The following is a 60,948-nucleotide window of genomic DNA, read 5'->3' as shown; positions in this document are numbered from 1 at the left end:
TTTAAAAAGGCCAATGTGACTCTATAAATGGTATCATACCCATATAGAAGATAAACGATAGGTCGAGTTTGGTATTTTTCATCTTTAAACGACAACAAAATTCACTAAAAAAACCTTGTTATTTTGAAGAGAATATAGTTTTAATCTTAACAAAGTCAATAAATTAACTAATTATAAGTAAAAGTAGTGGAAAAAAATTTAGACGACAGATTGTAAATGTAGTATGTTTTTAATTGTTGTAGTTTTGGTAACCATCTTTGATATTTATAAGAGCTTTAACTTTTATTTCTTAAGAAAAAGATTTTAATTAAAGAAAAAGTTTTGCGAGATTTTAGCTTTTATTTTAAACAATAAGAATGTACATCCAAAAACTACTTTAAATAGTTTGGATGAGCTTTTAACTTTTAATTTTTATATTTTTAAAAGTAAACAATTATTTTTATTTTTATCAAACACTTTTATATAAATAAAAACTACAACTTCTGGTTTTTATTGAGAGACTCGTGTATTATACAGGTTGATTAAAAAAAAATATTAAACATTAAATTAAAATATAAACATAAAATATTTTTTAATATATAATTTTAAAATAAAAAATTAAGAAACGTATTTATTGCAATTTAATATTATATATATGATATTTAATACTTTACATATATAATTATGATTTTAATTTTAAAAATTAAAACATATCAAAAATAGATAATATTTATTTCAAAAATACCACAAAATGATAAGTATCAAAACTTATTAGAGATTGATACGTATAAAAAAAACATTCATTTATTAAAAATATGTCTTTAGCCTTTTATTAAAGAGTTAGTTTTTCTGTAGCTTCAACTTAGGTGCTGTTTGTTTTTTGGAAAAAACCTCTTCAAACCTCTTACTGCTGCGCGACGCAGCACACGCGCAACACTTTTAATCTCGCAGCTGTTTGTTTTTTAGAAGCCTTCTGAGTCAAAAACCTCTGCGCGTGCTCTGTTTGGCGCAGCACTTGTACTGCCTCTTCCAACCTCTTCCAACCTCTTCTTCTTCTTATTTTATTGCTGAAATTTTGATTATATGTTATTAAAATTTTATTTCATATTTTTTTTCCCTTTTTTTTCATTTATTCTTATTGAATTTATTTTTCATTTTTTTTATATTCAATAATAATAATTTCTTGATGAAATATCATTATTTTTTACTGAAAATATCTTTATTTTTTGTTGAAATATCATTCTTTTTTACTGAAATATCATTAATTTTTACCGAAATGTTATATATTATTAAATTTTACGTATTAAAAAACTATTTTCGGTTTATAAAATTAGTTTATTTTAATTTTTTAATATCTGCAGCAGTATTGATAGGTGCATTTTATGCACCTACTTTGTATGTTTATTTCCATCTTTTTATAGCATTCTACTTTATAATTCTTGCATTTAGTTGATTATTAGGGCAATTGCATATTTCATTAAGAGTGCCTGGTACTTCACTATTTTTGATTTATTTTGCAGGCATTATGGAGCATGGAACGTGGAGCTTGGATGCATGGATGCATGGATGCTTGGAACGTAGAGCTTTGGAACATGAAGATGGAGCCAACAGTGAAGACGTTTTGGAATTTTAGCAAAAAGCATGGGCCATGCCAAAAACGCATGGTCAAGACAAATGGCCATGCCAAAGAAAAAACACATGGGCAAAAGGCATGGCCATGCCAAAAACGCATGGCCTCATGGCATGTCACGTGAACTTTAATAAAAGAGCAGGAGACGTCATTTTGAAGGAGAGGACGGTTTTGGGAGTAGTTTCTGGCGATCTAGGCCAATTTTGGGAGAATTCTTGGAGCTTTTGAGAAGACTTAATCATTGCAAACATTTGGATTTCACTTTTGTAAGGATTAAACATTCCAATTCCATCTTATTCTTGTTTGATTTGTTCTTAGCCATGTGTGGCTAAGAAACCCTAGTTTCTAGTTCTTGTTCAAAAAATGTTGATTGCTTGACTTGAAGCATATGATTTGATGTTTGATTTGTGATTCTATTCTAGTGATTATGTTTTTGTTTAACTAGAATCCTTGAATTTGATTTGTGTTTGATTGGCCACTTTCATGAATTGAATTTTTGTGCAGTTAATTAACTTTTAGGGCACCTAATCGTTCTATTGAGTTAATAATTGGTAACAAGCAATAAGTTTTCTTATTGTAAAACATATATCACATGTTTTCACACTTCCGAGCGTATGAGAAGAAATGAACATTGTTGGGAAGCTTGTACAAAACTTAATGCAGTTTTTCAATACAATCTAAGAGCGTGTTTAGGTTGAATTAGTAAAGCTAGGTCTAATCAAAGAGCGTGTTTTGGTTAGATAATTTGGCAAGCGAGAGTTATTAGAGCGTGTTAATATCTTTCAGTACCAACATAGAATAGCAATCTTGAATTACATCAAGTCATAATCAAGTTGAACAACAACATTGAGAACTAGAACTAGAACCATTCAATCAATTTGTTTACAAATCTATTTCATTTTGTGCATGCTTTTAAAGTAGATTGTTATTTAGTTATTTACTTTTGCAAACAAACCCCTTCTTTGTGACCAAAGTACCTTGTGCAAAAAGGTATAGACTTTTGTCCCGTGTCTCTGTGGTTCGACCCTGCTTGCCTTGTACTACTTTTTAGTGCATTAAAGCAGTGTATTTGGAGTCTATTGTACCCCTTTTATTTGTTGGGTCTGACACACTTAACAAATTGGCGCCGCTGCCGGGGACACGGTGTTACTAATTGTTTATGCCTAGATCCTTTCGTACAGGTATACCACTGCCAATTGACTCGGAGATAGAGAAGACTGCAAAGAAGTTAAGGAAGCAAGCCAAGCTTCGTAAGAGGCAACCAGTTTCCGGTACTTCTTCATCCTCCAATCCCCCGGTCATCAACATTTGGGAGGATATTACCCTCTCAAGTGTGTCTGCATCCGAAACAGAAAGTCCATTACCTTCACCTCAACCATCCTCATCTAGAAATACCACCCCACCCTCTTCACCTACTCATCACAACCCAAACAATACACCCACAGAAACTTCAACCACTACTCATACCATGGGAGACAACCATGGAGGGAATCCGCCTCCAAATCCACCACCCGAACAAACCCTTCGCCAATGGGCGAGGCAAGAGGTTACTCAACAACCTCTTTGCATCACCTATCCGGCAGCCACAAACCTTGAATTAAAATCCGGTCTCATTCACTTACTCCCAACCTTTAGAGGCTTAGAAAATGAAGATCCCCACAAGTTCCTCACAGAGTTCCATGTTGTGTGTGTTGGCATGAAACCGCACAATGTCACTGAAGACCAAATCAAGCTTAGGGCATTTCCCTTTGCAGTGCAAGACTCAGCAAAAGATTGGCTTTATGACCTCCCACCGGGGACGGTCAACACATGGGTAGATCTTGCACGCCTCTTCTTAGACAAATACTTCCCAGAAATGAAAGCCTCAGCCCTAAGAAGAGAGATAATTGGGATCAAACAACACAAAAGAGAAGCCTTTCATACATATTGGGAGAGGTTCAAAAAGCTTTGTGCCCGTTGCCCAAAGCATGGTATTAGTGAGTATCAAATCCTTCAATACTTCATTGAAGGCATGACTCCTTGGGAAAGAAGACTTCTTAATGCATCAAGTGGAGGATCTTTGACTGACAAGACCCCAACGGAGATTCGGGATCTCATAAAAAACATGGCGGAGGATTCAAAGCATACTAGTCAAGATGAAGATTGGTACACAGATGCACCTCGAGGTGTAAAAGAAGTGCACACTCCTCAAATTGAAGCTCAACTATCCGAATTGACTAAGGTGGTAATGATGCTTGCTAAGGACAAAGGTGTGCAATCCACACCCCGTCCCTGTGGCATTTGCACTCAAGTGGGACATCCGACTGATATGTGTCCTCAATTGCAAGAAGAAGAATATGAAGAAGCAAATGTTATAGGAGGCTATTCCGGGCATAATCAAAGAACTTATGATCAACCCCGAGGCAATCAAGGGTGGAACAACAACCAAAACATGGGTTATCAACAAAGACCCCCACCCCATTACCAAGTAAGGCCTCCATTCCCACAACAGAATTACCAACCGAGGCAACAACAACCTCCTCTTCCTCAACAAGCTGGATCCTCAAGTATGTCCTTAGAAGACATAGTCAAAAGCCTAGCCACCAGCACCCAAAGTTTTCAGCAAGAGACCAAGGCAAGCATCAAGAATCTTGAGCAACAAATGGCACAACTTGCTCAATCGGTGAGCAAAATGGAGAATCAAGGAAAGCTACCTCCTCAAACTGAAAAGAACCCAAAGCACAATGCTTGTGCAATTAGCTTGAGGAGTGGAAAGAAATATGACGGCCCGAAGATACCCGAAGAAGAAGAAGAGGAGTTGGTGATAGAAGAACCACCAAAGAAGGATGAAAAGAAAGAAGAAATGGTGGAGCAAAAGAAGCCGGAAGAGAAAGAAGCAAAGATCACACCACCACCTTTTCCATCAAGATTGAGCAGCAACAAAAAAGAGAGAGAAGATAGTGCAATCATGGCAATGTTTCGGAAAGTTGAAGTCAACATTCCTCTCTTAGATGCGATCAAACAGGTACCTAGGTATGCTAAGTTTCTTAAGGAACTTTGCACATCTAAAAAGAAACTGCGAGGTAATGAGACAGTGAAAGTAAGTGAAAATGTGTCTGCAGTTTTGCAGAAAAGGATGCCCCCAAAGTGCAAGGATCCAGGTGTTTTTACCGTTCCTTGCAAATTGGGAAACTTGTATGTCCCCCGTGCTATGCTAGATTTAGGAGCTTCAATTAATGTTTTACCATATTCTGTTTATAAATCTATTGGCATAGGCACTTTAACAAAAACAGGGGTAATCATCCAACTTGCAGATCGTTCTATAGTACACCCAAAGGGTGTATTAGAGGATGTTTTGGTGCAAGTTAATGAGCTTGTCTTTCCTGCAGATTTTTATGTGCTTGATATGGGAGATGATGACCATCCATCCTCGAGTTCCATACTTTTAGGTAGACCATTCTTGAAAACAGCAAGAACAAAAATTGATGTCTACAATGGTACACTGTCCATGGAATTCGATGGGGAGGTCATCAACTTCAATATCTATGAAGCAATGAGGTACCCAAGTGATGTTCATTGCATAAATTTTGTTGATATAATCCAACCTTTGACTGAAAAGTGTTTTGAGTTGACTAACCATGATTTGTTGGAGTTAGTTTTGAGCAGGAATATTGATAGCAAGTCAGTCAAAGAGATTGCAGAAAATTTCAAGTTAGATGAAGAGTTGTTGGAAATTGTGGAGAGCATGGAAGAAAAGAAGAAAATAAGGTATGATAATAGCAATGTGAAATTGCCCATTTCTGACACAAAACTTCTTCCTTCTATTGTACAGGCACCTAAGCTAGAATTGAAGACTCTTCCAGATCATTTGAAGTATGCGTACCTTGGGGAAGAGAATACTTTGCCTGTCATTATCTCCAACAAGCTGTCCATTGTAGAAGAAGATGAGTTGGTGACTTTGCTGAAAAAGTATAAGAAAGCTATTGGGTGGACAATTGCTGACATAAAGGGGTTGAGCCCTTCCTTGTGCATGCATAAGATCCTCATGGAGGAGGACTTCAAACCAACTCGAGAAGCACAGAGAAGACTGAATCCACCCATGATGGAGGTGGTAAAGAAAGAAATCATGAAGCTTTTGGATGCAGGTATGATTTACCCTATCTCAGATAGTAAATGGGTGAGCCCCGTTCAGGTAGTCCCGAAAAAAGCAGGGGTCACAGTTGTCAAAAATTCTGAGGGAGATTTGGTGCCAACCCGTGTGCAAAACGGGTGGAGGGTTTGTATTGACTATAGAAAGTTGAATGCCTCAACGAGAAAAGACCATTTTCCTTTGCCATTTATTGACCAAATGCTAGAGAGATTGGCGGGTAAATCTCATTACTGTTGCTTGGATGGTTTCTCGGGTTTTCATCAAATTCCGGTAGCCCCGGAAGATCAAGAGAAAACCACCTTCACTTGTCCCTTTGGCACATTTGCTTATAGGCGTATGCCTTTTGGTCTATGCAATGCACCTGCAACATTTCAGAGATGCGTGATGAGCATTTTTTCTGAATATGTTGAAAACATCATTGAAGTTTTCATGGATGACTTCACAGTCTATGGGAACTCCTTTGATGAATGTTTGAGCAATCTAACAAAAATTTTGCAAAGGTGCATTGACACAGATCTTGTACTTAACTATGAAAAATGCCATTTCATGGTGGACAAAGGATTGATTCTAGGTCATATTGTGTCTCGAAAAGGCTTGGAAGTTGACAAAGCCAAGATAGATGTTATCAAAAGTCTTCCTTACCCGACAAATGTTCGGGAAGTTCGTTCGTTTCTTGGCCATGCAGGTTTCTATCGGCGGTTCATTAAAGATTTTTCAAAGATTACAGTGCCGATGTGTCAACTACTCCAAAAAGATGCTGAATTTGAGTTCACTCAGCCATGCAAGGATGCCTTCGATTGTTTGAAGGATTTACTCACCTCTGCTCCAATCATCCAACCACCTAGTTGGGATCTCCCGTTTGAGATCATGTGTGACGCGAGCAACACGGCTGTAGGGGCAGTATTGGGTCAAAAGGTGGGTCGAGCACACCATGTCATCTATTATGCATCAAAGACCCTTGATAGTGCACAATGCAACTACACCACAACAGAAAAAGAGTTGCTCGCTATTGTTTTTGCACTAGAGAAGTTCCGGCAATACCTCCTTGGAACTAAAGTGATCATATACTCGGACCATGCAGCCATAAAGCACTTACTTACCAAGAAAGATTCGAAGCCGAGGTTAATACGGTGGATGCTGCTTTTGCAAGAGTTCGATATTGAGATCAAAGATAAAAGTGGGAAAGAGAACCTAGTCGCCGACCATTTGAGCCGAATAGTTCAACCCGAAGATGCGATTCCCATCCATGACACATTCCCGGACGAGCATTTGTTTGCTATCCAAACACCACCTTGGTATGCGGATATATGCAATTTCATGGTCACGGGAAAGTTCCCACCCGAGCTCACGAGGTCACAAAGAGATAAGATCAAAAAAAGAAGCGAGAAGGTACATTTGGGATGAACCGTACCTTTGGAAACATTGTGCAGATCAGGTAATAAGAAGATGTGTTGAAGAACATGAGGTACAATCTATTCTTAACTTTTGTCATAGTTATGCTTGTGGAGGGCATTTTGGTCCTCAAAGAACCGCCAGGAAAATTTTAGACTGTGGATTTTATTGGCCCCGACTTTTTCATGACTCTTACACTTTTTGTAAAAGCTGTGAGAGATGTCAAATGACAGGTTCTTTGAGTACCCGAAACCAAATGCCCTTGACCCCCATCTTGGTCTGTGAAATATTTGATATATGGGGTATTGACTTTATGGGTCCTTTTCCTTCATCCTTTGGAAATTTATACATCCTTTTGGCTGTCGACTATGTTTCCAAATGGGTAGAAGCAAAGGCAACAAGAACTGATGATGCAAAAGTTGTTGTAGATTTTGTCAAGGCTAACATTTTATGTAGGTTTGGAACTCCAAAAGCCTTGATCAGTGACAGGGGCACACACTTCTGCAACAAAACTCTTGGATCAGTTCTCAAGAAGTATGGAGTCCAACATCGGGTGTCCACAGCTTATCACCCGCAAACAAATGGACAAGCTGAAGTGTCAAACAGAGAAATCAAGTCCATACTCGAGAAAACAGTGAACACAAACCGCAAAGATTGGAGTTTGAGATTAGAAGATGCACTTTGGGCATACCGAACTGCGTATAAAACTCCAATTGGGATGTCACCTTATAGACTTGTGTTTGGAAAAGCTTGCCACCTCCCTGTTGAACTGGAACACAAAGCTTTCTGGGCTGTCAAAAAGCTAAACATGAAGATGGATGAAGCGGGTGTTCACCGAAAGTTAGAGATCCAAGAGCTGGAGGAGATAAGAAATGAAGCATTCGAGAGTTCACGCATCTACAAAGACAAGACCAAAGCATTCCATGATAAGTACCTCTCCCGTAAGACCTTTGAAATTGGTCAAAAGGTATTACTCTATGACTCTCGACTTAAATGGTTTTCTGGTAAGTTACGGTCCCGGTGGGTAGGACCGTTCATTGTTACTAATATATTTGATCATGGTGCAGTTGAGATTAAGAGTAACAAAACTGGAAAAGTGTTCAAAGTTAATGGCCATAGGTTAAAGGTTTTCTATGAAGGTTTCCAAGAGAAAGATATGGAGGTTGATAGCTTGGAACGCCCGGACTACACTGAGTGAATCTAAAGGGCAAAGTCGAGCCAAAGACTTGAAACAAGGGCGGCTAACCGAGAGGCAACTCGGGAGTATTTCTCTCTATTTTCTTTATTTTGATTTATTTCATCCGTGTTGAAATGTTTTTACGTCTTTTCGAGGGTTCCGCACAAATAACTTTTCTATTTAATGCTCAAAGAAAATATGTTTTTGTTTACAAAAAAAAAAAAAAAAAAAAAAAAAAAAAAAAAAAAAAAAAAATCGTAAATTTCATGTTAACAGAAAAAAAACGCACGGGGTAAGCCAAAAACGCACGGTCCTATGCTAAAACGCATGGTCATAATTTTTTGCCCATGCTGCCACTTCGAGGTTTTTAAGAAAAAAAAAATTTTTGGCACGGGCTGGCTCCAAAACGCATGGGTAAAAGGCCAAAACGCACGGCCTAGGTTCTAGATCATGCGTGTCGTCGCAGTTTGTTGCAAACAGAAAAAAAACGCATGGGGCTCCCAAAAAACGCACGGCCTAAACACATGGCCGTGCTAATTGATCAAGTTCTTTTAAAAAACGCACAGCCTTCACTGCAAAAGGGCACGGCTCGCGATCGCATATCACAGCCTCCATAAACAAGCTTTGGCCTGCGACTCGGTGAACATAGGGCTAATCGATTCTACCTCGCGTCCGTTTCTCCTTCTTCCCTTCTTCGCACGATCGTTCATTCGTTCGTCTTCCCCCCCTCTTCACGTCTAACCGAGAACTCTTCAAAATCGGAATCTATTTTTCGATTTTTTCCTTCAATTAATCCAAGATTAAGCCACCAAGGTATGTTACTATCAAGTCCTAACTTCATGATCTTCATTCTATAGATCGATTTCTTCAATTAGAGGGTAAAAGATCGAATTTTCCTTCATAAATCCTATGAACCCTAGTTCTTGATTTGTATAATTTGAATTAATTCTTGTATTGGGTTTCGAAAATTCTTGTATAGAGTTCAAGACTAAGCTTGGGGAGGCGCTTTTGGAAGGAAGATTAGAAGCTTTCATCTCCAATTAGACATTCCACCATTGAAGAGTTCAAGCTTTCTTGAGGTTGAAGATGAACTGAATCATACAAGCCAACACTACAAATTCAAGCATTTGAATGGTACATTCCTTCCATATCTCAAGTTTAATGCATGAATCCTAAGATTGTTTGACTAGAATTGTTGAGAATTCGTTCATATGCTCTAAATAGTTATACATTCGTGGTTAGTAGGTTGCCCTATCCTCTCCGAGCATCGAGGACGATGCTTGATCTTAAGCTTGGGGAGGGGTTTTTTGTACTAGGTTTTTGTACTAGGTTTTAGTTTCAGCATGCATGTAAAAAAAAAAAAAAAAAAAAAAAAAAAAAAAAAAAAAAATTCAATCTAAAGAAACCTAATCCTTTTGAATAAGTTGAAGTAGTAGATTAGTCGTGGCTTGAGATTAGAACTTGTTCGTTTTTCATTAAAACTCTTGAAGCAAACCAATTTCACACGAACACGTCTCCCGAAGCTACTCGTGCAAAATAAAAAATGATAAAGTTATCAACACCGCATCATAAAGAGAGATATAGTTTAGCCCTTGGAACACACGATCGGTCTTATGAGTTATTGCTCATTCATCTCCAAACTCCAATTTCAAAGAGTCATAAAATGAATATAAAATTTCAATGACTCGAATTCTCCAGCGCTCTAAAAAGTCTTTTCTACCTATTCCCTTCTAAATACCCTGCTTAGGGACATTGTTTCCGACTATACTTACGGGTCTTTGCGCGTTTACATCAGTCCCCCAAAAAAAAATATAAAAAAAAAAAAAAAAAAAAATATATATATATATATATATATATATATAAAAATAAATAAATAAATAAATAAATATTATTAAGTTAATCTGTGACCTTTGGGATTCGAACAAGTAAACTCCGAGGGGTGTTTTACACCTAATTGCCTAAAGCAAAATTGTTTGGGACTTATTGGGTTGAAAGTTCGCTATACGGGTTCCATAGAAAGTCATGAACTTAATAATAACAAATAAAGCTAATCTGTGGCCTTTGATGTTCGGGCAAGTAAACCCGAGTGATCTCTTTAAATCTAGCACACTAAAGTCATCTGATTTGGATGTGTTGGTTGGAAGCCCGTTACACGGACTTCAAAGGAAGCCATGAGCTTTATTTGCAGAAAAATATAATTAGATAGTTTGTATATATTTATGTTTATAGTTCAATTGAATAACATGTTTGAAAAATGTTTGGTTGTAAACATTGGGACTGACCGTAAACTACTTTGACTGGTGTAAGTGGTTTGAAACGTGTAACCAATCTGGGTAAATATTAGGGAATTCTTAGAAAATATTTTTTTAGAAAAAGATTGTTGTCAGTCAACAAATAGCTGGAGTCAGTCATTGTCATGATTTGAAAAACGAAAATGAGCATATTTTGCATCACATGTTTTCACGAGAGTAAGACCATAATATGTTCCATGTGCTAACCCAATACCTGTAAAAGTGAACAAGTGTTGTAACTTTTGATTTTGTTGAGTTGCGTTAGGGAATGGCTAAAAACCTTGTTTTACTTGTTATATATCTTTATGGGGTTAATGTCAAGTTATCTCAAGGCCCGACAGCTACACCTTCGACTGTATGACATAATGAGGTTAATTGGATTGAACATGTTCGTTGTTTTGTTCATTGCATTAATGTTTGAAAAAAAAAAAAATATATATATATATATATATCTTTTTGTACATATGTTATTTTCTTTATTTCTTCTTTTATTGCATGCACACATTCTTAATTCCATTTAGTCCTTTTCGTTCCTTCCATTCTTTTCATCTTGGTTTCTTTTTAGTCACCTGTCGTCTTCTCTAGGTAGATTCTCGATTTCGTTCTTTCTTGAGGACAAGAAAGGTCTAAGCTTGGGGAGGTTTGATAGGTGCATTTTATGCACCTACTTTGTATGTTTATTTCCATCTTTTTATAGCATTCTACTTTATAATTCTTGCATTTAGTTGATTATTAGGGCAATTGCATATTTCATTAAGAGTGCCTGGTACTTCACTATTTTTGATTTATTTTGCAGGCATTATGGAGCATGGAACGTGGAGCTTGGATGCATGGATGCATGGATGCTTGGATGCTTGGAACGTAGAGCTTTGGAACATGAAGATGGAGCCAACAGTGAAGACGTTTTGGAATTTTAGCAAAAAGCATGGGCCATGCCAAAAACGCATGGTCAAGACAAATGGCCATGCCAAAGAAAAAACACATGGGCAAAAGGCATGGCCATGCCAAAAACGCATGGCCTCATGGCATGTCACGTGAACTTTAATAAAAGAGCAGGAGACGTCATTTTGAAGGAGAGGACGGTTTTGGGAGTAGTTTCTGGCGATCTAGGCCAATTTTGGGAGAATTCTTGGAGCTTTTGAGAAGACTTAATCATTGCAAACATTTGGATTTCACTTTTGTAAGGATTAAACATTCCAATTCCATCTTATTCTTGTTTGATTTGTTCTTAGCCATGTGTGGCTAAGAAACCCTAGTTTCTAGTTCTTGTTCAAAAAATGTTGATTGCTTGACTTGAAGCATATGATTTGATGTTTGATTTGTGATTCTATTCTAGTGATTATGTTTTTGTTTAACTAGAATCCTTGAATTTGATTTGTGTTTGATTGGCCACTTTCATGAATTGAATTTTTGTGCAGTTAATTAACTTTTAGGGCACCTAATCGTTCTATTGAGTTAATAATTGGTAACAAGCAATAAGTTTTCTTATTGTAAAACATATATCACATGTTTTCACACTTCCGAGCGTATGAGAAGAAATGAACATTGTTGGGAAGCTTGTACAAAACTTAATGCAGTTTTTCAATACAATCTAAGAGCGTGTTTAGGTTGAATTAGTAAAGCTAGGTCTAATCAAAGAGCGTGTTTTGGTTAGATAATTTGGCAAGCGAGAGTTATTAGAGCGTGTTAATATCTTTCAGTACCAACATAGAATAGCAATCTTGAATTACATCAAGTCATAATCAAGTTGAACAACAACATTGAGAACTAGAACTAGAACCATTCAATCAATTTGTTTACAAATCTATTTCATTTTGTGCATGCTTTTAAAGTAGATTGTTATTTAGTTATTTACTTTTGCAAACAAACCCCTTCTTTGTGACCAAAGTACCTTGTGCAAAAAGGTATAGACTTTTGTCCCGTGTCTCTGTGGTTCGACCCTGCTTGCCTTGTACTACTTTTTAGTGCATTAAAGCAGTGTATTTGGAGTCTATTGTACCCCTTTTATTTGTTGGGTCTGACACACTTAACAAATTGGCGCCGCTGCCGGGGACACGGTGTTACTAATTGTTTATGCCTAGATCCTTTCGTACAGGTATACCACTGCCAATTGACTCGGAGATAGAGAAGACTGCAAAGAAGTTAAGGAAGCAAGCCAAGCTTCGTAAGAGGCAACCAGTTTCCGGTACTTCTTCATCCTCCAATCCCCCGGTCATCAACATTTGGGAGGATATTACCCTCTCAAGTGTGTCTGCATCCGAAACAGAAAGTCCATTACCTTCACCTCAACCATCCTCATCTAGAAATACCACCCCACCCTCTTCACCTACTCATCACAACCCAAACAATACACCCACAGAAACTTCAACCACTACTCATACCATGGGAGACAACCATGGAGGGAATCCGCCTCCAAATCCACCACCCGAACAAACCCTTCGCCAATGGGCGAGGCAAGAGGTTACTCAACAACCTCTTTGCATCACCTATCCGGCAGCCACAAACCTTGAATTAAAATCCGGTCTCATTCACTTACTCCCAACCTTTAGAGGCTTAGAAAATGAAGATCCCCACAAGTTCCTCACAGAGTTCCATGTTGTGTGTGTTGGCATGAAACCGCACAATGTCACTGAAGACCAAATCAAGCTTAGGGCATTTCCCTTTGCAGTGCAAGACTCAGCAAAAGATTGGCTTTATGACCTCCCACCGGGGACGGTCAACACATGGGTAGATCTTGCACGCCTCTTCTTAGACAAATACTTCCCAGAAATGAAAGCCTCAGCCCTAAGAAGAGAGATAATTGGGATCAAACAACACAAAAGAGAAGCCTTTCATACATATTGGGAGAGGTTCAAAAAGCTTTGTGCCCGTTGCCCAAAGCATGGTATTAGTGAGTATCAAATCCTTCAATACTTCATTGAAGGCATGACTCCTTGGGAAAGAAGACTTCTTAATGCATCAAGTGGAGGATCTTTGACTGACAAGACCCCAACGGAGATTCGGGATCTCATAAAAAACATGGCGGAGGATTCAAAGCATACTAGTCAAGATGAAGATTGGTACACAGATGCACCTCGAGGTGTAAAAGAAGTGCACACTCCTCAAATTGAAGCTCAACTATCCGAATTGACTAAGGTGGTAATGATGCTTGCTAAGGACAAAGGTGTGCAATCCACACCCCGTCCCTGTGGCATTTGCACTCAAGTGGGACATCCGACTGATATGTGTCCTCAATTGCAAGAAGAAGAATATGAAGAAGCAAATGTTATAGGAGGCTATTCCGGGCATAATCAAAGAACTTATGATCAACCCCGAGGCAATCAAGGGTGGAACAACAACCAAAACATGGGTTATCAACAAAGACCCCCACCCCATTACCAAGTAAGGCCTCCATTCCCACAACAGAATTACCAACCGAGGCAACAACAACCTCCTCTTCCTCAACAAGCTGGATCCTCAAGTATGTCCTTAGAAGACATAGTCAAAAGCCTAGCCACCAGCACCCAAAGTTTTCAGCAAGAGACCAAGGCAAGCATCAAGAATCTTGAGCAACAAATGGCACAACTTGCTCAATCGGTGAGCAAAATGGAGAATCAAGGAAAGCTACCTCCTCAAACTGAAAAGAACCCAAAGCACAATGCTTGTGCAATTAGCTTGAGGAGTGGAAAGAAATATGACGGCCCGAAGATACCCGAAGAAGAAGAAGAGGAGTTGGTGATAGAAGAACCACCAAAGAAGGATGAAAAGAAAGAAGAAATGGTGGAGCAAAAGAAGCCGGAAGAGAAAGAAGCAAAGATCACACCACCACCTTTTCCATCAAGATTGAGCAGCAACAAAAAAGAGAGAGAAGATAGTGCAATCATGGCAATGTTTCGGAAAGTTGAAGTCAACATTCCTCTCTTAGATGCGATCAAACAGGTACCTAGGTATGCTAAGTTTCTTAAGGAACTTTGCACATCTAAAAAGAAACTGCGAGGTAATGAGACAGTGAAAGTAAGTGAAAATGTGTCTGCAGTTTTGCAGAAAAGGATGCCCCCAAAGTGCAAGGATCCAGGTGTTTTTACCGTTCCTTGCAAATTGGGAAACTTGTATGTCCCCCGTGCTATGCTAGATTTAGGAGCTTCAATTAATGTTTTACCATATTCTGTTTATAAATCTATTGGCATAGGCACTTTAACAAAAACAGGGGTAATCATCCAACTTGCAGATCGTTCTATAGTACACCCAAAGGGTGTATTAGAGGATGTTTTGGTGCAAGTTAATGAGCTTGTCTTTCCTGCAGATTTTTATGTGCTTGATATGGGAGATGATGACCATCCATCCTCGAGTTCCATACTTTTAGGTAGACCATTCTTGAAAACAGCAAGAACAAAAATTGATGTCTACAATGGTACACTGTCCATGGAATTCGATGGGGAGGTCATCAACTTCAATATCTATGAAGCAATGAGGTACCCAAGTGATGTTCATTGCATAAATTTTGTTGATATAATCCAACCTTTGACTGAAAAGTGTTTTGAGTTGACTAACCATGATTTGTTGGAGTTAGTTTTGAGCAGGAATATTGATAGCAAGTCAGTCAAAGAGATTGCAGAAAATTTCAAGTTAGATGAAGAGTTGTTGGAAATTGTGGAGAGCATGGAAGAAAAGAAGAAAATAAGGTATGATAATAGCAATGTGAAATTGCCCATTTCTGACACAAAACTTCTTCCTTCTATTGTACAGGCACCTAAGCTAGAATTGAAGACTCTTCCAGATCATTTGAAGTATGCGTACCTTGGGGAAGAGAATACTTTGCCTGTCATTATCTCCAACAAGTTGTCCATTGTAGAAGAAGATGAGTTGGTGACTTTGCTGAAAAAGTATAAGAAAGCTATTGGGTGGACAATTGCTGACATAAAGGGGTTGAGCCCTTCCTTGTGCATGCATAAGATCCTCATGGAGGAGGACTTCAAACCAACTCGAGAAGCACAGAGAAGACTGAATCCACCCATGATGGAGGTGGTAAAGAAAGAAATCATGAAGCTTTTGGATGCAGGTATGATTTACCCTATCTCAGATAGTAAATGGGTGAGCCCCGTTCAGGTAGTCCCGAAAAAAGCAGGGGTCACAGTTGTCAAAAATTCTGAGGGAGATTTGGTGCCAACCCGTGTGCAAAACGGGTGGAGGGTTTGTATTGACTATAGAAAGTTGAATGCCTCAACGAGAAAAGACCATTTTCCTTTGCCATTTATTGACCAAATGCTAGAGAGATTGGCGGGTAAATCTCATTACTGTTGCTTGGATGGTTTCTCGGGTTTTCATCAAATTCCGGTAGCCCCGGAAGATCAAGAGAAAACCACCTTCACTTGTCCCTTTGGCACATTTGCTTATAGGCGTATGCCTTTTGGTCTATGCAATGCACCTGCAACATTTCAGAGATGCGTGATGAGCATTTTTTCTGAATATGTTGAAAACATCATTGAAGTTTTCATGGATGACTTCACAGTCTATGGGAACTCCTTTGATGAATGTTTGAGCAATCTAACAAAAATTTTGCAAAGGTGCATTGACACAGATCTTGTACTTAACTATGAAAAATGCCATTTCATGGTGGACAAAGGATTGATTCTAGGTCATATTGTGTCTCGAAAAGGCTTGGAAGTTGACAAAGCCAAGATAGATGTTATCAAAAGTCTTCCTTACCCGACAAATGTTCGGGAAGTTCGTTCGTTTCTTGGCCATGCAGGTTTCTATCGGCGGTTCATTAAAGATTTTTCAAAGATTACAGTGCCGATGTGTCAACTACTCCAAAAAGATGCTGAATTTGAGTTCACTCAGCCATGCAAGGATGCCTTCGATTGTTTGAAGGATTTACTCACCTCTGCTCCAATCATCCAACCACCTAGTTGGGATCTCCCGTTTGAGATCATGTGTGACGCGAGCAACACGGCTGTAGGGGCAGTATTGGGTCAAAAGGTGGGTCGAGCACACCATGTCATCTATTATGCATCAAAGACCCTTGATAGTGCACAATGCAACTACACCACAACAGAAAAAGAGTTGCTCGCTATTGTTTTTGCACTAGAGAAGTTCCGGCAATACCTCCTTGGAACTAAAGTGATCATATACTCGGACCATGCAGCCATAAAGCACTTACTTACCAAGAAAGATTCGAAGCCGAGGTTAATACGGTGGATGCTGCTTTTGCAAGAGTTCGATATTGAGATCAAAGATAAAAGTGGGAAAGAGAACCTAGTCGCCGACCATTTGAGCCGAATAGTTCAACCCGAAGATGCGATTCCCATCCATGACACATTCCCGGACGAGCATTTGTTTGCTATCCAAACACCACCTTGGTATGCGGATATATGCAATTTCATGGTCACGGGAAAGTTCCCACCCGAGCTCACGAGGTCACAAAGAGATAAGATCAAAAAAAGAAGCGAGAAGGTACATTTGGGATGAACCGTACCTTTGGAAACATTGTGCAGATCAGGTAATAAGAAGATGTGTTGAAGAACATGAGGTACAATCTATTCTTAACTTTTGTCATAGTTATGCTTGTGGAGGGCATTTTGGTCCTCAAAGAACCGCCAGGAAAATTTTAGACTGTGGATTTTATTGGCCCCGACTTTTTCATGACTCTTACACTTTTTGTAAAAGCTGTGAGAGATGTCAAATGACAGGTTCTTTGAGTACCCGAAACCAAATGCCCTTGACCCCCATCTTGGTCTGTGAAATATTTGATATATGGGGTATTGACTTTATGGGTCCTTTTCCTTCATCCTTTGGAAATTTATACATCCTTTTGGCTGTCGACTATGTTTCCAAATGGGTAGAAGCAAAGGCAACAAGAACTGATGATGCAAAAGTTGTTGTAGATTTTGTCAAGGCTAACATTTTATGTAGGTTTGGAACTCCAAAAGCCTTGATCAGTGACAGGGGCACACACTTCTGCAACAAAACTCTTGGATCAGTTCTCAAGAAGTATGGAGTCCAACATCGGGTGTCCACAGCTTATCACCCGCAAACAAATGGACAAGCTGAAGTGTCAAACAGAGAAATCAAGTCCATACTCGAGAAAACAGTGAACACAAACCGCAAAGATTGGAGTTTGAGATTAGAAGATGCACTTTGGGCATACCGAACTGCGTATAAAACTCCAATTGGGATGTCACCTTATAGACTTGTGTTTGGAAAAGCTTGCCACCTCCCTGTTGAACTGGAACACAAAGCTTTCTGGGCTGTCAAAAAGCTAAACATGAAGATGGATGAAGCGGGTGTTCACCGAAAGTTAGAGATCCAAGAGCTGGAGGAGATAAGAAATGAAGCATTCGAGAGTTCACGCATCTACAAAGACAAGACCAAAGCATTCCATGATAAGTACCTCTCCCGTAAGACCTTTGAAATTGGTCAAAAGGTATTACTCTATGACTCTCGACTTAAATGGTTTTCTGGTAAGTTACGGTCCCGGTGGGTAGGACCGTTCATTGTTACTAATATATTTGATCATGGTGCAGTTGAGATTAAGAGTAACAAAACTGGAAAAGTGTTCAAAGTTAATGGCCATAGGTTAAAGGTTTTCTATGAAGGTTTCCAAGAGAAAGATATGGAGGTTGATAGCTTGGAACGCCCGGACTACACTGAGTGAATCTAAAGGGCAAAGTCGAGCCAAAGACTTGAAACAAGGGCGGCTAACCGAGAGGCAACTCGGGAGTATTTCTCTCTATTTTCTTTATTTTGATTTATTTCATCCGTGTTGAAATGTTTTTACGTCTTTTCGAGGGTTCCGCACAAATAACTTTTCTATTTAATGCTCAAAGAAAATATGTTTTTGTTTACAAAAAAAAAAAAAAAAAAAAAAAAAAAAAAAAAAAAAAAAAAAAAAAAAATCGTAAATTTCATGTTAACAGAAAAAAAACGCACGGGGTAAGCCAAAAACGCACGGTCCTATGCTAAAACGCATGGTCATAATTTTTTGCCCATGCTGCCACTTCGAGGTTTTTAAGAAAAAAAAAAATTTTGGCACGGGCTGGCTCCAAAACGCATGGGTAAAAGGCCAAAACGCACGGCCTAGGTTCTAGATCATGCGTGTCGTCGCAGTTTGTTGCAAACAGAAAAAAAACGCATGGGGCTCCCAAAAAACGCACGGCCTAAACACATGGCCGTGCTAATTGATCAAGTTCTTTTAAAAAACGCACAGCCTTCACTGCAAAAGGGCACGGCTCGCGATCGCATATCACAGCCTCCATAAACAAGCTTTGGCCTGCGACTCGGTGAACATAGGGCTAATCGATTCTACCTCGCGTCCGTTTCTCCTTCTTCCCTTCTTCGCACGATCGTTCATTCGTTCGTCTTCCCCCCCTCTTCACGTCTAACCGAGAACTCTTCAAAATCGGAATCTATTTTTCGATTTTTTCCTTCAATTAATCCAAGATTAAGCCACCAAGGTATGTTACTATCAAGTCCTAACTTCATGATCTTCATTCTATAGATCGATTTCTTCAATTAGAGGGTAAAAGATCGAATTTTCCTTCATAAATCCTATGAACCCTAGTTCTTGATTTGTATAATTTGAATTAATTCTTGTATTGGGTTTCGAAAATTCTTGTATAGAGTTCAAGACTAAGCTTGGGGAGGCGCTTTTGGAAGGAAGATTAGAAGCTTTCATCTCCAATTAGACATTCCACCATTGAAGAGTTCAAGCTTTCTTGAGGTTGAAGATGAACTGAATCATACAAGCCAACACTACAAATTCAAGCATTTGAATGGTACATTCCTTCCATATCTCAAGTTTAATGCATGAATCCTAAGATTGTTTGACTAGAATTGTTGAGAATTCGTTCATATGCTCTAAATAGTTATACATTCGTGGTTAGTAGGTTGCCCTATCCTCTCCGAGCATCGAGGACGATGCTTGATCTTAAGCTTGGGGAGGGGTTTTTTGTACTAGGTTTTTGTACTAGGTTTTAGTTTCAGCATGCATGTAAAAAAAAAAAAAAATTCAATCTAAAGAAACCTAATCCTTTTGAATAAGTTGAAGTAGTAGATTAGTCGTGGCTTGAGATTAGAACTTGTTCGTTTTTCATTAAAACTCTTGAAGCAAACCAATTTCACACGAACACGTCTCCCGAAGCTACTCGTGCAAAATAAAAAATGATAAAGTTATCAACACCGCATCATAAAGAGAGATATAGTTTAGCCCTTGGAACACACGATCGGTCTTATGAGTTATTGCTCATTCATCTCCAAACTCCAATTTCAAAGAGTCATAAAATGAATATAAAATTTCAATGACTCGAATTCTCCAGCGCTCTAAAAAGTCTTTTCTACCTATTCCCTTCTAAATACCCTGCTTAGGGACATTGTTTCCGACTATACTTACGGGTCTTTGCGCGTTTACATCAGTCCCCCAAAAAAAAATATAAAAAAAAAAAAAAAAATATATATATATATATATATATATATATATATATATATATATATATAAAAATAAATAAATAAATAAATAAATATTATTAAGTTAATCTGTGACCTTTGGGATTCGAACAAGTAAACTCCGAGGGGTGTTTTACACCTAATTGCCTAAAGCAAAATTGTTTGGGACTTATTGGGTTGAAAGTTCGCTATACGGGTTCCATAGAAAGTCATGAACTTAATAATAACAAATAAAGCTAATCTGTGGCCTTTGATGTTCGGGCAAGTAAACCCGAGTGATCTCTTTAAATCTAGCACACTAAAGTCATCTGATTTGGATGTGTTGGTTGGAAGCCCGTTACACGGACTTCAAAGGAAGCCATGAGCTTTATTTGCAGAAAAATATAATTAGATAGTTTGTATATATTTATGTTTATAGTTCAATTGAATAACATGTTTGAAAAATGTTTGGTTGTAAACATTGGGACTGACCGTAAACTACTTTGACTGGTGTAAGTGGTTTGAAACGTGTAACCAATCTGGGTAAATATTAGGGAATTCTTAGAAAATATTTTTTTAGAAAAAGATTGTTGTCAGTCAACAAATAGCTGGAGTCAGTCATTGTCATGATTTGAAAAACGAAAATGAGCATATTTTGCATCACATGTTTTCACGAGAGTAAGACCATAATATGTTCCATGTGCTAACCCAATACCTGTAAAAGTGAACAAGTGTTGTAACTTTTGATTTTGTTGAGTTGCGTTAGGGAATGGCTAAAAACCTTGTTTTACTTGTTATATATCTTTATGGGGTTAATGTCAAGTTATCTCAAGGCCCGACAGCTACACCTTCGACTGTATGACATAATGAGGTTAATTGGATTGAACATGTTCGTTGTTTTGTTCATTGCATTAATGTTTGAAAAAAAAAAAATATATATATATATATATATATCTTTTTGTACATATGTTATTTTCTTTATTTCTTCTTTTATTGCATGCACACATTCTTAATTCCATTTAGTCCTTTTCGTTCCTTCCATTCTTTTCATCTTGGTTTCTTTTTAGTCACCTGTCGTCTTCTCTAGGTAGATTCTCGATTTCGTTCTTTCTTGAGGACAAGAAAGGTCTAAGCTTGGGGAGGTTTGATAGGTGCATTTTATGCACCTACTTTGTATGTTTATTTCCATCTTTTTATAGCATTCTACTTTATAATTCTTGCATTTAGTTGATTATTAGGGCAATTGCATATTTCATTAAGAGTGCCTGGTACTTCACTATTTTTGATTTATTTTGCAGGCATTATGGAGCATGGAACGTGGAGCTTGGATGCATGGATGCATGGATGCTTGGATGCTTGGAACGTAGAGCTTTGGAACATGAAGATGGAGCCAACAGTGAAGACGTTTTGGAATTTTAGCAAAAAGCATGGGCCATGCCAAAAACGCATGGTCAAGACAAATGGCCATGCCAAAGAAAAAACACATGGGCAAAAGGCATGGCCATGCCAAAAACGCATGGCCTCATGGCATGTCACGTGAACTTTAATAAAAGAGCAGGAGACGTCATTTTGAAGGAGAGGACGGTTTTGGGAGTAGTTTCTGGCGATCTAGGCCAATTTTGGGAGAATTCTTGGAGCTTTTGAGAAGACTTAATCATTGCAAACATTTGGATTTCACTTTTGTAAGGATTAAACATTCCAATTCCATCTTATTCTTGTTTGATTTGTTCTTAGCCATGTGTGGCTAAGAAACCCTAGTTTCTAGTTCTTGTTCAAAAAATGTTGATTGCTTGACTTGAAGCATATGATTTGATGTTTGATTTGTGATTCTATTCTAGTGATTATGTTTTTGTTTAACTAGAATCCTTGAATTTGATTTGTGTTTGATTGGCCACTTTCATGAATTGAATTTTTGTGCAGTTAATTAACTTTTAGGGCACCTAATCGTTCTATTGAGTTAATAATTGGTAACAAGCAATAAGTTTTCTTATTGTAAAACATATATCACATGTTTTCACACTTCCGAGCGTATGAGAAGAAATGAACATTGTTGGGAAGCTTGTACAAAACTTAATGCAGTTTTTCAATACAATCTAAGAGCGTGTTTAGGTTGAATTAGTAAAGCTAGGTCTAATCAAAGAGCGTGTTTTGGTTAGATAATTTGGCAAGCGAGAGTTATTAGAGCGTGTTAATATCTTTCAGTACCAACATAGAATAGCAATCTTGAATTACATCAAGTCATAATCAAGTTGAACAACAACATTGAGAACTAGAACTAGAACCATTCAATCAATTTGTTTACAAATCTATTTCATTTTGTGCATGCTTTTAAAGTAGATTGTTATTTAGTTATTTACTTTTGCAAACAAACCCCTTCTTTGTGACCAAAGTACCTTGTGCAAAAAGGTATAGACTTTTGTCCCGTGTCTCTGTGGTTCGACCCTGCTTGCCTTGTACTACTTTTTAGTGCATTAAAGCAGTGTATTTGGAGTCTATTGTACCCCTTTTATTTGTTGGGTCTGACACACTTAACAAGTATGCAGCTGTTAAAAAAACAAACACGCTTTTAATTATAGTCTGCAGCCGTTTGGTCCACCTCTTCTACTGCAGAGGGTTGCAGAGATGGTCCGCAGACTTCATGAATTTTTGCTTCAGAAAATCAAACAGCACCTTAGTTTCTTACATCCCTGATGAAAATTTTGTCGTTGAGGCGTGTAATTTTACTAGGGTTCATGGTTCAAAAAAAAAATTATATTTCTACAAAAACTGTAAAGTTAAAATTGTAATCAGATTCATCAAACAAAACAAATAAATACACAGAAATTTGTAATATACTAATTAATAGTTCGCAGTATGAAATAACAACGCGATCACAAAAAAAACAGTCGGCGGTAGTTTCATGCTTGGTCTTCAAATGGGTGTCGGGATGCTCCTTCCCTCCATATCCATCAACGATAAAACCTTCCTCTATAAAACCCTAGTTTTTCCCAAACCCTATATCAGAACCCTAACGTCTACAAAACCCCAATTCCAACGTCCGACCAAACCTCCTCCTTTTTCAGTACACTTCTCCGGTGGCAAAACGAACTTTTACAAAGAACATTCGGTTCAATTTGATGATCTTCCTCGAAATTGGAACCTCAAAAGGAGTTTGTTTGAGAAGCTCAAAGCTAGAGACTCAGACCCTGTTCAGATCCTCGAAGAGGATGGAGATTGGAGCAAAGAACTTTTCTGGGCTGCTGTTGGATTCCTCAATCAAACCTCCAGATCGAGCCAGGTTCTGCAGGTGAAGTTTCACATTCTTTGAACATCAGTCGTTTCTTTTCAAAAACCTTTCTGTAAATTTGATCGATTTAAGGATGTTGCGCTTTTCTATGGTGCGATAGTTCATGTTTTGTAATGTTGCCCACCAGGTGTTTGATAAATGGAAGAGCAAGGATGATTCACGAGTGAGCCAATTCAACTACGAGAGAATCATAAGTTTGTTAGTTGAAGAGGGATTAGTTGAAGTTGCAGTGTTGACCTTGAAAGATATGAAGAATTTTCATGGTTTGCAGGCTTCATCTGAGATCTATGATTCAATCATCCATGGTTTTCTCAAAAAAGAAAGATTCGAAGATGCATTGTTTTATCTCAAGGAAATGGAAGATACCAAAGTGATTCCACAGCCACATACGTATAATAAACTAATCAAAGTGTATGCAGATAATGGTTTGTATGATGATATGGCAAAGTGTGTTAAAAGAATGGAATCAAACGGGTGTTTCCCTAATCAATCTACTTATAATTTGTTAATCAGAGAGTTTTCGAAAGCTGGATTGATTAAAAGAATGGAAAGAACATATCAGATTGTGATCTCAAAAAAGATGGATCTTGAACCCTCAACAATGGTGGCAATGCTAGATGCGTATGCCAACTTTGGGATATTGGAAAAGATGGAGAAGGTTTGCAAAAAGGTGTTGAAGTTAAAACCGAAAGTTTTCTTGAAAGATGATTTGATTCATAAAGTGGCTATTGTTTACATTGAGAACTTTATGTTTTCTAAGTTAGACGATTTGGGAAACGAGCTTTATCATACCAAAACAAAGAATAGTGACATGGTGTGGTGTTTACGGATGCTTAGTCATGCTTGTGTCTCGAGTAGAACCGGAATGGAATCTGTGATTCAAGAGATGGAATACAAGAAAGTTGGATGGAATGTGACGATTGGTAACACCATGTTGTTTGCATATGCGAGAATGAAAGATTTTGAGAACATGAAAGTTGTAATCTTGAAAATGGTGGATAGAGGTGTGAAAGGTGATATTGTTACTTGTGGGATTTTGTGTGATGTATACGGGTTTGATGAGTTGAGTTGTTGGAGAAAAATGGGATTGTTTGGACATGTTGTGGAGTTTAAAAGTAACCCTTTGATTCTTGTTGCATTTGGAAAGGGGATTTTTTTGAAAATTGTTGAAGAACTTGATCATAAAGAGAGTAAAGTTTGGAGCTATGAGCATCTTATCAAGTTGGTGAAGCAACATCAAATTGATGAAGATAGGTTTCCATGATATGAATGATTCACTCTTTTTGTTTAGAAAACTTGTAGAAGCATTAAACCCATTAATACTTGTGTAATTTTCCTTGTTAAAATTACTAAAATACCCTTTCACCATATATTTTTACAAATAAATGTCTTTTTATCTCCAATTGCCATGCCTCTTCCTCTTTTCCTCTCCAATTTCACAAATTACTACTAGAGAAATCAAATGCCACTACTTAAAAACAAAAATTCAAATTCAAATGAAGGGAGTATATCAATCCAAAAGTACAAAAAGAGAATCAAAAGTGTCCATGTATCAACAATCTAGACAATAAAAAAAACACGACCAAATTTTTTCCCCCTTTTTCGGCTCCTTGGGAGCAGAATCCGCTCCGATATATAACCTTAAAGTTCTCAAAATACACAATAGACATACTATCCATCTCACAAGTTGTAACTTACCAAAAAAAAAAAAAAAAAGTCAAAACTAAAATTACCAAATACTCTTCTCTCCCTGAAATAAGCATCATTCTCTTTTAAGACTCGATTCATATGAACATTTTTATAACAATAGAAGACATGAAGATTCCTTAATTTTCAAGAAGTTTGAACAGCAAGCCTCTGTAAATGCTCAAAGAAGACTTGAAGGTTGACATCATCAGTGAAGATGACATCCATTCCAGCTGTAGCCACTTCATTGTTATATGTTGCTGATGGATTCAACTTAGCCAATAAGAATCTTGCCTGTTTTTCACATATTAATGAGTTAATCACTTAATGTATTCAAACACCAACCCTTTTACCTATTTGCAAAAATTTGTTATCTGGAATGCAAGGGTAAAATGGTCATTTAATTTCATTCAAACGGTTTATTCAGTCTAGAAAAGAAACAAACCTTATGTATACACTATACAACAACACTTTATCTGTAATTTACTTAACTAATCAATATTGTGAAATTTGTTATTTGGAATGCGAGGGTAAAATGGTCATTTACCTGAGAACCATGTTGATCACACACCACCAATCGTGGGACAGGAAACCGCTCACGTATTATTAGTTCTGCATCATCATGTGGCGCTTGTAACAACTGAGCAAATGCCTACAAAAATAATATATATTAACATGATGTTTTTTTTTTTTTTTAAATTATAAAAAAAGGAAATGAGGGAAAATGAGAAAAAGTACTTGATGTTCAGGCTGATGTTGGTAGCCATTGTTTCTCCATTGAGCAATTGTCATGCCATGAAAAACAACTACACTAAAATAAGAATCTAACAACAAGATTCTATCAGCTGAAATTGATGCCACATCAAGCAATGCAGGAGAAGGAAGTGAGTTGAATGAATATGAAATCAATGAAGGCTGAATCATCACAGTTGCATTTGTTATGCTTTCTCTGTTTAACATCATCCGAAAATAAGCAGTTTCATCTGGACTATTATTAAACACCTGCCAACATTTCATAAAAATCATAAAACTCAACATATAACAAAAAGGGTAATTCGGTAAATTAACAGCTTTTTACCTGAACAAACTGTGATCTTCGAAGATTGAACATGAATTGAGGGAACAATGAGAAACTAGGGTTTAAAGAAAACGAAGAGGGGTCGTCTTTTCTATAGTCCCCAAATTTGGAACATAGGCGAATTAGGTTTCTATCTATCCACCTTGTTGCATCAAATGATTCCTGAAAAGGGTAATTCCGTAAATAAAATTTATATATTTGATTTGTATAAAAAGTACTACAAAAGAAAATGCAAATTCACCTCCATTTCCATTTTATAAGAAGTTAATCTAGCCACTACTACAGCAGCAGTCTCTTGATCAAAACCTTGCATTAATTCCTGTTAAAGAAAAGGGTAAATACGTCTTTTTCCCAAATAAAGAAAAGGGTTTTACTATTTTTTTACCTCTGAAACAACAGCACTCTCTACCCATCTTCTAGTGAGTGTAGTAACTCGTAGTTTCGGTTGCCCATCAACACTCTGGTATCTGAACCAAAATGACCGTTATACCCTTACATTCTCAAAGAAACAACTTTAATGTGGGGGGAAAAGAAAGGTGAGTTTACCTTGTGGTGGTTTGTATATACAACTGTGGATTTACATTTCCAGAAGGATCTTTATCACTTGATGATATATCAAAGAAAACAGTCAAACAAGTGTCTTTATCAAGTCCACATAACTTCCATGATGTGGTGTTCCCTTCACCTATCACTGTGTTTGCAACAGCAAGTCCTTTCTGCAAAAAAATAAATAAATAATTATATACAAATTGGTAAAGATTAATGAACAATTTATTAAATGACTAAATTGCCACCTTTTCCAAGGATGTGCAAGGTCCAATGATCCCCTGAATCTTGATATCCTTTGAACATGTAATATCAAGTATGCCACTGAAAGTAATTTAATCACAATTCACAAATTCATTATACATTTATAGTTATACATCAAATAATATAATGATTTTTATGTGACTACATAATGATATATACTCACTTATGAGCAAGGCCAAGAGACTCTTCTCCTTTCTCAAAAACACGTTTGAATGAATCTTTAAAAACTGAATGACCAAAACTTTCAGCTAAAACAACAAGCCCACCAGTTCTTTCAATGATCACCTTCATTTCTGCAACTCCAACCTAAGAATATAAAAAAGGTTCAGTAATTCAGGTAAGAACAGAATGATGGAATGAATAGAAGAGTTAAGAGAATGAATGTTGGTTGACCTGGTCAAGGGCAGAAGCAAAAAGATCCAAAACATGACCTTGGCTGACCATTTGCTTTGCAAGTTCTTCATAAAACTGAACTGCTTTTCTGAAATATGGTGCTGCATCTTTGTCCAGATCTTTATGTGAACGAACAGGATCTGAGAGATCTTTGGATATGATCTGAAAGAAGATTGAAGGGAGATGGAGGTTTGGGTTTAATGGGAAGTGGAAATGATTCAATGAAAAAATGGATATCAAAATGGCTTACTGAACCAGGGCCTTCTGTGCAGGGACCTCCGACTAGTGCCACCATACGAGCACCTGTTCCAGGCAAGCAAGCTCCAAGCAGACCTGCTGCAACACTCAATGCGACTCCAGTACACCTTAATGAACGATTACCAGGAGCAACAGGCCATTGATCTGTTCCTAATTCCTCCAGAAGCTGAATTATGGATTTGATAAGCATCCGATTGAGAGGAATGGATTGAATTTAAAACGATGTGATGAAAAAACTCACCGAATGGATAATGTATGCACCCTCGGAAGCAGGTAGTAAGAACCTTGTGACACCAGCATTTGGTTGTACTGGTCCTTTCTGAAACCCTTGACCGGGCACCGGCACACCACCAGGTCTTCGGCCACCGGCGAAACCTCCGCCTAACCCCAATTGCTCTAGAACTTGATCTTTGGTCATCTCTTTTGATCCTCGAAAAACATAAACCTTTGACATATCGGAATATCCCAATTCATGAACCTGAACCTGAGTTCCGAAAGAAACAAACCCGACCAAAGCGTTTTCTGGTAAGAATTCAAGCGCCTGTTGTAACGCCGATTTCGCAAACCCTAATTCTTCCTCGATCATGCAGGTGTCAAGTACGAATACGTAGACAGGTGGAGGAAGCGTGTGGTGGACGTCATGAACAGGAAGTGCGTATTCGATAGTGGTGTATTGAGGGTAGAGTTCAGCGGGAACGTTAGTTTCGGAGATGCCGGAGAAGTGGTGAGGGAAGTGGTTGCGCTGGAAGCAGAATGGGCAGATCCAGATGAGGGCGGAGAAGTCGACGCGGCAGAAGGGATTAAGTACGGCGGAGCAGGTCTTGCATCTGAGTGGCTCGTAGGGATTGGTGGGGATGAGAGGGTGAGTGCGGATCGGCGAGATCGAGGCGGCGATTGGAATCACACACTTGCTGGCTTCAACTTTTGTGCGTGGCCAGGCGTTCCAGGTCATACGAACTCCGTCGATTCCCTCTGGATCGGTATTCGCCATCTCCGTCGCCATCTTGCCTGCAAAATTGAAGCTTTTTCTGGGGGTTTTGTATAGTTGGATTGAAGATGGTAAAAAGGGGTTGGCGACCCCTTTGGGGAAGATGGTGAAAAGGGATCACTGAAAATGGTTAGAAATCTGAGAATTGGAGTCAAATGGAGAGAGAGGAGTGAAGGGCGACTACTGTTTTGTGAGCTTCAGTGATGGATTGGGATCGGGTGTGGTTGATCATCTATGAACCTTCATAATCATAGTGTCTTTTTTTTTTGATAAAACTGGTTTTGATTCATTAACAATGTTTTTTTATAATAAATACAGGGATATTTATAAAACTAGTTGAATGAAGCTTTTAATCAAAAATAACTAATTTTATTATGTTTTCAAAAAATATTACTTTGTGCATCCTCCTAATAAATAAATAAATTTTTGTCACACATATTATCATTGATTTGGTCACATATTACTACATATTACTTTGTGGTTATTTTTAATTAGTTTTTTTTCCACATTTATTTGGTTACATATTACTTTGTGGTTATTTTTAATTAGTTTTTTCCCACATGTCATTTTATGGGTGTCTTTAATTTTTTAATTTCTATATAATATTTAAATTTAATAATTGTAATAAATGTAATAATAATAAATACATATCAATTTCATTAATTGATTTTCTTCTAATTTCAAATTTTCTAAATTAAAGTTTTATTGGTTTTTTTTATTTATCTAAATTATTTGTTTAATTTAAAAGAAAACCAAACAATTTAATTTTAATAAATCAATATTTTTCTATTATTTTTCTTATAAATTCAAACTTCTCAAATGTTTAAATTTTCATATTCTTTTATTTAAAATGAACTCATTTAATACATAGATCTTACACCTAGTTTTATAATATTCAAAGTAAATGTCTATTTTTTTATTTACATTAAAAAATATACAAAAAATTACTATATTTATATCTAAAATATTAAATTCAAAAAGTTTAATATTATTGTTTTTTAATAAGGAAAAATTATTAATCTAGCCTAAAACACTAATTACCTATCTAAAAATAGCAAAAAAATATATTAGCCAAAAGTAACCCACAAAATAGTAGATTGGTCAGAGTTAACTACGGTCAACAGTAGAAAACTACTTTTTCGTGGCAATAAGTTGTTGTTTTCCGATATTTCTATTTTTTTACGGCCCATTAGCATATAGTATATAATGTATAATTTTTCAGATTAAGTTATTTTGATTATTATTTTATTGGTTCTACCTATTTTTTTTCTCTCAATAGAGCACCCGAAGAACAACGAAGTATATCCATTTTTTACTAAAAACTAAGTGTGAAACTCATGTATTACATGGGTTTATTAAAAAAAGATATGAAATTTTAACAATTTGAAAAGTTTAAATTTATAAGAAAAATGAGAAAAAATTTGAATTATTAAAATTAATGAGGCTTTAATGTATTGAATACATTACATATATAAACATTTTCTAATGAATACATTTACATTTATATTACCATACATATTAAATGTGGAATTTTAATTTAATAAAATAAAAAATACAATAAAATAACAAGTGGAAAATAAAAAATTCTAAAAAATGACATGTATCCAAATGAAGAAGAATGGAACATGTGACAAAAAGTTCTTTATTTATTAAGGAACATTTACCGTATCGTTGACTAGAAGTAGTTTTTGTATGTGGAGATGATTTTTTTTTAAAGCGAAAAAAAATATTAAAACGGTAGGTTTCGTATGAAGCCTACAATTCTATTTTTATTTTTATTATTATTTTTTTAGTTTATTGTAACCACGTAAGCCATCATATATAAGTTATGACTTCATGATTTTTTTTTCAAAAAACTTTAAAAAAAATAACGAAACCGTAGGTTCTTGAGAGGAAACCGTAGGTTTCCAAAACACCTGCGGTTTTACAAGTTCAAAATGATTTTTTTTGTATTTATCACAAGAAGTAGGTCATTTAACAAAACATTAGTTCACTCTAACTATCTACGGTTTCGTAGGCTATTTTTGGATAATTTCTAATTTTTGGCTAAAAATAGTCAATTACTTTCTCAATTAGACTATATTAGTAATTGTCCCTTTTAATAAAAATATTACATTTTAAACCCATATATATATATATATATATATATATATATATATATATATATATATATATATATATATATATATATATATATATATATATATATACTTCGATATTAAAAAAAAAATTGTTAGATTTTAGTAAAAACAATACATTATAATTTAATATGACATAAAGTAGCTTGGAATGCCTTATTTTAGAAAATTAATTTATGTATATTAAAAAGGGACAACTCTTAGGAACAATACCTGCCAGGTACTGTTCGTGGGTTAGGATTAATCTACCTTGGTCATCGCCTCCGTTGTGTTCTTATTTTGTGGCTTCTCGATTCTTCTTCTCAGTTAAACCTAGCGCTCTCACCACCGATCGTTCACCTCCAACAACAATCTCCTTCTTCACCGTCATCGTGTATACTCTTCTACCACCTCGTTTCTCCACCTCCTACCTATTCTCTTGTAACATCCCGACTCCCATGTATGTTTTTTAAATAATTTACTTACATAATTTTAGAGAAAATCGATGATTTGGATGCCCCAACTCGCCGAGTATAGGAGTTGATGACCGCTGGATTTTTAGAGCTTACTCGACGAGTTGGAGAACCCCAACTCGACAAGTAGGTGTTGAGTGAGAAAATCCTAATTTTCAGGGTTTGTGTCCTATTTAAAGGACCTTAAGCCTTATAATCCGCCTCCCTTGTCACCCTAGAGATCTATAAGAAACCCTAAACAAGTTCCATTTGTTGTGTGTGTGAGAGATTAAATTTGAAGTATTCTTGTGCATTTTGGAAGGAGATTGGAGAGCAACGCGACTTAGATCAAGGAGGGACCTTTGGATCCAGTGTTCTTAAATGATAACTTCGGTTTAGAGGTAAAAAGCTACCAACTTGACCATTTCTTTTGTTAGACCTCTTCCTAGGGAGTTTTAGGGTTTTCACCCATCTATCTTTTGGTTATTTGGTCACTCAAGAATGGCATGAGAATTAAACATCAAATATGGGTTGTTTGAGGTCCTTTGAGGCCAAATATGACATGGTGTATTTATTCATTGCTTAAAATCAAATTTTATGCTATATGCTTGACAGTCTTGTCGAGCCCTTTGAGTTACTCGATGAGTAGGATGAACTCGGCGAGTCGGACTGTCAGACACACGGGTTTTCAGGATTTTGGCTTATTTTGACTTGGGATAATTACCAAAATTGTTTTTGATTAATAAAATCTGAATTTTATTGATTCTATGTGATTATCTTAGTCAAAATATATTTATCATTTAATTAGATAATTATTGTCTTATATGCTAAATCTTAATTATTTGAATTATTTGATCAATGATCTTGCATGAAATTGGATTATGTCAAAATTAGATAACCACCAATTAATTGTTTAATTGTTTTATTTGAATTTTGATCTAGCTAGTTTTCAAGTGTTTCAAAACTTGCACTCAGGTTTTGGAATTTAAATTTTTGATTAAAAGTTTAATTTTGAAATAATTAAATTCCAAACCTTAGTGGAGCGTGTGTGGTTAACCAGCACACTAATTTGAGTTTAAGAAAAGGTGGCAAAGGGTGAATCGATGTTTGTCATAGATCAATGGAGCATGTGTGGTTAACCGACATATTGATTAGGTGACTGTAACATTGAGGGAATCATGTACATTTTCATGGTTATTCACACCCTGTTTGTGATCCTCAGTATTCCAGTCACAAAATTGAGAGGCATATCGAGATTTAAACATGCCATTGAAAAGTTCAATGAATCTCAAAGAATCTAGGAGTTTCAATACATTTAAAACTTAATTGCTTTTGTTTTTCATGGTGGAAATTAGTGAATCGTCATTCACTTACCTTCAAATTGTTTGTTGTTTAGATTACGACATCCCTCTTCTAAATTGCAAATAATGTTGTTGGGTCCTAGTTCTAATTTCTCATTTGGGTGTTTAATTGGGGATTCTTATCTAATCAACTTTGTCTCTTTTCTTTATCAAGATGTCTAACCCGAATAACAACGCTTCCGGCTCAAATTATTCCGGATCATTATCACTCATGAACTTGTGTGGGTGGGTGATCTTCGACGAAAACAATTTGAACGATTGGACCCTTACCAAAAGGATGGTCACCCGTTACGAGGACAACGAGTATGTCCTCGACAAGGAGCAGAAAGAGGTGGATGTAAACACTGCTACTCCCGATGAGATCGCTGCCTTTGAGGCCCATGAGCATGATGCCACGAAAGTCCATCGCATCATGCTAGCGGCCATGACTGTTGAACTCCAAAAGTCCTACGAGAACTTCTATCCCTAACTTGACAGGTACCACTAGAGTGCCATACATGACAGGTACGAGATCATCATTTCGATGATCACGACCAAGATGAGAGACGAAGAGTCTGTCACTACTCATCTGCAAAAGATGCAAAGATATGTTGACCGCCTGCAAGAGTTAAATGTTAACTTTGATGAAGAGCTGGTGATTGATATCATTCTTCACTCATTGCATCCTTGTTCCAACCACTTATGCATGACCTACCACATGAATAAGGATGAGGTAACGTTGAGCAACCTTCAATGACTATTGAGGATTGCTGAGAGTAACCTCAAGGATAAATCCATTGCATAAACTCCTACTCTTACTGCTGCCCCAGTCTTGGCTATTAGGAAAGGAAATGGTAAAAAGAGGAAGGCTCCCTCAAAGAGCCACCATAAGGGAAAGACCCAAGATGGCACCTCTTCTATTGGAACCAAAGTTGGTCCTATTGTACCCGCTTCAAACCCAAAAGATGCAGAGTGTTATCACTGTCACGACAAAGGGCATTGGAAACGAAGTTGCCCGAAATATCTACAAGATATCAAGGATGGAAAGATCAAGCCGTCCTATGCATGTATTTATACTATTCAATCTAATGATTCATCAAATGCTATTTCTTAGGTTCTCGATACACGGTGTGGTTTTCACATTTGTTCTGATTTGCAGGGCCTAAGAAGAACTAGGGATGTGGAGCATGGGAATATAAACATGATCATGGGGAACAGAAGAGTGTCACCTGTCGCCAAGATTGGAGTTTACTATTTAGTTCTTAGTAATGGATTAGGACTCGATTTGAATAACTATTGTTATTCTCCAGAAATGGCAAGAAACATCATTTCTTTTCATGGTTTGTATAGACAAGGATTTATATATTAATTTGATAATGAAAAGGGTTCTATTAATTCTTATCTTAATGGTGTTTTCTATTTTGAAGCATTGCCTTGTAATGGAATATATGAAACCGTGATGGTTGTAGACAACTTAGGAAATGATGTGTTGCATATCAATTCTTCCAATAGTTTGGACAAAGCATGTTTGTGGCATTGTCGTATTGGACATATCAACAAGAAACACATAGCCCAACTCCAAAAGGATGAAGTGTTAGAGTCATTCGACCTTAGGGAAGATGACGCGTGCGAGTCTTGTTTACTTGGAAAGATGACCAAGTCGTATTGGATCTCATACACACCGATGTGTGTGTGCCCTTTAGATCCACCACAAGAGATGCAAGTCGCTTCTATGTGACTTTTACCGATGATTATAGCAGATATGGGTATATCTACTTAATCAAGAACAAGTCATAAACCTTTGAAAAGTTCAAAGGTTTTAAGCAGAATGTGGAGAATCAGCTTGGCAGGAAAATCAAGATGCTTCGATGTAACGCCCGTAGATTCGGGCTAGTCAATTTAGAGACGATAAGCATCAAAAATGACTTTTTGATGGAAGATTATTTAGAATGATTAATCTTAACTAAGTCATAGTATATGTTACAAGGATTCTGTATATATAAAGAACGCCGAAATCCGAGTTATAACGAAGACGTTATGATGTGTCGAAGTTTCGCGACAGAACCGGCACGACACAGCGCGACGTAAATAGTGAATTTACGTTAAAGTGATATTTGGCCTTAGCGATCTAAATGAAAGACGTAGAATACATTAAACCGAGAGCGTGCATAAAAAGAACGTCTAAATCTGACTTCGTATGAGGAAGTTATGATTTTACGAAGTTTCAGCATTAGCAGTATGCAGCCCGAAACTCGAGATTGAGGTCGAGTGATAATTAGCCAAAACTTTCTAAATGAGAATTGAACATCTCATCAATATTAGTCCAACGATAAAAAGACAGACGGAAACAGAGTTCAGATGAAGGAGTTATGAATTTCGAACGGAGTTTTCTTGTCTCGGCCTACTAAAAATAATATATTAATAATATATTAAAACCCGGAGTACGATCGGCGTACTCAGCGCTGGCAGCCTATAAATAGAGGCGTAAATCTCCCATTTTCTTCACAACTCTTCACTTCTTTCCTCCCAAATACCCCCGAACCTTCAAGGTTTTTCCCTAGCACCTCCAAGGTGTTAGAATCAAGACCCGGAGCTCCGGGAAGCTCTAAGAGGAGGAGCCTTTCGGCTCGGGAACGCTGCTCCAGTAAAGCCCGGTTTTCGATAAAACCCGCTGTAGGTGAGCTACGTCTACGCTATTTTTAATATAGATTCTAATTAGTTATTGTAATGTTATTAGGTTCGTAAAATAATTATTTGGGCTATTATTATGATTTATATTGAGTGTTATTTAACGCTTATATAATAGTACTAATAGTCAAACTATTAATTTGTCGCGGTTATCGTTAGACTAAACCCTAGTGGTATTAATACTAGGTTTTATCGAAGGAAAATTGTTTTGAGAGTATCGAAACGCTGTCCGAGTGCTGAGTCACCACCTTTCAGGTGAGTGCATAGTTACTTTTAGCTTACACATAGATATGAAGTATTTTATATAAATTACGTGCTATGTGTGCATATTATCTGAATACTTGCTATCTATGCTGGGTGAACGATTTTATACACGTTTTAAATGATTTAAACTGTATATGTATTTTATATCTACGAAAATGTTGGGGTAAGACATGGGTAGATGTAATAGATGAAATATGAGTTGGATGATGAGTTGAGAGTTGAAATAGAGCGTAAGGTGAGGGTGAGAGGTGGACGATGTGAGAAGCCTTTTTCCCAAATGATGGCCCCGTCATTCAGCAGAGTATGGATGACAACCACGGACTATTCTAGACAGTCCAGTGGAACACTAGTAGGCTCGCAACCTGTAGGTGTTGTGAACGACGTGTTCACTGGTGTACTCTAAAAACCCATTGATATGTATTGCGAGTGGACTCTCTAAAACGATACTGTCAATAAAACCCGACAGATGCGCCTAAAGGAATCCATAGGCAAAAGCGCCTAATAGAGAACCTCATAACCCCGACAGATGCACCTAAAGGACTACTCTGGCAGATGTGCCCCATAGAGATTGTCACAATTTTGGCAGCTACGCCCTAGTGATAGAACTAGCAGTTGTGCTTGATAGATGTGTCATTTACAACGATGGAATTTGTACCTATTCCTTAGGATACTCCTTAGGAATGAATGAACAAGAAATAGTTGATTCTTAGGGTAGATCCTTAAGAATAAATAAGATAATGGGGATGGGTAATTGGGTTAACTGTTTGATTATTAAACGTAATAATTATATTATTGTGGGTTGAAAACCCTATGTACTCACCAGGTTTCCCAACCTTACCCACTCAGTTTATTTATATCACAGGCGTCGATGTGAAGTGACATTACACTGAGAGATTAAAGAGATGTAGATCACTAGTGTAAATAAATGTAAGTCTATTTATGCTTATGTTCCTGTATTGACGATGACATCCCAAATGTTTTAGAATGAATAAAATACGTTTCTTCGAAAATGTTTTGATAACGTATTTATCGTATTTTTTGGGAACAAATTCCACAACATTTTTATGAAAAGAAGTACTTTGATTTTTATAAAGCATAAACAAAATCGATATTTTGTGGCCGTGAAAATGGGGATGTCACATGTTATAAAACGCATTGTTGTGCATGATTTGATGAGTGAATAGCGAATACATATAAGTCGAAGTTTATCTGTTCCTTTTAATCTTAGAGGGTAAAAGCGATATCTTGGGCCCCTCAATGATTTGTTTTGACTTATATGTCGGGACCGGTCAGGACTGAATTGATGTGTTCAATTATGTTCTATGTCAGACAAATCAAAGATCGTGAAACAACTGTTGGACAATAAGTATGCCTATGTTCCATGTAATTGTCCGTAAGATATCTTGAGAATAGAGGACTACACAATCCCTTATCTAAAGGACAGGTTACTGATAAGATCAGAGTTCGACAACGACTTATTAGAGCTACGATTGCTAATCGGATCCTGAAGTTGTACTTGCAAATATAGTTGTTAGACTTATCTAAGTGAGAGTCTGTTGGATTAGTGTCTAAGTCCATAACTATATTTGGTATGTACTTGACCCGGTTCTAGCATGGTCTTTTTAGGTTGCCTTCACCAAAGCAACTAGACAGGATGCTTTATGGAGAGAGAGAGAGAGAGAAAGAGAGAGCGAGAGGATATTATGGTTTATTACTATATTATAAGAGTAATATATTAAAAGAGAAATCATATTAGTTAATTAATATTGATTAATAATTAATTGAGAAATTGATTTTGTGATCAAAAGAGATTAATTGAACTAAGGGGAATGGAATTACAATTATAAGATAATTGGATTTTGGGTTGTGGATCTCTTGGATTATAGGGTGGACGATTTTAAGGTGGGAGTCCACTTAGAAATCCTCCAAGGCCTTGTTTTGGAGGGTTCCATTGGACTGCTTAAGACCTAAGCTATCCAATTAGGGTTTTGACTGAAACCCTAGCAGCACACCTATATAAAGGACCCCAGGGCTCCATATTTCAGCTACCCTAAGAAACCCTAGAGTTCAAGAGCCGAAATTAAGCCTCCATTCCCTCTCTTCAAAGATCATCTTCTTTCCTTGGTGTTTGTGAGCCATTAGAGGTATTACAATTACGACTAAGCTCTTGAAGTTGAAGATTCTTGCTACTATCAAAAGGTAATCATCTAAACTTGTTTTATTTGTAGATCTCGTTTTTATGGTATACTAGTTTAGGGTTTACAAGCTTTGGATTATTTGCATGTATAATAGATAAACCTAAATCCAAAGCTTTAGGGTTTGCATGTGCACATAGGAATATTCTTTTGCTCAAAACCTATCAGTATCACCCTGGCAAGGCTAATGTGGTAGCCGATGTCCTAAGAGGCAGTGCAGTGAGTGCTCTAACCCGAGATATATGCATGAAGACGAAGATGATAACTTCGGTCTTAGATACCATCCGAAAGGCCCAGGTAGTGGTAGTGAGACCAGAGAACCGTCAGAGGGAGCAGGTGGTCGGTCAAATTTTAGAGTTTAGGATGGATAGTCGGGGGCTTATGACTTTATGTGGACGGATTTGGGTGCCTTATACGGGTGGGGATCGGCGTATTTTGAAGGAGGAGGCCTATAGGTCAAGATTCTCGATCCATCCGGAGGCCACCAAGATCTATTTGGATTTGAAGAGGGATTACTGATGGCCCTGCATGAAGAGATTTGTGACATGGGTAGCTGAGAAATGCTTGACCTGTCGTCAGGTCAAGGCGGACCACCAACATCCACATAGCCTGTTGTAGCCTCTAGAGATTCCCTAGTGGAAGTGGGAACAAATTTCCATGGATTTTATCACCAAATTACCGAGGACTGCACGAGGTGTCGATGTGATCTAGGTGATTGTAGACCGGTTGACGAAGAGTGCTCACTTCCTGGTTATCAGCGAGAGCTCTTATGTAGAGAAATTGTAACATCCCAAACATCGCAGGTATATTTCAAATCCCTCCTCTTTTGCAAGTTTCCAATTGTATCCCCTCGAATGTTTGAGTTGAGATATGAGGAGTATAAGGACCGAAGTTGCCACTTTGAGTCAGGAGGGAGTACGTTGAGCATACATAAGGGTACACTGAGCGTACTAGGCATGTCCTAGTACGCTGGGCGTATACTCATATATGTCGGACGTACTAATGTATGGAGTAGAAGCTAATATTTAGGGTTTGGGGACTATATAAACACCCTTATGGATCATTTCCTCTGATTATCCTCAGCCTCCACAGCCTACATTCATCCTCCCCAAACCCTAGATCTTCTTTGTGGGTGTAAGCTTGAGTGGTGTGTGTTTTGGAGTGTTTCAAGAAAAGGACATCGCATCCAAGTGTTGGAGAGGAAGATAAAGTACATAGATCTGAAGTTAGTTTGTGCTCAAGAAGCTCCTAAAGGTATAAAGTTCTAAACTTTATACATATATGCTTAGATTTAATCATTTTACTTTGTTAGAAGCATCTCTTGTCCCAAAAGCCATAAAGTGGTGTATTTTGTGTTATGGACGAAAAGAGTTGTCCTTCCAGACTCTTGAAGGGACTTTGATTGATAAAAATCAAGTCCCATTAGTTGTAAGTGTCCCATGCAAGAGGAATAGAGGTCTTAATAGATTAAGACCAAGCATTTAGAACTTTATGGACGTCCAAAGTGATAAAGGTCGTGACTTTATGGACATTGGGCATGTTAGGCCTCTGGATTTGAGATTAAAACTTAAGTGCTTAAGCCATTAAGCACTAAATAAGGTTTTGTCAAGACATGGAATACACCCAATGTAAATTCAGTACACCCAACGTACTGGGTTGACTACCCCGATGGTGGTGAACCTCTAGTCGAGTACGCCCCGCATACCAGAGGAGTACGCCCCACGTACGACCTCTGTTGGGCCATTGACATTTGGGCTTTGGGTTTTTGGGCTGTCTTATGGACTAAAGGGGGTTTGGGCCTTTTCTGGGCTTAATAAATAAGATGTTATGGGCCATTTGGTGGTAGTGGATCATGGGTTTAGCCCCAATAAGGAGATTAGGCCCAATTTAGCAAGTTGGGCCAATAGTGGGCTTAAGTGTTGGGCCTTCAAGATAAGGACTCGGTGTGGGACTTTGACCCAATAAAAAGAATGGTTTAATGAATTCTAAAGACACTTGGTCAAGGAGGGGGCAATGATAGGTATTAAACTAGTATTTATTCTTATGCGACAGTTCGGGATTCCTTGTGATAGGTTCATTGCTATGCTTGTGATCTGTTATATCGGTTTGACTATTATATGCATGTTATTGTTTGTATGTTATCCATATAGATATGATTGTTTGTTTGGAGGTTGGGTTGAGGTGGTCCTGCTTCGTGCTGTAGGCCAACATACCCGAGGCGGTCCGGATAGTCTGTAGGCCCTAAGGAGGCGGTCCAGTCATGCTGAAGGCCCAGCGAGCGGTCCGGAGACTATAGGCCTTGAGGAGGCGGTTCAGTCATGCCGACGACTCAGGAGCGATCCAGATAGGCTGTAGGCCCTGAGGAGGCGGTCCAATCATGCTGAAGGCTCATTATACATCTTGTTTGTTATTATTTTGCTGTATGGTATATGTTGGTATTTTGGGGGTAACTCACTAAGCCTTCGAGCTTACATTTATTGATTATTGTTTCAGGTACTTCAGGTGACCATGGCAAGGCAAAAGCGTGACGCACACATCCTTATGATTTTGGATTTTTGGGAACTCTGACATGAAATCATTTGGAAATAATTTGTGAATTATGTTGATGGTTGAATAATTTTTGATTACTCGGATTGGTTTTGAAAAGTTTAAAATTTAGTAAAATTTTGTGTTGTTACAGAAATTGGTCGAGATCTACGTGCAAGAGGTGGTGGCACGACATGGAATGCCGACATCGATAGTTTCAGATCGAGATGTGCGCTTTTACTTCCGGGTTCTGGAAGAAATTTCATGAGGAGTTGGGTACCCGGTTGCACTTCAGTACCACTTATCACCCACAGGCAGACAGACAGAGTGAGCGGACGATTCAATGCTCGAAGACATGTTACATGTATGTATTATGGACTTCGGTGGAAGTTGGGACACTTACTCGCCCTTGGTTGGGTTTTCATACAACAAAAAACACCATTCCAGTATAGGTATGCCTCCTTTTGAACTCTTATATGGGAGGAGGTGTCGGACTCCCATCTGTTGGGGAAAGGTAGGGCAGAGAGTGATGGGGGGGGCATTAAGATAATGCTCAAGACGACAGAGCGGATCCAGCAGGTTAGATAGAGGTTACTGACGAACCAGAGTCATCAGAAGAGTTACGCCGATCGACGCCATTCAGAGCTAGAGTTTCAGGTAAGAGATTTTGTCCTCCGAAAGGTATCCCTACGGAAGGGGTGATCCAATTCAGGAAACGAGGCAAGCTAGGCCCTAGATACATTGTCTCTTTCAGGGTGATCGCCCGACTGGGTAAGGTAGCTTATCAGTTGGAGCTTCCTGTAAAGTTGAGTCAAATTAATAACACCTTCCATGTGTCCCAGCTGCGGAAGTGTGTAGCCGATGAGACAGAAATGGTCCCTTTAGAGGACATTCAGGTTGATGAGCGTCTGAACTATATTGAGAGGACGATAGTGATCTTCGATAGGAAGGTGAAGGTATTGAGGAATCTAGAGGTACCCTTGGTTTAGGTTCAGCGGCAACATCAGAAGGGATTTGAGTAGACATAGGAGCCAGAGTCCAAGATGCGGGAGAAGCACCCAGAGTTGTTTCCGGAGGATGACTTCGAGGGCGAAGTCTGATTCTAGTGTGGGAGAATTGTAACATCCCGACTCCCAGGTATTATTTTTAAATAATTTACTTACATAATTTTAGAGCAACTCGACGAGTTGTATGCCCCAACTCGCCGAGTAGAGGAGTTGATGATTGTTGGATTTTTAGAGCCTACTTGACGAGTTGGAGGACCCTAACTTAACGAGTAGGTTCCGAGTGAGAAAACCCTAATTTTTAAGGTTTGTGTCCTATTTAAAGGACCTTAAGCCTTCTAATCTGCCTCCCTTGTCACCTTAGAGCTCTGTAATAAACCCTAAACAAGTTCCATTCGTTGTGTGAGAGAGAGATTAAATTTGAAGTATTCTTGTGCATATTGGAAGGAAATTGGAGAGCAACGTGGCTTGGATCGAGGAGGGACCTTTGGATCCAGTGTTCTTCAGTGATAGCTTCTGTTTGGAAGTAAAAAGCTACCACCTTGACCATTTCTTTTGTTAGACCTCTTACTAGGGAGTTTTAGGGTTTTCTCTCATCTATCTTTTGGTTATTTGGTCACTTGAGCATGACATGAGATTTAAACATCAGATATGGGTTGTTTAAGGTCCTTTGAGGCCAAAGATTCTAGGCCTGTCAAATCGGGCCGTCGTGTCGTGTTTTTGTCTAACACGACACGATACGACAAGCTTTGTTGTAACACGAACACGACACGACATGATGTCGTGTTTTTTTTCACTAACACGAAAACGAACCAATTGAAAAACGACAACACGACACGACACGGCAAAGATGATATTACATAACTATTATCTTATTTAATTCATATATAACACGATAAAAACGAACACGAAAAACACGACAAACACATGCTTAATCGTGTCAATTTCGTGTGGATTTGTAAACACGAACACGACACGACACGACATCGTGTTTTTTAAACTTGACACGACCACGACACGAAAATGAATTCGAATTTAGATTTCGTCCCGATTTCGTTTCGTGTCGTTTATTTTTGTCGTGTCGTGTCATATATTGACACCCCTAAAAGATTCAAGCTTTATTAAGCTAGAGGCAAGCTTTTATACATTTAACCTTATATGGAGTTTATGTTGGCATTTCGAGTCCTAGATGCCATGCTTGGACGTAAGCTTGCAACTTTACGTGGTGTTTCTGATGGGTTTTATACAAACAATCCTATGTGTGCATGCAACCCTAGAATTGGATCTATGTTTTCACTATTAGTTACACAACATTATGAACACATAATAAAACCCTAATGATACATACTATTTTCGAAATTCACCAAGAAGATTAGAATACATACCTTTTGTTGTTATATAGTAATAACAACTCAAATCCTCCTTGTAATGGCTTTAGAAAGCTTAGAGTCACAAGTGTCACTCTTCTAATGGCTCACAAACACCAAGAACAAGAGAATGAAGAATAATAAGAGAGGAGGCACCCAAAAACGTGTGGAAACCCTAAGGAAACTCTTAGCCACGTTTTTGGTGCTCTAGGGATCCTTAAATAGTGAGGCTATTAGGGTTATCTAACAAGGAAACCCTAATTTGACTGGTTAAGCCCTAAGCAACCCACAGACTCCCTTCTTAGAGGCCTAGGATGATTTCTAATGGGTTTCCCCATAGAATTCGTCCACCCCTCTAATATTGAGTCCATTAGCCCAATATTCAACTATCATACAATTGACAGTTCTAGTCCCTTAAGTTTAATTAATGTCTTTTAGCCATATAAATAAATTCTTAATTAATTATTGACTAATATTAATTAACCAATATGATTTCTCCTTTGATATATTATTCTCATAATATATTAATAAATCATAATTAATCCTCTCTCTCCATAATTCATCCTATCAAGTTGTTTTGGTGAACACAACCCAAAAGGACCATGCACCATCGGGTCAAGTACATACCAAAATAGTTATGAACTTAGACACTAATCCAACAGTATCCCACTTGGATAAGTCTAATAACTATTATGCATATGACTTCAGATCCTGATCCGCAATCGTAGCTTTCAAAAGCCGTTGTCAACTCTGATCTTATCAGATACGCGCCCTTTAGATAAGAGATCATATATTCCTCCATTCTAGATATCGTATAGACTGAGACATGGATTTAAATCATTCTCTCTGTCTATGTGTTGTTTCCCGATTTCTGATTTACGACGACTGACAACAGACTACAACTGAACACATCAAATTAGTCCCGGCTTGGCCAAGCGCTTTGGGTGTCATCACTAAATCATTGAGGGGCCCATAGATATCGCTTTCATCCCACTTTGGATAAAAGGAACGGATAAACTTTGATTCAATGCTTGCTTGCACTCACTCACCGAATCACACACAACAATATGTTTTATGACACCAAGTTACTGGTGCGTTTACATATTATCAATGTGTAACCGACTCGCAAGATACAACTCACATATCTCAGTTTCAAGAATATAAGATATTATCATCTCACCAATCACCCGTGATAAAATCCATGAAGTGATCCAAGTGAGCGTGGGTTTAATCCTAGCTCAAAATCATATTCATAAGCACTCATGAATGTTGCAGCAAACCTTTGCTATTGATGGGTTTTAGTCATAAGAACATCCTATGTGCTCATACAAACCCTAATGCTTGGATCTAGGTTTCTCTATTGTATATGCAATTCATCCAAGACTATAAACCCTAGATCTAGCATATGATAATCAATACAACATATAATTAGGGTTTAGATCATACCTTGATTGTTATGTAGTAATAACAATCTCAATTCCTCCTTGTTATGACTTTAGAAAGCTTAGAGTCACAAATGTCACTCCTCTAATGGTCCACAAACACCAAGAGCAAGAGGATGAATAAAAGAAGAGAAGGAGACTCTCAAAAACGTGTGGAAACCCTAGACCATTTGTTCACCACGTTTTTGGAGCTTAAGGGTTCTATATATAATGGGGCTATTAGGGTTATCTAACAAGGAAACCCTAATTTGGATGCTTAAGCCCTAAGCAACCCATGGACTCCTTTCCTTAAAGGCCTTGGACGATTTCCAATGGGTTTCCCCATAGAATTCGTCCGACCTTATAATATAAGGCAATCCATAGCCCAATTGCAATTATCTTATAATTACAATTCTAGTCCCTTAAGTTTAATTAATCTCTTTTAGTCACAAACTTAATTCTTATTAATTCTTGACTAATATTAATTAAACAATATGATTTCTCCTTTAATATATTATTCCCATAATATATTAATAAATCATATTTAATCCTTTCTCTCCATAATTCATCCTATCAAGTTGCTTTAGTGAAGGCAACCCAAAAGGACATTGCACCATCGGGTCAAGTACATACCAAAATAGTTATGGACTTAGACACTAATCCAACAGTCTCCCACTTGGATAAGTCTAATAACTATTATGTGTATGACTTCAGATCCTGATCTGCAATCGTAGCTTTCCAAAGCTGTTGTCAACTCTGATCCTATCAGATACGCGTGTCCTTTAGATAAGGGATCATATATTCCTCCATTCTAGATATCGTAAGACATAAATTCTAATCATTCTCTATATACTATTTCCTGACTTCCGATTTACGACGACTGACTAATTGAACAAATCAAATTAGCCCTAGCCCGGCCGAGCATATACGTTTGTCATCACTAAATCATCGAGGGGCCCAAAGATATCGCTTTTATCCTACTTTGGATAAAAGGAACGGATAAACTTTGATTCAATGCTTGCTTGCACCCACTCACCGAATCACACACAACAATGTTGTAACACCGTAAAAATTTGAACAATTTTTTTCACCTTTTTAACCCATAAATATCATTTGAAATCATAAACAAATCATTATATCAACATTATATCAATACAAAACCCAAGATCAATATATATATATATATATATATATATATATATATATATATATATATATATATATAAACTCCGGTATGCGTGTGTACGGATCATGTCGGCGCCTTCTCGCGATCATTGCTTGTACCTGAAACACATAACACATATCACTGTAAGCATAAATGCTTAGTGAGTTCCCCAAAATACCACTCTAAGACATAATAGCCACTCGAGGCTGAAACTCTGTTGACCCTCAGGTCTATGTGTCTCAGTGGGGCCCTCCAGCCCCAACTCTCTATGGGCCACCTGGCCCTAACTCTGTGGACCCGAAAGTCCTAACTCTGTAACTCTGAATCATACATAGCACATATCACAATAAATCATAGCACATAAATAACATGCAATTACACTGGAATATAACTCTAAAATACTCTATCTCATAACTCTGTTACCACACTAGGTAAAATATAGTGAGAAGACTCACCTCAGGCGTCTCGGTAAATCTCTGACTCGGTAGGAATATTGCCTAGTCTTCGCCTATTCAGATAAAGTAAATACTCTTATTAATATAATTCTCAAGACTAGACTCAACCTGCCTTTGGCACCCTCAGGAGGGAAAAAGGCTATTTTACCCCCTCTCAACACAAGTACTCCATTGACCAAACCCTAAAAGTCAACGGTCACACTTTGACCCTACTCGCCGAGTGCACTCTGGTGACTCGGTGAGTTCACACATGTTCTTTAACAGTTTGTCCCGCTTGGCACGCCGAGTCCCTCCCTATGCTTGACAAGTTATACTAGTCATGAATCGCGGGACCACCACAACTCAACTCGCTGAGTCTCAAGAACAACTCGATGACTGTTGCTTTGAACTCTAGTCCTCTGACTCCCTTCTAACTCACTGAGTCATCCCCCAACTCAGAAAGTCTACTCACTGAGCAATTTACGTGAATCCCTAACCCTACTCGCCGAGTCTTAGGAACAACTCATCGAGTTCATGCCATGCACAAACTCTACTGGCCTCCTGAGGTCAGACCTGTTTTCATAAATCAAAGATCTGGCCTTCCTAAGCATGAATGTCACGTAAAGCTCGAAACTTGATGCTTGTATAACAACAACAAGGCATCAAAAGGTGATTTAGTCCCAAAAATGGAAACCTAAGTCCAATAACCCCAAACTAATCCATAAAGCTCCAAAGGTTAAGGTCTCTGGACCTCTTTGAGTCCAGATCCAAGGCACAAACTCGAAGAGGGACCATTTGCTCCACATAATCACTCTCCAAAGGGGTTAGAAAACCCTAACTTTATAGATCAACACCAAAACTGAAGGTGGTTCAAACTATTACCTCAAAATGAAGTCTCTGAATCATTGGAACTGCTAGAATCGCACCTCCCCTCTTGCTCTTGCACCTCCTTCTTGCTAAACCAAAGATACAAGGATCAAAAGTGTCTTCTTCTCCCTTTCAACGATTTGGCTCACTTAGGGTTCTCTCAAGGGATTGGTAGCCGCAATGAGAGGCTATAAGTGCCCTTAAATAGGCTCCAAACCCGGGGATTTAGGGTTTCATTAAACAGCGTGGACTCGCCGAGTCCAAAGCGAATCCGGATGAACAATCACGACCATACTCGGTGAGTCTACGCATCAACTCGCCGAGTTCCTTCTCATAATTCAAATTAATTGAATAAAATAATATTCTTGGAAACCCGGTTGTTACAAATGTGTTTTCTAACACCAAGTTACTGGTGCGTTTACATATTATCAATGTGCAACCGACTCGCAAGATACAACTCACACATCTTGGTTTCAAGAATATAAGATGTTATCATCTCACCAATCACTCGTGATGAAATCCATGAAGTGATCTAAGTGAACGTGGGTTTAATCCAATGCTCAAATCATATTCATAAGCACTCATGAACGTTGCAGCAAACATTTGCTTATGTCTAATACTCTTTAGACAATCCACACACCAATTCATGACATTCTTCATTCATACCTACTTCCAACATATGAACGACTGTGGCCCGTTCGAATAATTTGACTATTCTTAACCAATTAAATTATTCAGGAAATCAAAACATGCAAAGTGAAACACAAGAATAATACTAATCCCATATGGCCTCAAACCTTTTGAGTACAAATAAAACACCTTTTATTTATCACCATATCGATTACTCATTATTTGTTGTTTCGGGTAATCAACTTCTTACTTGAATTACAACACTTGTCCCATGCTCTCAGCATGCACACAATGTTTACCTATGGTTCTTACTTTGTGAAATAGATCAAATGAACACATTTATAATCGTACTCATTCCACAACTCCCAATCCTTATCACAAGTGTAAGAATATCAAATTCTTGCCACTTATAGAATATGTTAGATTCTAACATTTTATGCAATGATCCTTTTCGTAATGTCATAGCACAAGAGTCATAAAGACTATTGCCAACGATATTACAAAGTCCTCTATCAGAGATTGTTACAAATACAATTCCTTAGATATGATGTCTCTCACTCAAAGTACATTCCTTTAAACATCCTTTTGCATAAAAGTTTCTAATCTAGACATAGATTTTCAATATTCAATTCCCAATATGGACACGTTTCCATATTTTCCATATGACAACTCATTCTTAATAGAATCTTATCTATTCATAATAATGTCGATATGGTCCATTCAATACTATACTTCCAACTACTCATAAGTGACCAATCCTCGGCGAACTTTGGATTGTCCTTTGATAGTTGTTTAATTATCTTAGTCAAAACCGATTCTTGTCCTTCTTCCCTCTAAATGCGCTAGACATTTGGAAAATTTTAGAATGGTCAATTATTATAGCATTTGCAATCGATCCTATACCCGAAGTGCATGGGACACGATTCATAATGTCTTACATAAAGATTTGATACTTTATTAATCTTCTGCCATAATATTCTATGTGTCACATTCTCACAATTCGAATTATGAAGAGGGATGCCACAATCATAATCGAAATTTTGAGAATGCACTATGTACTCTTGACTAAATCTATTAACATTCCACAACCTAAGCCTTTAGATTTGAAATGAAGCATAATATTCTCTCCCTTAATTATAGCAAAACAACTATTCAACTCTTACAACTTTGCAAAGTATGACTCTTGTTTTCTATAATTAATATCGCTAACTTGCAATACTTGCCTTAATAATCATACATTCATAGCATTTATGCTCCCACTATCACGATGATTATTATAAACATAACACTTACTCTCCCACTAGCTTTGACATGTATTCAGAAACAACTTAACTTTTAGAAAAAAACAATACATATTGAATTTCTTAAGTTCATGTTTCTAATACCTAATACTTTGATAATCCTTTATCTAAGCTTATACACCTTTCCTTTAGATAGCTCATATGTGTGTCTAAATAATTAAGACTAATTGCCAAATCTCACAATTCGAATCATGGAAAGGGATACCGTAACCATAATCGAATTCGAGAATACAATTTTGCAATTGTTGTTTTCTTAAAATCTCTCTTAGTGAAAGCATTTCCTTACAGTCATTTTCATGAAGAAGGGAATCTTATGACACTTAGATTTTAACATTGTATGTGTGTGTTCCTATCCATGTGAATTTGTCAAAACCAAAGTTTGCGACAAATCCAAACTCATATGGACCGAACATTCTCAATCTTGATTTCTTGCCTTATGGTAGCACAGCTGCCCACCATGTCTTCCAAGTAGTTAAGAAGCTCACCTTTTCCTATCAATGTACTTTTCATTGATCAAGGTCCTTGCCTTTTATGCATAATGAGAACTCATAGGGCTCACATGCATAATTAACTTAATTGGAACGACACAGAAATAATATAGTGTCAACACGATAGGTTGTAAACCTCAACTCGTGTGCTAGTGATGATCAATAAGGTCTATTTTGATTTGTTCTTGAAACCTTTCAAGACCATTAAGACTCCCACTGACTCTTCGACATATAAGATTCTCTTGTCAATAAACATTTCTTGACAAATATCCAAGAGTTAGTGTAGTTTTTATCAAAACACTTCATAAATAGGTCCTAGTTGGTCTTTGTCTTATCCAAGACATCACAACTTTCCTCATTTGATGAATGTTATAAACCTTCTTAATACTTATTACTCAATGTCACAATTTTAACTCTAAGACTTGTTTTGGAACGAAGTATGATTGACTTCTTGATTTAACCATTTCTTCAATTCTTGATTCCTCTTCTTAGACATACAATTGTACTAAGACTCATTTAGAGGATCAATTGAGATATGGTTCTTAATCATTAAGACCTATCATAAAGCGTAAAAGGTACTCTCCCTTCTTCTTTGAATGGAGAAACTTTTATCTTTGTGCCTACTTTATTCTTCTTATTTGTTCTGCTATCGATTTAAACTTTTACAATCAATTCAGAATTACACTTAATATTATAAGTGTAATCATATTTGCTAAACTTTTAGTAAATCATGACGAATATCTTTGTTACTCTTGTGGTGGACTTGATCAACACATAACCTTGTGTACTCGATCTCCTAGTCCTTCACTTGACACTTTATCAACGAATTAGTCTAATTTCCAAATGTGAAAGTTTATTCATTCATCATACAATTCTTGTTGTACGATTCCAAATCTCTATCCAATAGAAAACTTGGGCGATGAGAAACTTTCCCTATTTGGTAAATTCTCGACATTTCCACAAACAACATAATTAAGAATCACATCTATTTGTTGTAAATATACGAACATCAATTCTTCATAACGATTTCATTGCAAGGAAATAAATAAATAAACACGTCAAACAAAATTTATTTTATTTATAAAAGCGGCAGAAAACATTTGTCCTTACAATGCAAAATCAACTAAAAAACTATGTAATAAATATTCCTAACAACTCTATCTAAGCTCAAAATCTAATCTTCGAATCCATGTCTTCGTGATTAGATTCATCTTGCTATTTCATCAAGCTTCCTCTCTTTTCATCGATCCTGCAAAACATTCAAATGCAATCTTATCACATTATGTATTAAGAATCAACGAATAGGAACTTAATCGAGTTAGATAGTGGATTTTACCTGAAGTACAACCATACTCTTTGACTCTCCCATCTTCTTGACTCTTCAGGTTCTTAGGGCAGACTTGTAACCCATGCCCTTTCTCTTGGCAACAAATGCAAGTCGGTTCTCCTAGAACGTCCTCGGAAGCATGGTTGGTTGACTTTCCCAACAAATATGCTCCACTGCTTTGCCAAACCATTTCTGATTCAGCAGCAATGAGCATGTAAGTTAGGTCAATGAGGCTTTCGTCATGATTCATCATATAATACTTTCTTTTGAACTCATTATATGATTCGGGAAGTGATTGCAGAACCCAGTTCACAGCCAACTTATCTGGTAATGATGCACCCAACATTATCAACCTATCAATATGTGATTTCATTCCTAGAATGTGGGCACACACGGGTTTACCATCTTCATGTTTCATTTCCAATAGGGCTTTAGTGACATTGAACCTTTCAATTCTACGATCTTGTGGATTAGGGAGAACAACGGGAGGAGGAGGAGGAGGAAGTGAAGCATGATTTCTTGTTCCTCGATCGAATCGTGGAATATCATCTTCATGTGGAAAGCTTGTTCCACGGGATTTGGGAAGACCATAATTTTCAAACTTTGACATCTACAAAACGGGAGAAAACATAAATTCAAGTTAGTTGATTGATTGAGTCCTTAATAAATCACCCAAATGAGATATTAAGGCTAGTACCCAACAAAATATGTTACAACCTAGAAAAGGGATGCCGTAGTCTAGTTGCAGAATATTTGAAGGTAAGTGAATGACGATTCACTAATTTCCACCATGAAAAACGAAAAAGAAATTTAAGTTTTAAATCTATGAAAACCCTAGATCCTTTGAGATTCATTGAGCTTTTCAATGGCATGTTTAAATCTCGATATGCCCCTCTTGTTTGTGAATGGGATGCCGAGGATCACAAAGCGGGTGTGAATAACCATGCAAACTTACATGGTGCCCTCACATGTTACGATCACCTATTCGATGTGCCGGTAAACCACACACGCTCCCCCAAACTATAACAAACATTGAGTCACCCTTTTCTACCTTTGCTTAGAACCATTTAGTGTGCCGGTAAACCACACATGCTCCACTAACGTCTTCGCAAGGGCACATAGTTTAATTTCATGGAATTGCATTAATTCACTTTTGCCTAAGTAACTAAGATTGGGAATTTGTAAAACATTTAGTTACTTTTGTACTTCATTATACTTATAATGGAAGGTTTTGTCCTATCCTACCCGTTCGGCTAACGATCCTCCACTAGTCAAGAGTGCGGTGGGTAAGAGTGGATACCCATTCAATCGCCATTTTATAGGCAATTTCCTTAAACACCCCTTATAGACCATCTTCGTGAATGAGGCCTACTAATGGTAAGACTGACTTTTACTCATATATGTATATATATATATATATATATATATATATATATATATATGTATATATATATATATATATATATATATATATATATATAATGTTAGACTTTTAATGTTATATATAGTATATGGTGTATTTTACACTTTTAAGATACTAGGTTGTCAAATTTAACAATTATACTTTTAATTCAATTAAATTGTAAAGCAAAACTTTTATGGATTTATTAAACCTCTTTTAATTATACACCTTAACTAATTAATAAAACAATAAGGGTGTGATTTGAACTTTTCAAAACAATACTAGGATTTTAGAATTTAACATTCCTAGATTAACCTTTTAATCAACTTTTAAATTCCAAAACTTGAGGGCAAGTTTTGAAACCTTTTTCAAAACATTAGGGTTTCAACTATTTAAATTCCAAAACTAAACTTTTGAGTTCAAATTTAAACTATAAAACCTAAAGGGGAAAATTGAAACTTTTCATAACACAAGGATCAAATAACAAATAATATAAATTAAACAATTAATTTCATCATTATCTATATTTGACCTAATTTCAATTTCTTGCAAAATAAGTTACCTAATTAATACAAATAATCCAATCTTTGTCATATAAGAAAGTTATTATCTAATCAATTGGTAATTATCCTTTGTTTAATCAAGGATATACTAAAAATATGAATAAAACCGGATTTTAATGATCTGAAACAGATAAGGCAAGTATCCATGAGTAAAACAACAAGAAATCCTGAAATCCCCTCTTTCTGACGCTCGAACTCGCCGAGTACCCCCATAGACTCGCCGAGTAGGGGCCTACTCGCCAAATCCATCAGGCAGGTTGGCCAAAAATCGAATTTGCAACTTGAACAAACACATAATGCATCAATACAATAGAAACCAATCAAGGCTCTGATACCACTGATGGGTTTTAGTCATAAGAACATCCTATGTGCTCATACAAACCCTAATGCTTGGATCTAGGTATCTCTATTGTATATGTAATTCATCCAAGACTATAAACCCTAGATCTAGCATATGATAATCAATGCAACATATAATTAGGGTTTAGATCGATCATACCTTGATTGTTATGTACCAATAACAATCTCAATTCCTCCTTGTTATGACTTTAGAAAGCTTAGAGTCACAAAGGTCACTCTTCTAATGGTTCACAAACACCAAGAGCAAGAGGATGAAGAAAATAAGAGAAGGAGACTCTAAAAATGTGTGGAAACCCTAGACCATTTGTTCACCACGTTTTTGGAGCTTAAGGGTTCTATATATAGTGGGGCTATTAGGGTTATCTAACAAGGAAACCCTAATTTGGATGCTTAAGCCCTAAGCAATCCATGAACTCCTTTCCTTAAATGCCTTGGACGATTTCCAATGGGTTTCCCCATAGAATTCGTCCAACCTTATAATATAAGGCAATCCATAACCCAATTGCAATTATCTTATAATTACAATTCCAGTCCCTTAACTTTAATTGATCTCTTTTAGTCACAAACTTAATTCTTATTAATTCTTGGCTAATATTAGTTAAACAATATGATTTCTCCTTTAATATATTATTCCCATAATATATTAATAAATCATATTTAATCCTTTCTCTCCATAATTCATCCTATCAAGTTGCTTTGGTGAAGGCAACCCAAAAGGACCATGCACCATCGGGTCAAGTACATAGCAAAATAGTTATGGACTTAGACACTAATCCAACAGCTATGTCTAATACACTTTAGATAATCTACAAACCAATTCATGACAATCTTCATTCATACCTACTTCCAACATATGAACGACTGTGGTTCGTTCGAATAATTTGATTGTTCTGAACCAATTTAATTATTCAGGAAGTCAAAACATGCAAAGTGAAACACAAGAATAATACTAATCCCATACGGCCCCAAACTCTGGGTATAAATAAAACATTTTATTTAATCACCATATTGATTACTCATTATTTGTTGTTTCGGGTAATCAACTTCTTCCTTGAATTATTACTACACTTGTACCATGCTCTTAGCATGCACACAATGTTTACCTATGGTCTTTATTTTGTGAAATAGATCAAATGAACACATTTCCAATCATACTCATTTCACAACTCCCAATCCCTATCACAAGTGTAAGAATATCAAATTCTTATTACTTATGCTAGATTCTAACATTTTATGCAATGATTCTTTCGTAAAGTCATAGCTCAAAATCATCAAGACTTGGCCAATCTCTATAAGAAACAATTCTATAGATATGATGTCTCTCACTCAAAGTACATTCCTTCGAACATCTTTCTTGCATAAAAGTTTCTAATCTAGATATAGATTCTCAATATCCAACTCCCAATATGGAAACATTTCCATATTTGCCATATGACAACTCATTCTTAATAGAATCTTATCCATTCATAATAATGTCGATATGGTTCATCCAATACCATACTTTCAACTACTCACGAGCATTTTGACTGGTTGGAACCGGTAACAAATTAATTTGGGACTATTTCATAAATTGATCCAAAATATTTGGACTTTTCTGCAAAAACAAAAAATATTAAGGTTTTTCTGCAAACAAAAACCTTATTATATATATATATATATATATATATATATATATATATATATAAGTATATTATTTTGTAAATTTGTTATTATTAATGTAGTTAATAATACATATAAATACATTTAAATAAAAAAATATTAAAGATATTTTATAAAGGTGAAGGTTGAGCGGATGATAATGCTTTAAGCATTGAAATCATGAATGTCTTTTTGTATATTCTAACTTTGTATATGGTCATTTCACATTTATTATTATTGTTTTAAATTCAGAATATTAACATTGAACAATTTAAAAGAAACCACTGATTTTTCAAATTGTTTACAAATAGTGAGGGTGTGATATGCACGTATGTCTTGTGTGTAAGTATTTAAATTACCAACATGTGTGTTGCTCTTTTTCATTACTTTATCATTGTGGTTTTTTTGGAAACATAGCAGATATAGTGTGATAAAGCAAAACAAGATATATTACTTTCTATTAAACAATATATTGTAATTAATATGTTCGAATTTTGATATGGGCCACCAATGTAAACATTTATTGTAGATCTGTTGGGTTTGAAAAGAAACCATTCCACTTAAGAAATTTTATATACAAAGTGAGGAATCCTTTTATCTTAAACTATTTATACACAATTCTACCTTAGATATGGGCCATCACCCCCACCGTCACCTTTAAATAATTTCTTTAATATTTTTTTTTATTTACGTGTATTTATATGTATTATTAAAAATATTAATAATAATGAATTTAAAAATTTGTATACTTGTTTATATTTTTAGTATAATAATAATAATAATAATAATAATAATGTTTTTGTTTGTAGAAAAGTCCTAATATTTTTTTGCAGAAAAGTCCCAATATTTTGGATCATTTGTTTCCGGTTCCAACCGTTCAAAAAGGGTCAAAATGAATATTTTTGCCGGTTTTTAGGACTTTTTCGTAAACAAAAACTAGTTTAGGACTAAAATGTAAACCGGGCCAAAATTTTACGATTTTATTGGAGATTTCCCTATTTCTAATACCTAATGCTTTGATAATCCTTTATCTAAGCTTATACACCTTTGCCTTAGATAGCTCATATGTGTCTCTAAACAATTTAGACTAATTGTCAAATCTCACAATTCGAATCATGGAAAGGGATACCGTAACCATAATCGAATTTAAGAATGTTGTCACACCCCCGAACCAGACGGCGGAAACATTCGGGAGCTGTTGTGACTCAATTGAATACCATCACAATGAATATATATGAAACATAACATCATTCGTCACCAACATTTGAATATTACAACTGATAGTGTTTACACCCATTACATTGTCTCAAAACATTACATTCCCAAAAATAAATTGTTCAGTTCGTTAATAGATAAACTGCAAGCCATCACTGAGTACATTTTCCTTTGATTCACTGGTTACCTGAGAATACAAGTATTTTGAAAAACGTCAACATATGAAATGTTGGTGAGTTCATAAGCGGTATTTGAAAAGCAACGTTTTGTATTATTTTGAAAACCACCAGAAAATCTGATATTTTCTTAAAAGAGTTTCTGAAAAAGTTTGTGAAGATCCATAACTATGCTTGTTTGTTTCTATAGTTGTAAAAAAAAATGTTTATTAAACTTGTGTACATTTCGATACTGTATGTATTGAAAAACCCTAGAAAACCCGATGTTTTCCTAATTCTTTGAATTCCATGAAGTTAAAAATAAAACCATTGTAACGCGTGAAGTCATTAATTCCAGGCGACGTCGGATTATTTTTGCGCATGATTAATTGTTATAAACAAGCGTTACACAAACGACCAGTTTATAACTATACTAACGATCCCGTAGGCGTCGTCCGTACTAATCACGTTATCCAACCGCCCTGACTCCGAGTAATCCCACATCCGAAGAGAAAGAGGACACGAAGACCCCGATGACTCCATTAACCGGTTGGGGATAAAAAAAAAGGGTACGAGGGGCCCTTGACCCGCCTCGCATGAAATACCGACTTTACTAGCAATATCATACGACCCTTGGGGACCAATAGTATAAAAGCCATTGAAAGTCCTTTTACGCTGTGTTAGATCATGTAAGACCCAACAACTCGTAAGGTAGAAGTCTTCGGGCCTTAAGATCAGGTCATTGGGCTAGCTAGGCCCAACAAACAAGATTTTACACTTTGGGGCCCAAAGATGGTGCGTAGACGTCTGTGCACTCTCACGTGTATATTGAATTACCAAATGTTTTCGTGTATGAATCGAGTTATCGTCGTGTTAGTATTTTCGGATTGTTATTGATTCGAGACCGAATCAATTCGTTTAGCAACGATTTTTGGTATTGTTGTGTATTGTATTACGTAGGTAGTCGCGGTGCCAATATTTGATCAAGTTGCGTGCATTGAATTAGCCTTGAAAGTTTTCTGTTTTCAGCCCCTCATTGTTTGTAAAATTTACTCTTTTCAACCCTCTAATTTAAATAACTTTCCGGTTTGGTCCTTAAATCATTTTTCTTGACATTTTAACACCAAAAATTATTGAGATTAATATTTTTCAGCATATTTTTCATTGAAAACAGTTTAAGTCCCTGAAATTGCAGTTTTTTCGGTTATAGCCCCTCTTTTTCGCAGTTTTTACACTTTTGGCCCAAATTGGAAATTTTTTGCAACTTTGGTCCTTTTTAAATTTGAAAAGCATTTTAAACCTTTGAAAAGTACTTGGAACCTTAGTAGTCCACTGTTTTACAGAAAAACACAGTTTTGGCCCTCCAAAACAGAAAATTTTGCATAATGGGCCCTATTGGGCCGAAATTGTCATTTTTAGCCCATTAAGCTTGAAATTTATATTTTTAATCCTCCAAATGAGTATATTTTCAGAAAATATTTCATTGAAACTGTTTTGACACTCCTCATCCATCAGAATTTGTGATATGACATTTTGGGCCCTTTAACTTTATATTTTTAACATTTTATGTCCAAAAATTGAGTTTTTAGCCCAAATAAAATGTTATTAAGCCATTTAGCTATTTTTCTTGGAACACTTTGTATGTAGAAATATACTTGATGCTAGTATCATTAATCATAAAGTATATCTCGGTTTTTAGGGGTTTTAAGGCTAGATCCAACATTATAACACACAAAAACACACATATAAGCATAGAAATCATACAAGGCATACAAAACATATATAGATCTACCCTTTCACTTGTATTCCCCCCCCCCCCTCCAAAAAACTCATAAAAACAGAAAATAGGGGGTATGAAGCTCACCTTAGGGTGTGATTTCGGTTTTTGAAGAAAAGATGGAAGAAAACTTGGTGATTTTTGGCCTTAGCACCCTTTTCTTGAAGATCTCGAGTTTGGTATGCTTCTAAGAGGTAAGATCACGATTTTTGCATGGATTAGGAAAAGATTTTGATAACACAAAGAACCTAAGTCATAGATCCAAGCATAATCTTACCTTAGATGAAGAGTTTGTGGAAATATCCTCTTGAAAGCTTCTTAAATTTCGAGATCTTTGAGTGGAGAGGGAGGAAGTTTTCTTGAGTGTTCTTGAGAGAGTTTGTGAGATGTGTGTGTGTTTGAGATGGCCGAGAGTGAAGGAGGGAAAAGAAGAAGTGATATTTGAAGTGATACTTGCATGGAGGTATGTGATATGTTGCATGGAAATCCAAAAGACAATAATGAGGTGGCAAACCAAAGTCAACTCCTCACCACTTCTTCTTGGACTTGGGCCTTGGGCCGAGAATCTTGAAGGAAAAGGAAAATTTGGGCTTTTTGCCCCTAAGCCCAATATTAGAGTTAGTTTGGGTGAGTTTTAACATAAAAGAATATAGTATGATTTTTACATATTTGTTGGACTAGTTTAGGTTATTCATGGATCAAAGCTTTTAATTCATTTCATTCTAGGCCCAATATGGCCCAAAATGTTGAAATAAATTAATGTGGGTCCAAATAGAGCCCAATTAGGGTTCTATGCCCATGATAGTCAAATTGGAAGCTTATTGGTCCATTTGGGTCCAATAAGGAAGTCCTAGTCCAAAGTGGATCTAAACAAGAACTTCTAGGGTTTCCAATTGTTTGATGACCATTTGTAGCACTTGTAGGATGTATTTGATTGAAGTTTTTGATGTCATAATAGTAGGTATCACACATGCTCTTAAGTTTTGATTCACATTAACTTGAGTGTATAGATTACATGACACAAAATTTCTAGTTGTGACATCATCCCCCCGTTAGAGGGAATTTCGTCCTGAAATTCTGTTTGAAAGCTAGATTTGAGAATGTTAGAATAGGTGAGGGTACTTTTGCTTCATTTGTTCTTCGCGTTCCCACGTGAATTCTGGCCCACGCTTTGCGTTCCACCATACCTTCACGATCGGGATGCGACTTTGCTTAGTACGCTTCACCTCCCTGTCCATGATTTCGATTGGTTCTTCAACGAACAGGAAATTCTCATTGATTTCGATTTCGTCAAGAGGAATGACAAGGGTTTCATCTGATAGACACTTCTTCAGGTTAAAGACATGAAACACGGGGTGTACACCGTTTAGCTCTGCGGGTAGTTGTAGTCTGTAGGCTACCGGACCTATTCGGGTGATGATTTCGAAAGGTTCAATGTATCGCGGGTTCATCTTTCCCCGTTTTCCGAAACGTATAACCCCTTTCCAGGGTGAGACTTTCAACAGTACTCGATCACCGACCTGGAATTCTAAGGGCGTTCGCCGTTTGTCGGTGTAGCTCTTTTGTCGGTCACGCGATGCTTGCAATCGAGCTCTGATTTGAACGATCTTTTCTGTGGTTTCGCGAATGATCTCCGGTCCCGTTAGTGCCTTGTCCGACATATGTGTTCTCGCTAGCTGGGTATCACCTATTTCAGCCCAACATAACGGTGATCTACATTTACGCCCGTACAGTGCTTCGAAAGGAACCACCTTGATGCTTGAATGGTAACTATTGTTATATGAGAACTCGATCAAAGGTAGGTGGGTATCCCAAGACTTCCCAAAGTCTATCACACATGCACGAAGCATGTCTTCAAGCGTTTGAATGGTTCTCTCACTTTGGCCGTCCGTTTGTGGGTGATACGCGGTGCTCATGTCGAAATGAGTTCCCATTGTGGAGTGATTGCCAAAAGCGCGATGTGAACCTACTGTCCCTATCCGAGATAATAGATTTTGGCACTCCATGGAGTCTCACAATTTCTCGTAGGTACAAACGCGTCAATCTCTCCATCTTGTAGGATTCTTTGATTGGCAGGAAATGAGCAGATTTCGTCAGTCGGTCGATTATTACCCATATGGTGTCCAGTCCGTCCGACGTCTTGGGTAGCTTGGTCACGAAATCCATAGAAATCCCCTCCCATTTCCACTCAGGGATTGCCGGTTGCTGCAACAATCCTGAGGGTTTCTGGTATTCCACCTTCACTTTGGCGCACGTAAGGCACTTACTAACGTAGGTCGCGATTTCCACCTTCATGTTAGGCCACCAATAGTGTTGTTTAATATCCAAATACATCTTGTCCGAACCAGGATGAATGGAGTATCGCGTCTTGTGGGCTTCCTTCATAACAACCTCCCTAAATCCTCCGATTTTTGGGACCCAAATACGGTTCATGAAGTAGTATACCCCATCCTCCTTTGCTTCTAGGTTCTTCTCCATCCCGCGCAATGCCTCGCTAGCTCTATTTTCCATCCTTATGGCCTCCGACTAGACTGTTGCAATTTGAGTGGCTAGATGAGATCGAATGGTTATCGAGAGAGTTTTCGCACGGCGATTAGAATACTCCTTCCGACTTAATGCATCAGCTACCACATTGGCCTTGCCTGGGTGGTACTTGATCTCGCACTTGTAGTCGTTTAGCAATTCAACCCATCTTCGTTGTCTCATGTTCATCTCCTTCTGGTTCAAGATGTGCTGGAGACTCTTGTGGTCCGTGAAGATGGTGCACTTCGTACCGTACAGGTAGTGCCTCCAAATTTTCAGAGCGAAGACCACGGCTCCCAATTCTAGGTCATGGGTCGTATAATTTACTTCGTGTGTCTTTAGTTGGCGGGATGCGTATGCTATCACCCTTCCACGTTGCATGAGAACGCAACCTAAGCCCTGATTCGACGCGTCACAGTAGACTACAAAATCTTCCGTTCCTTTAGGTAGAGATAGCACAGGAGCGCTACAGAGAGCTTGCTTCAAGGTCCGAAACGCAATCTCTTGTTTGTCTGTCCATTTGAGTGGTACGCCCTTTTGCGTAAGTGAGGTAAGCGGCTTGGCGATCTTAGAGAAGTTTTGAATGAATCTCCTATAGTAGCCTGCTAGGCCTAAGAACTGACGAATTTCTGTGGGCGTGGTCGGAGTTGTCCATCCTTCCATAGCTTTGACCTTAGAGGGATCCACATGAATTCCGTCTTGGCTAACTATGTGGCCTAGGAAATTCACACTCCGGAGCCAGAACTCACACTTGGAGAGTTTGGCGTACAGTTTTTCCGATCGCAGTGTTTCTAGGACTTGTTGGAGATGTTGGCCATGCTCCTCTTTGCTTCGAGAATAGACGAGGATGTCATCGATAAACACAATGACGAAGTTGTCAAGGAACGGTCGACATATTCGATTCATTAGGTCCATAAATGCGGCAGGTGCATTTGTTAGACCAAAGGGCATTACGACGAATTCATAATGTCCGTAGCGGGTTCGGAAAGAGGTTTTAGGAATATCCTCTTCCCGGACTTTGAGTTAGTGGTATCCGGACCGTAGATCTATTTTAGAAAAACAACTGGCTCCTTGGAGCTGGTCGAACAGATCATCGATTCGTGGGAGTGGGTAGCGGTTTTTAACAGTGAGTTTATTTAACTCTCTGTAATCGATGCACATTCTGAAAGATCCGTCCTTCTTTTTGACAAAGAGCACCGGAGCTCCCCATGGCGAGTAGCTAGGTCGGATAAA

The 60,948-nt window shown here is 37.3% G+C and overlaps 2 protein-coding genes and 2 pseudogenes across 2 annotated transcripts; 3 read left to right on the top strand and 1 right to left on the bottom strand.

Moving 5' to 3' along the window:
* Positions 1 to 2,768: 2,768 nt before the first annotated feature.
* Positions 2,769 to 8,328, top strand: LOC145007294 (uncharacterized; annotated as a pseudogene).
* A 4,343-nt stretch (positions 8,329 to 12,671) lies between these two features.
* LOC145007287 (uncharacterized) lies at positions 12,672 to 18,231 on the top strand (annotated as a pseudogene).
* A 4,621-nt stretch (positions 18,232 to 22,852) lies between these two features.
* LOC145037917 (Pentatricopeptide repeat (PPR) superfamily protein) lies at positions 22,853 to 24,669 on the top strand. The gene is made up of 2 exons (XM_078986675.1): positions 22,853 to 23,283; positions 23,411 to 24,669. Exons 1-2 carry the CDS (start codon positions 22,897 to 22,899, stop codon positions 24,545 to 24,547), a joined length of 1,524 nt encoding a protein of 507 aa, XP_078842801.1. The 5' UTR covers positions 22,853 to 22,896; the 3' UTR covers positions 24,548 to 24,669.
* An 86-nt stretch (positions 24,670 to 24,755) lies between these two features.
* On the bottom strand, positions 24,756 to 28,771 carry LOC145037907 (protein transport protein SEC23 E-like). Its single transcript, XM_078986665.1, has 12 exons — positions 27,750 to 28,771; positions 27,501 to 27,674; positions 27,251 to 27,412; positions 27,021 to 27,163; positions 26,842 to 26,917; positions 26,594 to 26,763; positions 26,433 to 26,514; positions 26,289 to 26,366; positions 26,048 to 26,209; positions 25,708 to 25,971; positions 25,517 to 25,621; positions 24,756 to 25,263 (listed from the first exon to the last, which is right to left on the bottom strand). Exons 1-12 carry the CDS (start codon positions 28,509 to 28,511, stop codon positions 25,117 to 25,119), a joined length of 2,325 nt encoding a protein of 774 aa, XP_078842791.1. The 5' UTR covers positions 28,512 to 28,771; the 3' UTR covers positions 24,756 to 25,116.
* Positions 28,772 to 60,948: the final 32,177 nt, after the last annotated feature.

Source organism: Lactuca saligna, chromosome 1 (assembly GCF_052625555.1).
Source record: "Lactuca saligna cultivar CGN05327 chromosome 1, ASM5262555v1, whole genome shotgun sequence".
Taxonomy (NCBI): domain Eukaryota; kingdom Viridiplantae; phylum Streptophyta; class Magnoliopsida; order Asterales; family Asteraceae; genus Lactuca; species Lactuca saligna.
Note: the sequence above shows the minus strand (reverse complement) of the source record. Positions and strands in the feature narration are given on the sequence as shown.

Bases quoted from the DNA above. Each gene is read 5' to 3' on its own strand.
- LOC145037917 (XM_078986675.1), top strand. From the start codon at position 22,897: ATGCTTGGTCTTCAAATGGGTGTCGGGATGCTCCTTCCCTCCATATCC. The intron at 23,284-23,410 runs GTGAAGTTTCAC...GTTGCCCACCAG, and splicing joins GATCGAGCCAGGTTCTGCAG to GTGTTTGATAAATGGAAGAG.
- LOC145037907 (XM_078986665.1), bottom strand. From the start codon at position 28,511: ATGGCGACGGAGATGGCGAATACCGATCCAGAGGGAATCGACGGAGTT. The intron at 27,164-27,250 runs GTCAACCAACAT...TTATATTCTTAG, and splicing joins TTGCTTCTGCCCTTGACCAG to GTTGGAGTTGCAGAAATGAA. The intron at 26,918-27,020 runs GTGAGTATATAT...AATTACTTTCAG, and splicing joins TCTCTTGGCCTTGCTCATAA to TGGCATACTTGATATTACAT.